The following is a 62,760-nucleotide window of genomic DNA, read 5'->3' as shown; positions in this document are numbered from 1 at the left end:
ACAAATGAAAAAATCCACACAAGCAGAATCAACATACCCACTCTTTCTGTGTTCATAATGACATTATAGCTAAATGGATGGCAGATTGCAATATATCTGTCATATGCCATGGCTGCTAAACTCCAAAACTCAGCAGGTCCACTTATGTACATACAACACATCTGCAGAAAACACCATGGCAGGGTCACTTCATGGCTGTCTGAGAACATCTGTGAGAGCAAAAGAGGATACAGTGATGTGCTGCAATTTATTTCATTCACACATAAGTTACTACAGCATATATACATTGGCTCATGCAGTCTTCTGTCCACATGTATAACCACAATAAGGACTGTGTTGGCCACACATATAGAGACATACCAGAACAATATTATGATAAAATATGGGTATTTAAAAGCTCCAACATTTCCATAAGCAGCCAGCACAAATGATACACCCTCACTTGAGTTTCCTATTTTCTGCATAATGTCACACAATGAACAAGACAAACTAATAATAATCAAACATCAGGAATCACAAAACAAAAAGCAAACAGGTTTATACTTTACAAAATTCAATTCCAGAGATTCTTCACATGCTAAGAATACATAACAATAAGTTCAGCTTCTTCTCCCAACTAAACAAGACAAACTCTTTTGCTAGTATTTATGGCTGCAGCACCGAGGAGGAGAATGAGGTGGGCGTGGCTAAACTTGAGGTCCAGAGTTAGAGACAATGGCATTCTTCCTCTTTGGAGGTTTTTGTTTGTTTTAACTACAATAAATTCCACAGGTTTTCAGAATTGTAGAGGATAATAACCTTTTTATTCTTCTCAAGGGAAATTCAAATGTTTCTTAAGTGGTCCAAAATTGGATTTGAATTTCCACATTCTCAACTTTTCATATAAAAAAAAAAATCAACTACACTTTCCAAGTCGAAACAACATTCTGATATCGTTCGTGTTGATCCTAGTGGTATGGATAATTCCTGCCATACAGCTTGATGTCATCCATGTAGAGGAGGTGGTTGACACTTGCTCCATTCCGTCATCGGTCTTGTTAATTATCTTGTATCATGTTGTTCTCCAGAGTGTAGAACATCCAGCTGCAAATTTGGTGAAACTATTACAAAATCGATCATCAACCTATGGCCTAATGTGTCCTGGTGCCATACTCATCTATGAATACCCTTATTTTTAAGCATTATGTTTGTTATAGACAAGCTGTAGTTTGCAAAGGAGTCCAAGAACAGAATACCCCTCTGGTTCAGATCAGCCAGACTTTTCTTCATAATCGTACCCCAAGAAGCTGTCACTAATTGTGCCCATTTCAGCAATGAACTCTCCCAGTAGGACAATTCATAGTTTCCATATGACACCAGAGCTTCAGAGAAACATTCACCAAGTGGCCAAAACAGTTCCCCTCTGCCCTCCGGTCATCCTTTGAACATCTTTGAGTTTAGTTTAGCCAAAATGCTGGACAATTCATGTCCTTCAGAGACACTAATTGGTATTTGTAAATGACCCCGGCAGACCTGACGACATTTTTCTGCTTTTCAGCATCTTTTATTTATACTCAGGGTTGCTGTTCATCCACACACAGCAGCAGCTTCCCTGCTTTTATTTCAATTTTACTTTCTTCCCTTTCATTATAAAAAGAATATCCAGAGAGAAGGAGACTATGGATTTGTGCCAATTGCTCTCCCCAGGTGGAGCCATTCTTTGCCCTAGTTAGGGAGGGCAAAGAAGCACAGAAATGTAAGTACACTTATTATTACACTGAACATTTCAGAACAATTCTCTATGCTGTTGCATGATGGGGCAGAAGGTTGAGGGTTGCCGATAACAGACTCAATAAACTGATCTGCAAGGCCAGTAATGTTGTTGAGTTGGAGCTGAACTCTCTAAAAGTCATGTTGGAGAGATGGATGTTGTCAAAGATAAGGACAATACTGGATAACAACTCCCACACACACCTTGACATGCTGGCCCAGTCAAAGCACATATACACACTACGATAGTCGCACACCCTTAATATCACATCCTTTTCAGAGAAAATTGCAAAGTCAATACAGTAAGAGTGTCATGGTCCGCGGCCTGGTGCCTGAGGAGCGGATGGGATGTCCACGCCTACGGGTGTGGCTGTTGTCTCCACACCTGCATCCCATTCCAGGCGATCATCAGGAGGACTATTTAACCCCGCACGGCCGGCTGCTCCACGCCAGTCCGTTAGTCACCATTCAGTGGTAACTTGGCCCTCACATGAAGGTGGATGTGGAATCTCAGGTTTCTTTTGAACTATGTTAATCCTTCTACCGTGTGCCCAGGTTATTGTTCGGCGTGTTTGAGCCTACACCTGCCCGTCCTCCTGCCCGCCTGGAGTTCAGATTAGCCACCGGTCATCATCTCCTCCGCCTTCCTGGAGCCCTCTCCCGCGGACCCTCACCCCTCCGGTTCCCACGGCCCAGCCCTGATTGTAAGATAAATAGCTTTACCCCGTTGTATGCTGTTATCTCCCTGCTCCCCAGAAATTCTCTTCCCTTCTCTTTTGCATCCTCCCACGGTCCCGATCACGGCGTTCCCGAGTTGTTATCTCTCGGTCCCTTGGTTCTAATATTAACACTGCATGTTTTCCTTTGATCATTCCGGGACTGCCCTTAGTTTGAGAAATAAAGTTATTCAGCGTGCATCCCAGCATATTGTGTTTGCTTCTGGGTCCAGCTTGCATGCTAAAACTATGCTTCTTGACAGTACGGACTGGCCAGGATGGACCCAGCAGATCCAATACGCTCCACTATTAACAAGCAGGGTGCTATACTTGGTCGGCATGATCAGCTGCTCCAGTCACTCCAGGACCAATACACACTCAGGAAGAACTGCGTGCCAAACAACCCGATCCTACGTACCGCGGCATATCTTCTCCGCTGCTGGAACCCTTCCACGGGGAGCTGGACCTGTGTGGGGGGTTCTTTTTCAATGCTCCCTATTTTTTAGCTGTGCGCGAATGCCTTCCCCACAGATGCTGCTAAGATTTCCCATTTTGTTGGGCTGCTGCGGGGACAGGCCTTACCATGGGCTGAGGCTTATTTAACTTCTCATCCAATTCATCTTTGCCATTACAATGACTTTCTGGAGGAGTTCAAGGCGACCTTCTCTCCTCCGATCTCTGAGGATGATGCGGCACAGAAATTATTGGCATTCCGTCAGGGGCGGGGCAGTGTAGCTGAGTATATAGTAGAGGTTCGGACCATGGCGGTTGCCGCGGCCCTCCGCAGGATTTTTTTATGCTTGCTGAACGATCAGATGAGAGACCAGCTTGCGTTCCACGAGGAAACAAAAACCTTTGAGGAGCTGGCATCCCTCGCCCGCAGGATTGATAGACGCCTGCGGGAGAGGGATGCCGAGCGGCGGCTCAAGCCATCGAGGCCCGTATTGCGGCCGGAGTTTCACGTTTCGTCGACTCAACCCGCGGCTGCAAGCACTCGTTCTCCATCGCCTCCCCTGCCAGAACCTATACAAATCGGTCGCTCCCGGCTCTCACCGGAAGAAAGGGAATGCCGTTTTCGGGCTGGGGACTGTTTATACTGTGGGAAGCCTGGTCACCGCATTGCTGCTTGCCCAGCCCACCCGTGCTGCCCACCCGTATCCCTGGTGAGTCAGGGGATACGGGTGGGCAGCACATTGAACACAACTAGACCCTGATTGTTACTGTCTGTTACCATAGTGACCAACAACAAGACTTTTACATGCTGCGTGCTGGTGGACTCCGTAGCTGAACAGAATCTAATGGATGAGAAACTGTCAGGAGAGTTAGAGTTATCACTTACACCGCTTGAACCACCCATCACGGCATCTACTTTGAATAATCAAGTGTTTGCTTTCATTACTCATCAAACCGTGCCAGTAAAGTGTCATGGTCCCCGTGTCTACCCAGCCGGCTCCACAAGGCCACATGTGTTTTTGTGTACATTCTCCTCTCTCCTCCCGACCAGGGCGGAGCTCACTGCAGGCTCCCACCCTTGGCACACACACACCTGCATCTCGTCAGGCTCTAATTATGGGTTGGACTCTTAAGACCGGGACGCAGACAGCCTCATCGCTGGATGATTGTGCTAGACACATCAGTGAACCTCAGCCTTGTATCTTTAAGCTCTGTGAACTAGCTGTGATCTCTTTTTTTTTTTTTTTTTTTTGCCTGTCCCGTTTGGCTCTTTTGCCATCAGAATTGTTGTCTAAAGGCAAAGAAAGATGCCCAACGGATTTACTTTACCAAATTGACCATCCCAGCCTTGCCGTAATGGTCCATTTGATTCACCTTTTACTGTTTATTTTATTTTCACTTACTGAATACGGGACAGACTTGACTGGGGGAAAGAAGGGGAGAAAGAAAGAGGGAAAGAGAAACAGCTGAGAAGAGGGACGGGGGAGAAGGGCAAAAAACAAAAACCAACAGAATGAGCAGGAAAAAAAGAGAAAAAAAAAATGCATATATCGATCACCTGGATCACCTGCTGAGAAAGAAAAAAGAAAACAAGCAGAAGAGAACAAGAGTAATAGAATAAACAACATCACAATGATATATGGGAATATGACAGTAAATACTAAATATTAAACATTATTGTGCAGCACATAAGATCAACAGAACACAGTGTGCTTTGAGGTAGGAGCCAAAAAGGGTGTAGTTTGTGGGTGTGATCACCCGTGTGTACACCTGTGAGCATGGACGCGCTTGTTTTTTTTTTTTTTTTTAAAAGGTTCCTTCATGTAATGATCTGCTAGAGGGTGTGGGGGGGCCACAGCCCCGTCCTCCAGGGCATGAAGCAAGTATGGAGGAGATCAAAACTCCAGACATCCAGAGGCCCCCAGAACACAAGAGACCAAGGAAGACCAACAGAGGGGCAGCCGCGCCACTGTCCCAGAAAGAGCTGAGGAGAGTCCCAGATGAGGGCTCACTCAGCAGCCGCGGAGCAGAAGCCAGGGGGAGTTGCAGTGACGCGCCCGTGAGCTCCGCTGGCAGCCAGCCGTGCCTGAGTGACCGAGCCCCAGGCCGAGAGGCCGGGGGCACCCCACCTCCGAAGTGGCCCGAGCGAGCCCCAGGCTCCAGGCCCCGATAAGCGGCCGCCAAGGAGTGAGCCGGTGTGTACCTGGACGCCCATCCCCGGACACAAAGAACCACCAACGCACTGATGTCTGAGGGAGTCCGCCACTGGCAGGGGAAGTGGTGGTAGGGGGAGATAGGCCTCCAAACCTTGGAGGGCCTAAGATGTCCCCAGAGAGGTGGTGCCTGACACCCAACCTGACATATAGACACAGAAATACAGGCACACACAGATACAAACATCCATTCCCACCCTCATGCTCTCATATGCACTTACTCCCAACTCAACCAACGTGGAGACAGACATAAAGAGACGCTGTACACACGATCACACTCCCCAAGCGTACTCTACAAACCGGGTCTAGGTACCCTTGCCCCTGGAGGGGGGAACTGCACCCAGACCCAGGTGGTGTTACCCTTTTCCCTGCGGTGGGGGGAGGCAGACCGCCCCGACTGCGCAGCAGCAGGGAGGCCCCACACTCCAGACCGCAGTCGGACGGCCAACTCCTCCTCCTAGCCCCCCCGCTCCAGCAGGTCGCAGAGAATGGGGGTGAGAGAAGACTCCAAACCTCCCTCCACCCGCTCATTGTAGTGTTGATGCATGTGTGTTCTAAGGTGCATTTAAAACCCAGGAGGGCATGGAGCTACCTGCCAGAGAGCAGCAGGTAAGCGCATGGTCCCTCCTGCTAGCCCTCAATGTCTACGTGTATTTAACCTTGAGAGGTGGGCATCGACGCCAGGGGTGAGGTGTGCACCCTGATGGTACTTTGGACTCCGTGTATCGTGCCCACCCCCAAGATCCTATATGTATGTGTAATGAGAGTGTGAGTAATGTGAATGTCTAAGTTGTGGGATAAAATTGAGGCAGAGGCAGCCAGAAGGGGACGGGGGGGGGTTCACACATCAGTGAACCTCAGCCTTGTATCTTTAAGCTCTGTGAACTAGCTGTGATCTCTGCGTAACCCCACTTTCTCCTGTGCACAGTTTCCACGGACCCCGTGATTTGAACATCCCAGCGCGTGCTCCCGACGCAGGGAAATCCAATTCTGCTGAGGAGACCTACCTTGGCACTTGTGCAGGTGAAACCAAAGGGAAGATATGTTTCACCATATTTTCTAGTCTTTGGCTTAGAATGAAGTTGGTTTGGAAACATATTCAGCTATGCTTCATCTCCTGCTTTGCGTTTCTGTGGCCGCCCCGTGCTAGCAGTGTCCAAGCGTTTTTTTTGTGTTTTTCCCCTCTTTCATACCGCGCCCCCCCCAGCAATGGGGCGGGCCACACACTTTGGAAAGATCTGCTCTAGAGTATCATGATTTACAGCAAGTGTTTAATAAAGACAAGGCTCGCTCACTGACCATACGATTGCGCCATTGACTTACTTCCGGGAGCCCCACTGCCCTCTAGTAGACTGTATAACCTGTCCCATCCCGAGAGAATCCATGGAGAACTACATCCAGGAATGGCTGGCAGCAGGAATAGTCAGACCGTCTTCCTCCCCATTGCTGCGGGCTTCTTCTGTGTGGGGGGAAAAAGGACGGGTCGCTGTGGCGTGTATCGATTATCGATATTTTATTTTAGTGTATTTGATTGTTTCTATTGTTCTTTAACATTGCTTTATTGCTGGCTGAATGTGTAAAGCGCTTTGGTCAACTATATTTATTTTAAATATACAATATACATTAAGTTGAAGAAGAAGAAGTTGGAGGGCAAAACAGTACAGGGTCCCTCTGCCCTCCGGCCATCCTTTGAATTTTTTTTTAGTTTAGTTTAGCCAAATTGCCAGACAATTCCTGTGCTTTCAGACGCACTAACTGTTGTTTAATTCGGTGTGAAATTCTATAGGATTTCATCAGAAAAGAAAATCCAGAGAGCAGGAGATTATTATGTTTGTGCCAATTGCCCTCCGCAGGTAGGTCCAATCACAGTAGGTCAACCTGCTCCGCGAAAGAGCTGTGTAGCTATGTTTAACTGACCCAGTGTAATGATTGATGTATATGTAGCCACCACCACAAATCAGAGTCAAGTAAATGCCTCAGTCATTAATAGTCAAATTCAGCAATAGTCAAATCAGATATAAAGGCTTTTTATTTACCATCTGGTAAGGGAGATTAAAATATTGTAATTCTGTTCTTTCTGATTTAACCTTTTCTCTCGTTACATTTCTGTCATTTAACATTTAAAGAACCATTTTATCCTTGTGCCTTACCTCTCCCTTCATAAAGTCCTCTCTGACTTCCTGACACCCAGACCCACACATGTACAGTCATCATCATTTATATCCACATACTATTGCTTACCCAAACGTGTCAAATATATATGACCTTTAACTGCCTTATTTAAATGATCTAGTCACCTTGATTATCACCTTTCACCTGTCTGATCATAATTAGTTATGATCACTTAAAGTTTTGCTGTAGCAGAGAAGCACGTAAAAACATACAACAACAATTCTAGGGACAGTGATGTTGTTCCCTGTCTGAGGGCAACACCCTGCAATAGATGATTAAGCTGCCATGAAGCTGAAGGTTTATTCAAACTGCATTTTTATTTTAAAACGATCATTGTCATCATACTCAAATATTTAATATTTTTTTCCCGAGCTATTACCATTAACCTTTCACTTAGAGCTCAGGAGACAAAGAAAATATGAGGTTCCAGAGTAGCTTTTGCAAAACAAATTAAAATAAATACATTTAAAAAAAATGGATTAATGGGCATTTTATAAACATAAATACATGACATGACATTTTCTTTATGTCTACAAAACAGAAGAAGATTGCTGACTTTTATTCTGCAACAGAGCACAGATGCTCTAAAGCACTCTCTTGCTGAACAAGATATTGATTTTCTCTTAAACAGAAGCATTGTACGTGATTGCCTTATCTTTGGCAAATTAAATCCATACATAAATGGGGTGAGCATTGGCTGGCAAATGAGGAGATATATAGATAAAATTATACGGACTTCATCTGGTATCTGAGCAGCTAAAAGGCTGAAATCAATAGAGTGAAAAATACACCCGACAAACAGGTTTGACACAGAGACGATCTGAGGGGTGCAAGTAGTCACGGCTTTCTGCTTGTTTTCTGTGGATGTTTTTCGACAAACTGCCAAAATCTTCATGTAAGAAACTGAAATGAGACTGAATGGTATGAAAATACTCAGTAACAGAAAGAATATGTCAGATAAAAAGCTGTGGACTAAAACTGAACATGAAAGTCGAATTATTAATTTGTGGTCACAATACACATTGTTTACAATATTTCCACAAAACATCAACCTGAAGATGAATGAAAATGAGAATATAAAACTAAGAAATGAATACATCCACACAACCAGAATTAACATAAACAATCTCTCTGTGTTCATAATAACATTATAGCGTAATGGATGACAGATTGAGATATATCTGTCATAGGCCATGGCTGCTAAACTGCAAAACTCAGCAGAAGCACTTGTGTACATACAACACATCTGGAGAAAACACCACGGCAAGGTCACTTCATGGCTGTCTGAAAACATCTGTGAGAGCAAAAGAGGATACATCGATGTGCTGCCATTTATTTCGTTCACACATAAATTGCTAAGCAGTATATACATTGGCTCATGCAGGCTTCTGTCCACATGTATGACCACAATAAGGACTGTGTTGGCCACACATATAGAGACATACCAGAACAATATTATACTAAAATACATGTATTTTAAAGCTCCAACATTTCCATAAGCAGCCAGCACAAATGATACAGTCTCACTTGAGTTTCCCATTTTCTGTGTAATTTGCACAGTGAACAAGTTTGATCAATAATAATGATATGAATGGTCCAATTTCCTTAGGGATTATGAAAGTATTTTGATTCTGATTCTTTTCGATATGAATAAGAGTACCCAATTCCGATGGTTTAGCAAAGTTTCTATTATTCTGTTCAAATCTGTTTTAGACATGCATGCTACCTCATTATGATATGTTCCTTCTCAACAGCTGTTATACCTGTTACACAATGTGCACATCAGTAAGCAAAGAACAAAGAGTAGTTTTATACTTTACAAGACCAAAGCTCAGAAATTAGCTCCTTTCATCCCAACTGAGTGAGACCAAAGAATCTGCTAACATTTATAGCTGCAGCACAGAGGAGGAGCGATAAAGTGGGAGTGTACTTGAGGGCCAATGACAATAATGGCAATGGAAAATGGCATTCTTCTTTAACAGATATATCTGACTTTTTTTTTAATCATGCATTCTAAACCAGGGTTGCAATGTTAGGAATGTTCCATGAATCCAGGAGATTCTTGAGGTACTGAATATGTAAGGAAGTCTTCAGATAACTACCAAGGTGACTTCAAGGCAGAGAGAAAAGCAACATTAGCAGATGAGAGAGAGAAAAAACAAAAGTACTGTAATCTGCATTTTTTGTGACTACATTACCCATGCCCTTTCAGTGACAGATTCATGGTTTTGTCAGTAGAAAGCTAAAATAAACTATTTGCATCTGTATGGTTATAAATCTACAAATTATAAATGGTCCTTGTTTAGATTTGACCCTGTTGTGTCCAAAAGAGTTGTGTGATGTGTGAATTCTGTGTTGTCCCACATTGTGAGTCCAGCCCTATAGTACCACATATCTGATGCAGTTAGCAACGGATTTTCAAGAAAGGGAACATATTATATCTTTATCACAAATGCCATCTTGATATGTTATTTCAGACTCGTGGTCTTCGACGCTCCTATCGCTCCTATCGAAAAGCAGAGCGTCTGTGGAAGTCCACCGGTCTGACTGTCCATCGTGAGCACTTTAAAGAACTACTTTACATATATAATGAATCAGTCAAAGAGGCCAGATCCTCTTACTTCAATAATCTTATAAACCGTCATAAAAATAATTCAAGAATTCTATTTGATACCATCAACAGTATTGTTTCTCCTCCAACCCAGCATGCTCTGTTGCTTTCTGATGAAGATTGTAATACTTTCCTTAATTACTTTGTAAATAAGGTGATGGACTTGAAATCTAAAATTTCCTCAAGTGCCTCCCCTTATGAAGATACCCCTTGCTGTCCTGGATCATTTACCTCCTTTTTTCCAATCACACTAAATGACTTAATTATAGTTTTAGGTAAAATGAAATCCTCGTCATGCTCTGTAGATATATTACCTCACTCTGTCCTGTCTGGGTCTATCACCAGCATTGGTCCCACATTACTATCCATCATCAACAGTTCACTGAGGCAAGGCTGTGTTCCATCTTATTTTAAACATGCTGAGGTAACTCCTCTGTTAAAAAAACAGAATCTTGATCCTAGCTCTGCTAGTAATTACCGACCTATTTCAAAATTGCCATTTGTCAGTAAATTACTTGAAAAAATTGTTGAAAATCAGTTCCGGTCTCTATTATGTAAATTACAGATTCTTGACCCTTTTCAGTCTGGCTTTCAAAAGCAGCACTCTACAGAGACCGCTCTCTTAAGAGTCTATAATGATCTATTAATGGCATCTGACGCAGGGAACTGTTCTGTGATCATTTTGCTTGATCTTAGTGCAGCCTTCGACACCATAGACCACAAAATCCTACTTAACAGGCTCAAGGTTTTGGCTGGTGTATCTGGCTCTGCCCTAGACTGGTTTTCTTCCTACTTATCAGACAGGACCTTCTCTGTTAGGACTGATAGGTTCTCCTCTAACACTGCTGCCCTGACCTGCGGGGTTCCACAGGGTTCAGTTTTGGGTCCATTATTATTTTCTTTTTATATGCTTCCTTTAGCTAGTATCATTCAATCTTTTAGCAACCTGTCTTATCATTTTTATGCTGATGACATTCAGCTGCATATGTCCTTTAAGCCTCATCAGCTGGATAGGCTGTCCACCTTAGTCCAGTGCTTAACCCAGGTTTCTGATTGGCTTTCAAGCAACTACCTTGTTCTAAATACTAACAAGACCGAGACCATGATCATAGCTCCTCCTGAGCTACATTCTAAAATCAGTCAGGTTCTTGCCTCTTTCTGTCCATCTGTCAAGTCAAATATTCGAAATCTTGGAGTAATATTTGACTCTTCTCTGGGCCTTGACTCTCATGTAAAATCTTTGTCTCGTTCCTGTTTCTATCATTTAAGAAACATATCTAAACTGCGACATATGGTTTCCTCAGCTGAACTGGAAAAACTCATTCATGCATTTGTGTCATCACGCTTAGATTACTGTAATTCCCTGTTTACTAGCTTGGATAAATCATCTCTCTCTCTCCTCCAGACAATACAAAACGCAGCAGCCAGATTACTAACTCGCTCTACCAAGCGTGTTCACATCACTCCCATCTTATATTCTTTACATTGGCTCCCAATAGAGTTTAGAATTCGCTTTAAAATTCTTGTTTTAACATACAGAGCACTAAATGGCCAGGCTCCAGATTACTTATCCAAGCTTCTTTTAAAATACACTGCTGCTCGTCATCTCCGCTAACAGACTCAGAGTCTCTTAGTTGTTCCCCGTACACGATTGAAGACAAAAGGGGACAGAGCCTTTCAGTCTGTTGCACCAAGGCTGTGGAACAGTTTACCACTACAATTATGTTTGCTTGACTCTGTGGATTCTTTTAAAAAACAGTTAAAAACTCTTCTGTTCAAACAAGCCTTTTGTTGATCTACATATTTTATATTTTTTTTACATTATTTACATTTGATCTTTTACATTGTATATAATGTCTATTGATTTTATTGTTTATTTTAATATTTTTTAATATTTGTGTACAGCGCTTTGTGATTGCCTGTCTGTGAAAAGCGCTTAATAAATAAAGTTTACTTACTTACTTACTTACTTAAATGTGAAACCAACAGCAGACTCTCTGTTTTTTCTGTTTAATCCTCATTTTATCACCGCCTTTATTCATCAAAGTGCTTTAAAGACAGAAACTGACCGGTATTGGTTTCAGACCTGGTCCCTATTGTTACGACTGTTCAAGCCGACCACTTAAAAAGTGGAGACATTACAAACTATTTGTACATTGTTTCGGTTGTGTCACTGTCTCCAGCCACAGTTTTTTACAATGTGACTGTAGCTGAGAAAGTACGGTAGCTGAGATGTGCTTGATTCTTTGTACACAGACAGATATCATATGAAAAAATGTTGCTGATGCACATGTGAGATAATGTTCAGCATTTAATAAATGAATTCATGAATAGATGACACATGCACATTTAGGCAGGTTATCCCCCCGATATCAAACGGAATCAACTTGTCACACCTTTCGTGTCCAAACAGAATGTGTGTATGTGTTCTGACTCTGCAGGAATTATATTAAATGAGAAAAGTTGAGAATAATTGCTTTACTTTTAGATAAAAATAAGAATAATTATGTGCATATTGTACTTTACATTGACACATAATAAAGTAGTGCTTAAGAATTCACCAGAATCCAAGAAATTAAGCATCTGTCTCTCATCACAATGCTCAAATCATAGCTAAAAATAAGACATGGCTTTACATAAATTTACATTTGATAATTTTACATCACATAACTCCATACTGAACTTTTAGAACTCTAATTATAATGAAATGGAAACATGAGACATTATGTGGCCATTAATCAAATCAATCATTCATCCATCGTTAAATGTTATCATACTAGTAACATGTATCATACTTTCCTTTTTTATCTGAATATCAGTGTCAGTCTTTTAATACTATTGGCTTTTTACACCGAATCTTTGATATGCTAGCCTACACAAAAATATCATTCGCCTTCGAATTTTAGTCAGGACCCAACCGTAACAAACTGGATTTAAAATAGGAGGGATGATGAGGAATTCAATGGCCATGAAGTTCTTTAAATGCTGTGGCAGAGATGCTGATCCATACCTCGAGAACATGAGATCAAAAAGCAAAGCAGTCGTGACATTCAGCAGACAAAATAAATGTGGCACACAAGTCTGTGTGAACTTTTTCCTACCTGCTCTAGATTTTAAAGCTACATTAACAAGCTGCACATATGAACATGCAATGCAGACAGCATGACAACAATAAAAGGTGATGAAAATCAGCCCGACAATGTCATTCACTTTTGTTGAACCACAAGCAAGTTTGACAATTGACCAGTTCTCACAGTAAAGCTTGTTTATGTTGGAGCCACATAATTTAAGTGTTGACGTTAAGCTTATGACGAGAGTCTCAAAGCAGAGAGGAACAAGCCAGGACAGAGTGACTAACACCACAGTCCTTCGTACAGACATTACAGAGTGATACTCCAGTGGTCTACATATTGCCAAATATCTGTCATAAGCCATTAGGACTAAAGTAGAGTAGTCAACCTTTGCATTTGAATATATAACAAACACTTGCAAAAGGCATCCAACATATGAGATTAGATGTGTGTCAGACAACAGATCAAAGGCAAATCTGGGAAAAAACCCAGCAGTCCCATAAAGTCCATTAATACACAAGGAACACAAAAATATATACATGGGTTCATGTAGGTTTTGATCTGATATTATAGTTAAAATAAGAGATATGTTTACCATCAAAATGAGAAAATAACACAGCAAAGTGAGAGAGAAAAGTGTGACTCTGTAGTTCACAGTTGCACTGAAACCAGTCAGAGAAAACACAACTATACTAGACGTATTCATTTTGCTATCTTGATATGTAAAAACATCATTAACTATAATATTGGCACCTTTACTGTAAGTGCACTTGCTTTAGAAAGCTACAAAATTTAAGGCAGGATGTTGGAGAAGACTCCTCCTTCTACATTGCTGCCGTGTGATTTGCTGACAGTTCAAATGTTTGAATTTAATATATTTTAGGAATTCTATATTTCTATATCTATCTTTTCTACCATGATGAAATAAAAAACAATCTCATCATGTTTTTAGTCCACAATATTTTTGCAGGGTCCAACTTAACGATTTTCTCTAAGAAAGAAAATGAACATTTATTGAGAAAAAAGTCTCTTTTAGAAATTTTTTTTGTGTCATTTTATTATTACTGTAACCTTATTGCACAAGGAAACCAAACAACAGTTTGATAAATTAGATACATTCATTTTTAAACAAAGTTGTCGCATTGTTGTTTGAAAAGTGTTCCTATGACAAATGATTAAGGACCAGTTGCAGTACTAGTCTAGAGTAACCCCCTCATTTCTTTAGATTTTGTTCAGAAAATTCTAACGAGCTCTGTTTTATGATCACATTTATTCTTCAACACAGTCTGAGCTAAGTATTTTTTAAAGTATTCAAAGTAGTAGCAGGAGTACTTCTCCAGGCTTCTTGATAGACATTCAAAGCTCTTCTTTGGATGTTAGCTGTCTTTTGTTCTGTTCTCTGTGAAGATGATCCCACAACACTTCAATAATTATTAGGCCCAGTCCATGACTGATTTCATTGTTTGTTTGTTTTTCTATCCATGTATGCTTTTACTACATTGACCGTGTATTTGGGATCAAAATCCTCTGATACTTTTCTAGATTCCTAATTCCAAGAGGGAATGGGCAAGAGCCCCATCACCACTGACTGAAATGCAGCCCCAGACTATAACAGAGCTTTCACCATGTTTTATAAATGGTTTGTTACGAGCCTAGCAGGGTCTCCTCCTGAAATTGACCTTATGGGTGTGTCCTGCTATATCTCCTGCCTTAGGTGTCACCTTTTTTGTACAGCTGACTCCCATCAGCAATTAAGAATACTTAAGGCCAGAAAAAGATGTGTTCTAGTGCCAGATAGCCTTATTGGTTTGTAGTGAGCTGTGTGTATGGTGATTGATTGCTCCCGCACTGTGGAGAGGAGCATGTGTTTTGTGATGAACCCTTTTTTACTTATTTTTCTGTTTGACATTTCGTGTTCAACGTTTACATGTGAACAGAGATATTTTTTCCAAACTGCATGTGTGGATGGGATTTAAAAAAAAAACAAAAAAGGAAAATCTCTGTTTTCAAAAATACCTGTGTACGTGTGGACGTAGCCCTTCTGACTGTTGTTTGCGATATGCATTAATTGGCAGTTCAGAGGACCTGGTTGTCTTGGAGTGACTGGGCAGGGCGAACCAGTGTGCCCCATCTGGAGACTTGATTATCCTTCTGAGGGACTTTAAGTTTTTAAAACTAGTTCTGCTCTGCTTTCTGTAGCAGCTCAAAAATTCCTCTCTTTCATTTATTCCCAGATAATGGAACTTTATGGCAAATTAAGTGTGCTTTTTTGAGGAAAAAATCTTTCCATGTTCCATTCATCCATCTATCTTCTTCTACTAAGAAGCGTCTAAGAAGCTGCTAAGCTAAGATCATGTGTGAATTCCAGATGCAGACAGACAAACTTGTGATGGGTAACCGACCAGATAAAGTAGTGGCAGACAAGCAGAGGAAGATGACTGTAGTGATAGATGTAGTTATGCCAAGTTATAGCAACATCAGGAAAAAGAGACATTTTTTATTTAAAAAAAAAAAAAAAAAAAAAATCTCTCTTGCCTTCTGAGGTACTCACTGAGCACACAGTCAGTTGTGGCCATCTTCCTGATGTACTTTGTCTCATCCTGGACTGTGGTTCTGACACTCACTAGTCCCTGGGCTGCTTCCTTCCACTTAGCATACAGTATCAGGGTGTTGGATTTGGGTTAACCCTTCATGCATGTTAAATAGCTTCCTTGTCTTGATGTCAGTAGCTTCTATCTCCTCTTTTGCCCATCTTATTATCCCAGCACTGTACCTGGTGTTGATACCCTTGATATTGTTCTTAACATTCAGCTGACTCTGCAGGACTTGCCTGACGCTCTGCAGGTTGCAGCTTTCCTAGCGGCCTCTTTGTGGTTACCATTTGCCTGTGGAATTCCCAGGTATTTGCAGCTGTCCTCAATGTCTGCAATGTTGCGTTCTGGTAGTGTTATCCCCTCAGTTCTGACTACCTTCCCTCTCTTTGTTGCCATCTGACTACACTTCTCCACTTCAAACAACATTCCATTGTCATTTCTTTAGATCCTTGTTGTATGAATCATTAAATCAATGTCTCATTCACTCCTGGCACACAGTTTGATGTTATCCATTTTGAGGGGGTAGCTGGCAATTGCTCCATTCTGTAGTCAGTATCCATAGCCAGTGTTGTCCATGATCTCACTGAGGAGGTTCAGGCCTATGCATTGCAGCAGTGGGGACAGGCCATCTCCTTGGTAGATCCCATACTTGATTGCGACTTGTGCAATTGGCTTGAAGTTGGCCTCCAGTGTTATTTGTCCCATCCCCATTAAGTTCCTGATGAAAACCCTTAGGGTCCTGTTGCTCTTGTATAGTTCTAGGCATTCCAGGATCCAGGTGTATGGCATTGACAATTAGGCCTTATTGTAATCAATCCAGACAGTGCACAGGGTCAGTCTGATCTTGCAGATCGCGTGACTGCTCTTTCTACCAGCAGCTGGTGTTTTGCTGCTCTGATATTCCTCCCTATTCCTTTCTGTGCTCCACTCATGTATTGTGAGCCATGTGCCTCTTCATCTTAGCCGCTATGACAGGAGCTTCCATATGGTACTGAGACAGGTTATTTGCCGGTATTTGGATGGGATTTCTCCCAGTCCTGATCAGGACTGTCTTCAGTTAGCCATGTTGGGTCTCGCTCGTCGATTAGTAGCTGGTTCATTTGTGCTGCCAAACACTTTATATATATATATATATATATATATATATATATATATATATATATATATATATATATATATATATAAAACAAAGCCAAAAACAACTATTCACAAGTTTTCTTCTGTTATAAAAAGAATAAGAGAGCACTGTATCTCCACTGTGGACATATGCCTGGTGTGTACTTGCAAACTCCAAAACACGTACAAACTCCAAAACACGTACAAACTCCAAAACACTTGCAAAATCCAAAACACTTGCAAACTCAAAAACACATGCAAATTCCAAAACACAACGGAAGTGCTCCAGGACGCTAGGGGCAGTGTTGAGCTCGATTTGCAAAATAAACGGCAAGTTTGTCTGTATGGGACGGTCTAGTCTCCGTAGCGCTTCCCAGGTTGCCTAGCAACCATGATACTAACCGCTGGAAACGTGTCATACAACTTGGTTTGACAGAAATGAGGGAGAACATATTTTGTTCATTTGTTTGTTTGTTTCTACAAGAGCTTTGTGTGATTTGATAAGTATCTGAGGCTGAGACCACAGGACAGTAAAACATGATTTTTGGGCTTCATTTCTGTACTGAACAGTTATTTCAAGATTAGTTAGTAAATAAGAATTAGCTGATGTTGTTCATGAGACTAAAGTCATATCACTTTGGTAATGTAAATATAATATGGCCAATATTATAGTTATTATATTAATCATTATTAGCTATTACAGCAGTGAACATGAACTCTGTGTCAAATACTGAGCTTCAGTACAGATTCAAGTTGCAGTTATTTATATGTCTTATCACCTTAAATCTTCACTCAAAGACAAGTATCTTTGACAGTGCATATATAGGTGTATCATATATAAGAGACAAATGTTGTTCGTTCAGTATGTTGGCATTACTAAATTTGGCTCATTGCTTACATATATTTATAAAAAGAAAATGTACAAGCTGTGATAACTGTTTCTGATAAAATGAAGAGTAGACTGATATATGAAATATTCCTTTATTGGGTGAGAAAATCAGACCATGTCATAAACTGCTTTAAGTCATACAGAATAGATATCAGAGCCTTAAACAGGCTGGCTTCTGCTAAATGGGTCAAACTGGGCAGAAAGTATACAAACACATAACATCCTTATAGAATATGATGTAACACTATAGATCAACTTACCTCAAAATATATAAAGCATATAAACAATTACAGCAATATGATGCAACAAACACAGCAGTACTACTAATCCAAAATACTCAAAGCTTCATAGAACTGGAACAAACATTTATTTTTAGGTCCATTCTGCTGCTGATACATACTTTAGGTTTCTGAATATTACACTTGTTGCTGCCTTTCATAGTGTGTAACTTGAAGGCCCTGAGTACTTTCTCCCACACTGAAAACACTGGAATGATCAAATTATTTGAACATTACCTAATAAGACTAATTCAGGACAGACAATTAGTTATTTTAAACTTTACTAGCAGTACTTCACAAACAGGGAACAGTCTGTCTATTCTCTCCATCTGTCAGCTGCTGCTGGCTCTTCCTCCTCCTCTTCCTCACACACTGTTGAGTTTGTCCTGGTGGATCATCAGGGGTGCAAAGCCTCACAGATGATGTGCAGCAGTGTGTCCCTCAGTCTGTCCTCACTCTGGACACTTGCAGTTGTCACACATGGAAATCAAATGTGTGATAAGCTGCAGGATTCAAACACAAGTGTGACTTATAAACACATGTTCATACTTTTATTACACAATCAGAGAGAAAGAAACAGAGAGCGAGTGCAGGACAGACAGACAGGTGAAAGTCTCAGGTGTATACACTGCTACAAAACAGCACAAAAGAAGGAGGATTTAGTGCTTGTGTTATTACGAAACAAGAAGAGTTCCCAGATGGTACAGTGAACACATGTGTGACTCCTGCGATTAAAGCATCTTTCTTTCAGCTTAACGAGTGAACCGTCAGCTCGTTCAAACACACGTTAAAGTCCGTTTGGCTCGACACCACCGAACAGAGGCAGCAATGTAACATAGCTAACATTAACAGTGCAGTGGATCCTGCTTGTGCCGTGATATTCAGGACTGCAAACCGAGCAGCATCACTGACTTTCAGCTTGTTGTGTTTGTGGATATATGACTGACTTTAATTATCCACAAAATCATCACAATCTCTGTAAGATTAAGGTCGACTATATATATATTTTTTAAAGTAAAGGCTTTAAAACCAAGTTAATTCTGAAAGTACAGACATCGCTAATGTCACATAATTTTCCCGACATGTGGCCAACAATAATGGTTTAATGTTCTTCATTAAAAAAAATATTTGCGCATAAATAAGTGACATAATATTCAGTACTTACTTCTGAAAGTTTACTGTTCCTCCGCTCCCACCGTTTTTTTTCGGCAAAATTACCCACACCACCACCGCGCTATGAAGTCTGGGATATGATGGGCCATGAAGGCTACACCGACCCATCCTTAAAATTCAGGGAAATTAAGGACGCATTTGAGGGCCGCATGTAGAGCAGCCTTTGAATTGGGACAGTCTTCTCTTGTCGCTGTGACGTAATCGGCCTTAAAATGCGGCCTTTAAGGCTGCAAACCCCAAATCCGTTCATTGGTACTTCCTGGCTTGTGTAGTTACTAGGTAACAAAAGCTCAACACTGCCCCTAGCGTCCTGGAGCACTTCCGTTGTGTTTTGGAGTTTGCAAGTGTTTTGTGTCTAGGGGCCACCGTAGAGTTAGACCAAAATGCAGGCACTCAGGCATGAGGTTTAAACACAAAAAAAACTCAGCTTTATTTTCTGGCAGGGGAAAGTCATAAAAAAGCAAACTAAATTAAACTAGAAACTCATAAACAAACCTCACAGTGAGACACAGGGAGATCCACACAGCATGAGGGACGACACGACACTGACTCAGAGAAACACAGGGTTTAAATACACTGGGAAGTAACGAGGGGAATGAGACACAGAAGGAGAGCACAGCTGGGGGAAATCACAACTGACGAGACAAGGAAGCGTAAACTGAACACACTGAGATAAGACAGAGACCTTCAAAGTAAAACAGGAAACACATAACACAGACTGAACAAAAGACACAGACTCACATGCAGGCACTACAACAGAGGGACCAGAGACGTGGGACCAGGGCAGACACACACACTGACTGGACACGGGGATATAGCGGACAGGGGAGACAGCAACTAAGGATTACACAGAGTCAAACCATAAGAAATAACTCTAACAAAGAAACCAAAGCATAGAAATGATAAATAATATATAAACTCAAAACCCTGGGTCAACGACCCAGGCATCCTAACACATGCTAACACAACGGCAGCATGATGTAAAAAAATGAATATATGCTGACCTCAGTCCAGCCTGAGCTTTATTTTCAGCAGGTAACAGAAATCAGTGATAAGGGGTCAGACTTGTAGTATTCATTTCAATCTGCACCTGTTTCATTTTCATTTTTCAGTGGAGTGCTTTTTGAACCAGTTTTCAGCTTTAAACCTATGTACTGGAAGTGATTGCTTACAGTCTGTACACACAGTGTACACAGCTTGAATGTGCGGGCATTTAACCCAAGTTTTATATTTTAACTGGTAATTATGAGATAATTTATTTAAGGTCAAATAATTTAACAAGTAATATTTTTATTCTGAAAGTAAGTCACCTGACCGCAAACTATTGTTCTTCTGTGAAATGAAAGTACATAGTAAATGTGTCAAAGATGTGTGTGCTTGTGTGTATGTGACATCTTTGTGAAATTAAAGTTTAGGAACTTACAGTCACAATGATGAAATACAAGTGCCATAATTACAAATTTCCAGCATGACCTCCATTGGGTCCCTTGCTGGAAAACAGTAGGCCTCAGGGAAAATGGTTAGAGCCAGCTAATTATGATCCAGTGGTCAAGGTCTGTTGGCCTCATGGGATAGCTGTCAAAACACAAACAGTAACTTTTTACCTGTTGAGACCAATGTTGGATAAGAGTTTAACTTTATTAATGAGCTCTTCAGAGGATTCTAGTGTTGCTCTTCCCAAGGAATAACAGCAATTATGTTATGAGAGGTCAACAGGTCATTAACTTCATTCCCCTTAGAGAGCAATTAAGAGAGCAACACCACTCTGGAGAGCCACACAAACAAGCCCTTTAGCCACTATACCACAGCATCAACTGAAACCTTAAACTTTTCAATAAGGTATTTTCTATTTCATGTCAGTGGCATATATGTTATCCACAGTTTTTGAAAAAAGTGACAACTATTGTATTTGAACCCTGACTTTCCCCAAACCAAACCAAATTGTTTTAAATAATTAATCATGTATTTTAAATGAAGAATTTAATAGCCCGTCAGTAGTGTTTAAATATAAGGTTTGACTGTGCTAGGGAAAATATATTATTTGAACTTGGTAGTAATTATTTGGTCATTTAAAATGAGCCTGTGTTACCATGGTGCAATGCACTCTCACATCAGTTTGTGAAGTAGTCATGGCCTTTTCATCTGTTGATTTGTCTTTTTGGATGTAAATTTAACGATTTCTTCATGCTCCTGAAAACAATTCTTAATCTGTCCAGTTATATAACTATGGATTCACGTCCACGTGCACATATCAGTATTTTCCTCCCCTCACCCCAACTGGTTGCAGTAGATGGTTGTCCCTCCCTGAGCCTGGTTCCTTCATGTTAAAGGGGAATTTTTCCTTTCCACTGTTGCCAAAGCGCTTGCTCATAGGGGGTCATATAATTGTTGGGGTTATCTCTATTGTATCATTGTAGGGTCTACCTTACAATATAAAGCACCTTGAGGTGACTGTTGTGATTTGACGCTGCATAAATAGAAGTGAATTGAATTTTAAAAAGCAAAACTTGTGGAAGTTGTTTCATGGAGTGAAATTGATATTTTACTGCTCACACCAGAGACCCAAGTTTGAGTCATATGTGTCACAGATTTTCACGCATAATTTGTCCGTCCATTCAGCTCTTTCTGCTTATCTAGCTCAGGGTCTGGGTGGGAGCAGTAGTCTTTTCTGTTCAAATACAGAAACCACAAAGACACATCCAAATTTGCACCTAGAACAAATTTAAAGTCACTAGTTAACCTAGAATGTACGTCTTACATCTGTGGAATACAGCTTGAGTTTATGCATTGTATGTCTGTGAAGGTTCTCAGTCATCCAGGTCATCGTAGTCTAAGGAGCTTGCAAAGAAAAGCGTCTGGACTTCTTTAACTTGCTAGATGACGTCTTACCTCTCATCTGAGAAGCTTCTTCAGTTCTAAGGTCAAATGGGGGAGAGTCCCAGATTTAAACCCAGTGGGAGTTTCCCCCCAAAGAGATATTCTATTCTATTCTATTCTATTCAAAAGGACCCCCATCCTCTAATCCAGGGGTAGGCAACTCCAGGCCTCAAGTGCCGGTGTCCTGCAGGTTTTAGATCGCACAATGGGTTAACACACCTGAATCAAATGATTAGTTCATTACCAGGCCTCTGGAGAACTTCAAGAAATGCTGAGGAGTCATTTAGCCCTTTAAATCAGCTGTGATGGATCATGGACACATCTAAAACCTCCAATCAGCCAGGGTTTTGGGTGAGCTCATTGTGAAACCTGACCCCACCTTATCATGCGATTTCCTGAGGTCAGATGGCCCAGGATGTGAGTGGGCGTTAAGGCGTCTGGGGAGGGAACTCAAAACTGGATTATAGATGGCAGACAGTTGGTGTCGTAAACCACCGCCTCTGTTCAAAGATGGTGGCTCACAGTGGACATAGATGGCTTCTTTCACTCCTCTTTCAAACCATCTGTCCTCTCTGTCCAAAATGTGAACATTGGCATCCTCGAAAGAGTGACCTTTATCCTTAAGATGCAGATGGACTGCTGAGTCTTGTCCTTTGGAGGTGGCTCTTCTATGTTGTGCCATGCGCTTGTGAAGTGGCTGTTTGGTCTCTCCAATGTAGAGGTCTGGGCATTCCTCGCTGCACTGTACAGCATACACCACATTGTTAAGACTGTGTTTTGGAGTTTTGTCTTTCGGGTGAACAAGTTTTTGTCTGAGTGTGTTGCTGTGTCTGAAATGTACTGGGATGTCGTGTTTGGAGAAAACTCTTCTGAGTTTCTCTGATACACCGGCTACATAGGGGATGACAATGTTGTTGCGTCTGTCTTTCTTATCCTCCCTCGCTGGTGTCTGATCTTCTTTTCTGTGCATCTTTGCTGACTTTGTGTTAGAAAATGTTAGTTTGCAGTACTGTGGTGAAAATCTCAGTATTGTACTATGCTGGGCTGCTACTATGTACTATGCAGTACATAGGTTTAGAAAATAATCACAATTTAGGTTAAAGTGCAACAGTTTTTTTTAAGTTCTGTTTTCTTGGTTGCCATGTTGATGTTTCCTCATTTTGTCTGGACAACATACATGTTTCAGGCACAAATATACTCCCTATTAAAATACATAACTTACAAATCTGCTGACTGTCATGAACAAGGTCACAATTTATGTGACAGTTTGTGAACAAAAACAGATTTTGTGACTTTTTCACATTTAGTTATGTGAGGGCCTAGACTTCACAGTAACACCTCTCTGGCTGTCAACAGAGATTTCAGGAAGCGACTTCAACACAATTGTGGAATCCAAGAAGATTCAAATTACACTTTCTCTACAGAAATGTATGCTAAATTTTAGCATACTCAAGAGAACAATGCCATATAACTATAATTGTTTTGTTTTTTAGCTCAGCACCATCAGCATTAACAGGGTTGCTATGTTTTTGTGTCAGAAATCTCCAGCTGATATTGATTTATGGAGTCAACGATGATGTATGGAGTCAACAACATTACAAAACTCCTCCCATTACCTAATGTTGTTGTGTGGTGTCTACAAATGTGACCAACAACCTATTTTATGAGCAAAACAAAGCTAAAAGTAGTGTAGTGACTGAAGTAGTGAATGAACCATAGTCTGGTAGGTATGGAGATACCAGTTATGATTAATGTATTGACCGTATTTTATAACACAGCTGTTTCCATGTTCCTTTTCCACAGATGCTGTCATTAAGACCATTGTTTCTCAGACCATACCAAACTAAGAAATGATTTCCGTGTCACTGACTATGAAGTGAAATGGAAAACAGCACTCTGTCATTTTACTTTCGCTTCACCATGTTTGCAAACATCGGACATTACCGCTTTATAGCCTTTATTTTTTGTCTTCTGCTCTTCATCTTTACCATCTTTACTAATCTTCTCATGATAGTGGTAATATCCCAACAAACGCCATTACATGAGCCCATGTATATTTTCATTGCATGTTTATCTGTTAATGCTTTGTATGGGTCTTCAGGTTTCTTCCCCAGATTTCTCATGGACCTTCTGTCTGACACTCATTTGATCTCACGTCCTGCTTGTTTCACTCAGATCTATGTAATTTACTCATATGCATCCTGTGAACTGACTGTTCTCAGTATTATGGCTTATGACAGATACATAGCTGTTTGCCTTCCTTTACACTATCACACAAAGATGACTCTTGAAACTGTTGTGAAGTTGACAGCACTGACTTGGATTTTTCCTGCATTTTCTCTTGCAGCATGTCTTTGTTTGTCTGCCACACTTCCTTTATGTGGTAATGAGATCCACAAAGTGTTCTGTGCTAACTGGAATGTAGTCAAATTGTCTTGTGTTAACACTGCTGTCAACAATGTTGTAGGTATGCTTCTGACTGTAGCCACAATTTTCCTTCCCCTCTTTTATATCCTCTACACCTATTTACGAATTGTGTCTATTTGCTGGAAAAGCTCAGCAGAATTTAAGAGTAAGGTATTAGAGAGCTGTCTGCCACACACAATTTCATTTGTGATTTATTCTATTGCTGGATTTTGTGATGTTGCCTTGAGCCGGAATAATCTTGAAGTGACTAATCCATTTATAGCTGTCATTTTATCACTGGTGTTTGTTGTGATTCCTCCAGCTTTAAATCCTCTTGTGTATGGCCTTAAATTACCAGAAATTAGAAAACATATTTTAAGGTTGTTCTAGTATGAATGATGAACTATGATTCTACATACATAAATGATTTATGACCCCATTATATTTTGAAACAGAAAGACTTTTTTTTTGTGGCAAATCTTGTGTTTATGATGCCTACACTGTTTTCTTTATATATATGAAACAACCTGAAATATGATCAGTCTGTCTCTGTTAGTGGGCTGCTTACCACAGGTTAGCAGTAGTTAAACTTGACCCACCTGTCTTAGCTAATTATAGGTAATAGCTAATTTTAACCTTCAACCTTTCTTTTAGCGGAAAAATTCTTGAAATAGTAGTTTAGTAGTAGTAAATGATGATGAAAGCTAACTGATCATCTGCAGAGTAATGGTTTGTGAAGAGATTCAATCAAGCTTCAGAACATCACAGTACAAAAAACAGCATTAGTAAAGATTGAAAATTATGTTCTTATGGCCTCGGACAGGGGAATCATCTCTGTGCTCATTCTTCTAGATGTCAGTGCAGTGTTTGATAATGTTGACCATAATATTTTATCACAGCAATTTGAGAGTACCATAGGTATTACAAGTACTAGGCTGCAGTGCCTTAAATCATATCTATCTACCAGACTGGAATTTGTTCATGAAAATGTGGAGTCCTATTCACACTCTAAGGGTAATGATAGAGTTCCACATGGTTCTGTGGTAGGACGAATTCTTTTTATATTCCACGTTTCTCTTAGGCATATCATACATTATCAGTGCTATGAAGATTATAACTAGCTCTATCTATCAATGAATGCCACATACCATATTTTAGTGATTCTAAATTGATATGAAACTGAGCTTATTATACTTGGCCATAAAATGTTAAAAATTGGGTATCCAACTAGATACTCATTCTATATAAACATGCAACAATAAAACCAGAGGTTAAGTAAGTAACTATTAATAATAGTGAATTTACTTATACAGCAATTTTTCAAAACAGAATTACAAAGTGCTTCACATTTTGAATAAAAGCCACAGATACATGTGTTAGGGTCCCTGGGTCGTTGACCCAGTGTTTTGTGCTTTTGGTTCTTTGATTTTGTTATTTCATTATATTCTAGCTTTGTTTTACGGGTTTTAGGATTATTCTTAGTTAAGGTTCTCTGGGTGGGGTTTGGTTAGAGTTTTAGTGTTCTGGTTTTCTGTCTGTGTTCCATAGTTGCTGTCTCCCCTGTCTGCTGTATCCCCACGTCCAGTCAGTGTCTGTGTCTGCCCTGGTCCCACGTCTCTGTTCCCTTTGTTATAGTGCCTGCCTGTGAGTCTGTGTTATGTTTCCTGTTTTACTTTGAAAGTCCATGTCTGATGTTAATGTGTCTGGTTTTGCTTCCCCTTGTCTCGTTAGGCCTGATTTGCCCCAGCTGTGTTTCCCTCCTGTTACCCATTCCCTGATTGCTCCCTCTATGTATTTAAGCCCTGTGTTTCTTTGTGTCTGTGTTGTGATCTACTCTTATTTATGCTGTGTGTTCTGTCTGCCTGGTCATGTAAGTTTATTTGGATTTTTTGTTACGTTTTGCCACTTTTTGCCATCCAGCAATAAAAAGCTGAGTTTGAGTTACTTTCTGCCTCCGAGTGTCTGCACTTTGGGTCCTTCTACTTCCACTCCTACCTGCACACTAGTGATGGGCAGATGAAGCCCCATGAAGCACTGAAGCTTTTCATCCAATTGGTTCACCCCAACGCGAAGCTTCATGAAGCTTCATTTGCTCTAGCAGGACACCTACTGGACGTAAAAATAATAGCTGGCATGAATTTGAAGAGTGTGGCATTTTGCACACAGCCTGTAAATGTCAACAACAAAAGGAGTGTGTAAAACATGTATATTGTAGTGATGGCAGTATACTGTGTATATTTATAGTGGCAGTATGGGAAATGATTATTTGGAAATGCTTGAAATGGAAATGATCATTTACTGTGAGGTGAGGTGTGGTTGGGGTGTGGACAGTAGTTGTGCTTTTGTAACGTTGAGGTATGGACAGCTACACACTGAGGCTTTGAGTCTCAGTCCTGCCTGTTCACATTTTATTCTGTAAAAACTAAATTTTCACTGCTTTTATGACCTTTTTAGTGGGGAGAACATAGCTAGGATTTAATGATTTAACAAATCTTTTGAATCCTTTGTCCTCCACAATGCTAAATGGCTGGGAGTCCTCAATCACCATGCTGACCAGGTCTTCATCTATTTGAGATTGTTCTCCTGAGGAAAGACAATAAAGACAAAGCACAAATATAAATATCACACACGTAACTTATTACAGTTGTATAATATTGTTATATCATTTAGTAATATTACTGCATCCTATATTATCATTGCATTTGATGGCTCACCTGGTCTTGCTCCACAATCGGTGTCCCCCTTATTCTCATGCAAAGCTCTGTAGTGCCTAAGCATGGATGAGGTGTTGTTGTTGTTGTTATATCCCAGCTCCCTGGCACATAGCAAACACTTCACCTTGTACAAAAGTCAAGACAGCTCAACATAAATTGTATTGCACCATCAGTATCATGAAAATACATCTTCTGTAGAAATTTACATACCTTGTTGGGAGGAATCAGATCAAAATGTTCCCACACAGGGGAGGACATCCTCCTCTTCTTAGCTGGCTCCATTCTCTCCTGACTTTCCTCACTCTCATAAACCTCCAAACGGTCTCCAAACTCTCACTAACTGCAACTCTCCATCAAACACCCACATTTTTGAATGAAGTCTGAGGGGTTTATATTGCTGTCATATCTCGCGGCAAAGTTCGAACCACTTCATGAACCAGTCACGTGGTACAGCCGGGCAGCGAGGCTTCGGACGTCATCATTTTCAGCTCCTCCCATAAATGAAGCAAGCCTCGATACGCGCTTCGCGGAAACGCCCCCTCCATTACTCGACACACGCTCCGAAGCCTCGATACAGAACGTCCCATCACTACTGCACACAGCCTTAATCTGACAGAAGATCACGACCAGAACATGGACCCCGCAGACTCTTCAGCTTTTGAATTCAACGCTGAGATGGAGTGGATGATTAAGCTCCTTGACTGCATTGCTCAGGCCAACGATTTGAGGACCATGGCAGTTGGGCTAAGCGCTGTAGATTTTATTAATTCTTTATTTATCCAGGCAAAAAATCTCATGAGACCTGGCATCATAGCAACAAAAGTCACATACCACATAGGTATATAACATTTAAAACAAATACAATATCCCATACAAACATGCGTAAAATATACAATAACAGATCAAATTAAGAGTACATTAAAAACAATCACACTGAGTAAAAGAGCTGTTCTCTCGTTCCTTTGAGACAGACTTAAACTCTCCCAAGGTAACCAATTCTGATAATTTCAGTTCCTTCTGCAGATTATTCCAGGAAGCAGGGGCAGCGTATTTAAAAGCCCTTTTCCCCAATTCTGTTCTGATTTTTGGGACAATCAATTGTATGATTTTGTTCGAACGAAGGTTGTATTGGTTGTGGTTTTTACACATATAAACACATAAATAAGATGGAACCAGCCCAAGGAGAGATTTATAGATAAAGATCAACCAATGGGAGAGTCTGCGAATATGCAAAGATGGACATTTAGCAGCAGCACACAAAGAACAATGATGTACATGATTTTCATAGCCAGTAATAAAACGTAAAGCACAATGGTACACAGCATCCAACCTCTTTAGGTAGTGGGCAGGTGCATTCATAAAAAGCAGGTCACCATAATCCAATAAAGGTAAAAAGGTTGCACGAATCAAATGTTTTCTCACTTGGAGGGAGAAACAGGATTGGTTTCTAAAAAAGTAATCTAGTTTTAGTTTTAACTTCGACACAAGCCTTTGAATGTGAGTCTTAAATGACAAATTCTGATCTATAATGATCCCTAGATACTTGTAAGATGTGACCATTTCAATTTCAGATACTTGAATTGTTTTAATCTTAGGAGATGTAGCTAACAACTCTTTGCCATTTGAGAATAACATGAACTTGGATTTCTCTGGATTTAACACCAACTTAAGTTGAGTTAAATGGGACTGAATGACATCAAAGGCAGACTGCAGAAATTGCAGGGTTTGTGCTACTGAAGGGGATGAACAATAAATAATTGTATCATCTGCATAAAGATGAAATGCTGCATTTGACAAATTATCACAAAGGTTGTTTATGTAAAGAGAAAATAGCAATGGTCCTAATATGGAACCCTGCGGAACTCCTTTGGATACTGGGAGAAAAGAGGAAGAAGACCCAGCAGCACGGACACACTGTTTTCTTGCTGACAAGTAATTTGAAAACCAACTTACAGCATTTACAGATAGACCAATATTGTTTAGTCTATTTAATAAAATAGCATGGTCAACTGTATCAAAAGCCTTTGACAAGTCAAGAAAAAGAGCAGCACAGTATTTTTTGCAGTCCATTGAATCAACAATGTCATTAACCACTTTAATAGCAGCAGTTATTGTGCTGTGTTGTTTTCTGAATCCTGACTGATGTTGGGAAAGAACTGAATTTTTGTCCAAAAAGTCTTTCAGTTGTTCACTAATGAACTTTTCTAGAACTTTTGCTAGAACACACAATTTAGATATGGGCCTGTAATTATTAACATCTGAAGGATCACCTCCTTTCAGCAAAGGGAGAACATAGGCAGATTTCCATATTACAGGGATCTCACTGTTCGAGAGGCTAAGATTAAAAATGTAAGTTATTGGTTCTGCTATAAAATCTGCAGCCAACTTAAGAAAATAGGGATCAAGTTGATCTGGTCCCGCAGATTTATTTAGATCCAACAGATTTAAAGCCCTGTGGACCTCAAAAACATTTAGCGGAGAAAAACTGAAGGGTTGGACCACAGATTCAGTTTGAGCGGTTGCAGAGAGAGCCTTTTGTTGATTAAGCTGTTTTAAATCTGGATATAAAGATTCAAATAGAGATCCTGAAGAAACAAAATGCTCATTAAAGCAGTTTAGAATGTCGCATTTCTCTGTTAAAGTGCAGGAGTCTTTTACAACAAAAGTTGGCATCTCATTTGTAGTTATGTCACCATATGAAGATTTTATTATTTTCCAGAATTTTTTAGGATCGTTCAAATGTTTAGTAGTATTTGAAAGATAGAATTCTGATTTGGCCTTTTTAATTAAGGAAGTTGAACGGTTTCTGAGCTGTCTAAAAATCAGCCAATCCGCTTCGGATTTAGTTTTTCTGGCCTTAGCCCAGGCAGCATCCCTTTTTTTGAGTAGACTAGAGAGCTGAAGAGAAAACCAAGGGTTGTTTCTGCATTTTACTCTAAATTTGCGGATAGGGGCATGTTTATTTATAATTTTGATAAAAGTATCATAAAAATAATTCCATGCCAGCTCAAGATCAGTTATCAGGTAGATTCTACTCCAGTTATAGTCCCATAAATCATGAAAGAAAGCTTGCTCACAGAAATGCTTAAAATCTCGTTTAAAAGCTATCTGTGGCCTTGATTTTGGGAGCTTCGATTGCCTGACTACAGCTACCACACAGTGGTCACTGATATCATTTGCGAAAACCCCCGTGTGAGAATATTTATACGGCATATTAGTTAAAAATAAATCAATAAGTGATGACTTTTCTGGGCATTTAAGATTTGGACAAGTTGTGCTGTAAATTAGTTGTGTGAGATTATATGAATCACACATGGATTTAAAACTGTCTGAGGCAGAGGACAACCAGTCCCAGTTGAAATCTCCGGCCAGAACAATTTCATTAAAATCTAAAGTAGATAGTTTTTCACTAAGTGAAACTAAAGCCTCACTACTAGCTGAGGGGGGTCTATAACAGCCCACGATGGTAATAAAATAGCCCTTGAAAAGTTGGAGCTTGAGGGCAAGAAGTTCAAACTGTTTACAAACCGATACCGATGAATCGACAGTAACATGGAATTTGCTTTTTACATAAATTGCAACACCGCCACCCTTTCTGGGGCCCGTTATTGCAATGTCTTTGTCAGTAATTGATTTAGTAAGCCAGGTTTCTGATAATATAAGAATATCAGTATCTAACTCTTTCATCCAAATTTTCACAAAATCAAGTTTGGGAAGAAGACTTCTGACATTTAAATGAGTGATACCAAGACCTGTTCGAGTTTTGAAATCACAAGGAGTACTTAAGCATTTGCAGTCTGGACTGGGATTAGGTTGCACATTTCCAGATAAAAGAAGCAGAAGAACAATAAAACATTTTCTTTTCACAGATTTTTTTTGTAGGATTACAGACTGATTTCTCTTAGTGCCCGATCTCTTTGGGGGGTGAGAAGATTGGAAAATAAACCAGTAATATGGAATGAATAAATCAGTTAAATCAGTTGAAATGAGATCTCTGCTGATGATCACGTTTGAGAAACTTCTAAAAGATGTAAAATCCCACCTTGTTCCCTTTGAGAGGAGTAAGAAGTATGGTGTCTCTTGCTCCACAGACTGTTCCTGCACCTCATGTAGACAAAAAGCGGTCTTCATTACAGGGTGGTTCTGGGAATGTACCAGGGCCAGGTGGCGAAACAGACCATCGTCCGCCGACGGGCTGTAGTGACCTTCTTGCTTGTGGGAGGCTGAGTCATCAAAAGGGTAACTGGTGACCACAGTGCCACCATGCAGGCCCCCTGACAGCACAAATCCCCTCTCCTGGATCCATCTCATCACCTCCATCACCTCGGGGATATCAGCTGGATCCACGGTGGCCAGATTATAGCCAAGGGCTAATTTCCAGCTGTTGTCCGGAGACTGTAGTTTGGGTACAGCAGGTGGAGGCGCGTTGGTGGCCAAGGCCGCCGAGGTGGAGGTCCAAGCAGCCGAGGTGGAGGCCCAAGCAGCTGAGGTGGAGGCCCAGGCAGCCAAGATTGAAACCCAGGCAGCCGAGGTGGAGACCCAGGCAGCCGAGGTGGAGGACTGAGCAGTTGAGATGGAAGCCCAGCTAGCTGAAATGAAGGCCCAGGCAGCCGAGGTGGAGGACTGAGCAGTTGAGATGGAAGCCCAGCTAGCTGAAATGAAGGCCCAGGCAGCCGAGGTGGAGGCCCAGGCAGCTGAGGCAGAGGCCCAGGCAGCTGAAATGGAGGCCCAGGCAGCTGAGGTGGTAACCCAAACAGCAGAAGTGGAGGCCCGGACAACAGATGCCATCATTCGGAGCAACCCTCGGCTTACTCAGCTTTCTACGGACATTGTACTGGGCAGCTCCATAGCTGCCTGGAGGGAGCAAGTCAGGGCTGGCGAGCTTGCTCTCTCTACCTCCACCTCCACTTCTTTTCCGCCGCCCCAGGACAACACACACTCACCACCAGCCTCAACGCTACCACAGACTTCCTCTCCTTCCACACGCCAGCCGGGACCTCTTTCACCTGCCTTTTTCCTGGCAGCTATGTGGTCGGACGATGAAGAGGTCTCCGTTTCTCCGCCAGTTTCAGTTCCCTCATTCAGAAGGAAACGACGCCACCGTCGCTCCTCTCCTCAATCTTCTGTTCTGCCACCTGTTGTTCCCGCTGGGGGTTCTGGAGAACCGCTCCAGCCATCTTCCGTCTCCGCTGAAGGGTCCGAGGAACCACTTCAGCCGTCTCTTCCCGCTGGAGGGTCCGAGGAGCCCGTCCAGCCTCCTGCCTCGTCGGCTAGGGGGCCCGAGGAGCCCGTCCAGCCTCCACCTGCGGCTCCCACGCCGTCGCCTGCAGCGCCACCACCTTCGCCTGGTCCAGCCTCCGAGCCTTCACCCTCGCCTGGTCTAGCCTCCGAGCCTTCAGCTCCGCCTGGTCCAGCCTCTGAGCCTTCAGCTCCGCCTGGTCCAGCCTCCGAGTCTTCACCCTCGCCTGGTCCAGCCTCGGAGCCTTCCGCTCCGCCTGGTCCAGCCTCGGAGCCTTCCGCTCCGCCTGGTCCAGCCTCGGCCTCTGCGTTTCCTGGTCCAGCCTCGCTCCGTCTAGCTTCGTCTGCGCCTGAGGTCCCCATGCTGTCTGGTCCTGCACGTCCCGTCCGGGCTGCACGTCCTGCACGTCCCGTCCGGGCTGCACGTCCTGCACGCCCTGCACGTCCTGTCCGGCCTGCTCGTCCTGCATGTCCTGTTCGGCCGATGACTGGACGTCGTTGCCATCATGGCCGGCTCCCTGAACTACGGCGCCGTCATGGACAGCCCCCTGAACTACGTCGCCGCCGGTGCCTCCCGCCCGGCCGGCCTCCTGAACTGTTTTCTGGGTTCTTGGGCCGTCAGCCTCCGGGCCGCCCCCCTGAACTGCCCGGGTTTGGACTGTTGTGCCGTCAGCCTCCGGGCCGGCCCCCTGAACTTTTCGAGACTGTTGCCTGGGTCTCTGCGCCTTTCATGGGCTCTTTTGTTTGTTTGCTTTTGGACTGTTCCTGGGCCTCAGTGCTGTTGTTTTGGACTTTGTTCCCTGTGTTTTGGTTTCTGGCTCGTTGTGTTTCATTTGTTTCCAATATCAAGTAAATACAGGGAGGGCATTGGCAATACCAATAGAGATACCAATACTTTTAACCTATAAATCAGCTTATATAGTGAAAAAGAGTGTTTCATGATTTATGAGAATTATCATCAACATGCAAGTTCTGAACAAATTTCAATGATGACTAAATCTCTGTGATCACTAAATCACAAAACACACCTTTCAGCTTTTCGTGTATTTTGAAACTGTATGTTATGGAGAGCTGGCATCTAAATGTGCCTGTCTCGATAGCACTTTGGGGCAATTTCTGTTGTTCAGATGTGCTCTAAGCTATAAATAAAGCAGACGTGACAACAGTGACTTGATGTTACTGATGAGGGGGCTGATGTACCGGCTGACTTCCTTTTAGAAATTGTGAGAGCCAAACATAAGAACCTTAAAGATAACTTGTTACTGTTTAGGCTACATTTGTTTTCTGTAAAGAAATGTAACCACAGTACATACTAACGGGGTTTGGCGGCGTAACCCAACGCTGAACGCTAGTCATTGCACGTGCAAATCCGCAAAAGATGCAAAAACGCCCCCTCAAAAAAATTTCTCATCCATCCATTCATATTATAAAATGAAACATATATGGCAAAACAATTTCTGTTGTATGTGTGAAAAAAGTGCAGAAATTGTATTTTCAAAAGTAAATAAATAAAAAAAAAAAAAACAAGAAATGAAAGCATCCCTAACTTGATGCACCACTTCAAGCTAACTACGTAATGCCGTTAACCCAAAGCGTATATAAACCTCTGGTGACATACTCTTTGAGGGAGACAGTCGACAGACAGTCTTTTTTACTGTGACACTAATTTCTACAAATGTAATGTTCTCTTGTTGCAAGTGTGAAATGACACCTTAAAAAGGTAAACTACAATTTTATTATGGATAATGTGTCAGTGGTTACTGTTTTTACTCTCTCAGGTTTAAGTGGTATAGCAAACTACAAGATCACTATCTTTATTTTTACTTTACTGTGTTACTGTGTGATTTGGCTGGTAAATTTGACGATAATTGTGACAGTCATTGTGGATAAAAGCCTTCATGAACCCATGTACATCTTCCTCTGCAATCTGTGCTTCAATGGACTCTATGGGACAGCTGCATTTTATCCCAAGTTTCTCTACGATCTTCTGTCCACCAGTCATGTCATCTCTTATGCAGGATGCCTTTTACAGGGTTTAATGGTGCACTCTTCAATTTGTACGGACTTCTCTCTTCTAGCTCTCATGGCATATGACAGATACGTGGCTATATGTCGACCTCTTGTGTACCACTCTCTGATGACTACACAAAGAGTTTGTATCTTTGTATTTTTTGCTTGGATTACTCCCTTTTACCTGATATTAATGAGTACAATAACAACAGCAACATCGAGGTTATGTGGCTCACACATACCAAGAATTTACTGTATAAACTGGTTAATTTCTAATCTAGCTTGCTCTGCCTCTGTAGCTACAATTATTATTCCTGCTTTTAATTACACCTTTTATTTTGGTCATGCCGTTTTTGTTTTCTGGTCTTATGTACATCTGATCAAAACGTGTCAGTCATCCAAAGAAAACTGGAACAAATTCATGCAGACATGTGTACCACATTTATTCTCTTTAGCAGTCGTTGTTCTGTCTTTTCTTTTTGATATGTTATACATGCGATTTGGCTCAAAGGAAATACCACAAAGTTTTGAGAATTTCATGGCAATGGAGATTCTCTTCATTCCACCAATTATTAATCCCCTCATGTATGGATTCAAACTGACACAAATTAGAAACAGAGTTTTGAATTTTATATGTGGTAAAAGTTCAGCTTTTATATTAAAGTCATGAGTGTGTCTGTTTATATTTGTACATATTTAATTCAAGAGAAATGTGAACTACATTGTTAATTAATAGACACTGTGACATATACATATTATTTCTAGGTTGTCTTCATTAATTGAAATATAAGCATCAGACCTCCCTTTGAGTTTGAACATATAAACTAAACACATTTCCTGTACATTCATTTATTTACACTTTTTTCTTTTCTAATAAAATAATGAGTTTTATTTAGTTACATCTTACTTTGAAGTCCAGCTTCTTTTTCTGGTTGACTGAGATGTTTTCTTTCACCTATGTTAGTTATACATACCTATACCTACCTTTGGTCCAGAATTGCATTGTCGGGTAATTACTGAAAATCTCAGCCACTAATTTATTTACTAAAATAATAGTGTTGTTTTTTTCTTACACAGTCTCTTTTTGAGCTTGATGGTTCACTTCACACCTGGGGTTCACTGTTCAGGGTTGCCACCACAACAGGCCCTTACAACTGTACAGGCCACAGATCAGTACATGTTCCTTACCTCAGCAACAGAGGTGAGAAACACAATCCATTCAGGCTTAATGACCCCAGCCACACTTGTGATGCTGCTGAAGCTCTGTCAAGTTAAAAAAACTTCCTGAACTAGGCCTCTCCATACCTTAAGTCTGAAAATAGTCTTTTTCTTTACATATAAAATTAAGTAATAATTGGATTTATATAGCGCTTTCAAGGCACCCAAAGCGCTTTACAATTCCACTATTCATTCACTCTCACATTCACACACTGGTGGAGGCAAGCTACAGCCACAGCTGCCCTGGGGCAGACTGACAGAAGTGAGGCTGCCATATCGCGCCATCGGCCCCTCTGGCCATCACCAGTAGTTAGTTGATCAATCATTTGTATGAATTGTGAAATGGATTAATGAACTGGCACCAACAGTTGAAAGCAACTAACTGGAACCGAGTGTTATTGATTTTTAACCCAGTGAGTTGTCTTTATTAAAACAGAATGACACACTTTATTCGAGGAGTGTACAGACTTGCTTTAGCTTTTGAATTAAAATAAAAAGGCTAAATAGTATTAAACACCGAGATAAAAATCAATATAAAGCAGCTAAGCATACATTGTGGGGGTATTAAAACTAGAGATGGACCGATCCGATATTACGTATCAGTATCGGTCAGATACTGACATAAATGACTGGATCGGATATTGGAGGGAAATAAAAAATATAATCCGATCCATTAAATATCAAAAAAGCACCTCACAAAACTTGCGACACACCGTAACTCGGCTCATAACCGTAGCACGTTGGAGCAGTGTGCTCACCTGATAGAGCAGCTGTGTGTATTTGTAGCTGCCCTACCAAACCAGCATTTCATCTCCGAGGAAGTTATCCCAGAGAGAAGTAAAGCAAGTGTGTAAGTTCGTCTCTGAATGTTTGTAAAGCATTCCCACGTTAAGCTTAACAACCGATATATGGAGCGACTGCCTCTTCTCTCTCCCTCCCTCTCCTGCTGCTACTTCAATCACGAAACTGATTAATGATCAGCTGATCGGCTTTTCTGTCGCGAGTCCGTCTCTCGTCTTTGTTTTTGGCCCACTTTGCACCAGAAAGAGGAAACCAGCGGCTGAATAACAGCAGCACGTTTAACCTTGATAAGCTGTTGTTAGAATTTATTTAATATTACTTTCTATACCAAGATCCTTTTCTACATAGCTGACGGCTGGTAACTGCGCAGGGGCGGATCTAGCAAAGTTTAGCCAGGGGGGCCAATACGGCATGAACAGGGAAAAGGGGGGCACAAAGACATATTTTTCTTTCTTATTCTCATTTAAAATGTCTAGCTTTTAATAAATAATTATCTGAATCTTAAACCAAAGTTTTAATCTGATGTAAAATGTATAGAAGTCCATTACTGTATATAGTAACTGTTAAGTCTAATATACCCTAGTGAGCTAGTACTTTTTCCTTTGGGAAGACACCATCTGTGCCGTCTGCAAAGATGTTGAATCTATTTAATTATTCTTGAAAAGTAATTTAATTGTGTGCATTTTTTTTCACACTGCATCAAATTAAAGTTGATTACGTCGATTAAGCATCATGAGGGTGGGGGGTGGTTCCCTTTTTTTTTTTTTGCTGGGAGTTTGCAACCCTATTAGTTAGGTTGCTTAATATTTCTGCTAAGTACTCTGTAAAATACCAGAATAGGAAGGATGGAGTAGGTTTAAGTTTATTAGATTGATCAGTATTGCTGAACTATGAAATATTTTGGGTGCAGTGTATTTTTTACATACAGGTATAACAGAATAGATTTAGTGTTGTTGTTTATTTAAACTTGAGTATGAACTCATACATAATGCAGCAAGATATTAATAAACAGTTTTATTGATTAAAAAACACACTATATCGGATTCATATCGGTATCGGCAGATATCCAAATTTATGATATCGGTATCGGTATCGGACATAAAAAAGTGGTATCGTGCCATCTCTAATTAAAACCAAACATTATACTATTTATAGTATCAACTGAACCTTATCCTTGCAAACTACAAATATTGCTCACAAAGATTTAGACAGATTTGTGAACAATATTTGAGAGTAATTGGTCTTTTGTGTATGTAGAAAATGTTTCAGATCTTTGAGTTCAGCTCATGAGAAATGGGAGCAAAAACAAAAGTGTTGCATTTATATTTTTATTGAGTGTATAATGAATCTTGTCTTCTATTTACATTTCCCTTAAGACACCCAAAACACACTTCTGAAAACATTTTATTACAAATGATGGTACTGATTGTACCAGTCTTTACTTTCAGCTGGATAAGCTGTGTTTGGAACAGAAATAATAACATATGGTATTTGTAACATAAAGTGTTTTCCACCTTTCTGTATTTGTTTCTTTTTTGCATTTATTTATGTGTATTTATTTATATGTTTCAGATTTTTTATATTAGATAAAGAAAACCTGAGTAAATATAAAATGCAGTTCTTTTTCTAACTTCGCTCGGTGTTTCACTATGGGAATCGCCTCGGCGTGACCAACTACGGAAGCTCTAATGACACCACGTCTGTCTATGACAGACCTGTCGAGCCGTGCTCAGGGCTCCGCCCCCTCATACTAACACGGCCGACCAGCTCCTCCTAACTCATTCTCGCTTTCTTCCCGTGAGAAACTACTTTGAGCTCCCTCAGCGAATCCAGGCTAACTTGATTAGCTGCTTAACAGTTCTCAGGTGTCCCGTGTAGGAGTACGTCGCCGAACGCAGTTTTTCCGGTTCCAGTTTGGATCGTGCTGAGTAAGTCCTTCGAAAGAAGTGTACTTAGAGTTGCACTGTGGAACAGCAACCGTGTCAGGCGAGCTGTCCCAGCGGTTCCTGGTTTTAGTTAGCGAGGTAGCCGACGTTGTGTGACTCGGGCTAACGTGTTACGGCGAGCTGTTCGTTCAGTGTCCGGCTAGCATTAACTTGTTAGCAGGCCACGAACCACATTAGCGTCTCACTAGCATTAGCTTGTTGGTCGATCTAGGGTTCGGTTAGCATTAAGTTGCTAACGATATTGGCTAGCGGAGAGCAGCTAACGGGTCACGACGAGCTGACTCCCGCCGCGACTAGATCGGATTTAACACCCGCTGCTAGTCCTAGCTACTTACGGGCTAACGTGTCGAGACGAGCCTGGTGTAGCCGAGTCTCACCCCTTTCCGCTAACCATGTCTACGGCTCCTACTCCCGCCAAAAGGTCAGAGCCGAAGGCTAAAGAGGCTGCATGCCGCCCGTGCCCCGCATCATGCGGTGCCACCATCTCGGGCAGGGACCCTCATCCAATGTGCATCGTCTGTATGGGTGCCAAGCATGCTCAGGCTTCACTGGCGGACCCTCAGGGATGCCCACACTGTGCTTTGATGCCAGAGAAAGTCCTGGAAAGGAGGCTGAGAGTAGCAGTGACGAACAGTCAGGACCCCTGCATGTCGGCTGCTACTGCTACGAGCAATATCCGTCATCCGCGAGCCTCCACAAGCTGGGCGGACATGATGGAAGAAGAGTCCCCGCTCATGCCCCCATCATTCGAGGACCTCCTCGATCAAAACGTGGGTGAGCCGGGTGGCGAGGACGCGGAGGGCGATGCCGACTCCGACCTCCTCGACCTGGAGGACATGGATGAGGAACAGGAGGATGACTCTACCTTTCCTCCCCAGCAGTCCAGGCCACCGAGTGGGGCTGAAGTTGCACCCCTGGCGGACAGCAATTTGTACGAGGTCTGCAAACGGGCTGCTGCCAAACTAGGCATTCCATGGCCAGCCGCCCAGGATTCCGAAGGGGCAGAACGCGACCTGTATGACGGCAAGAGGCTCCCACCAGCCTTGCCGCCATCGAAGCAGCTTCTGCCAGCAGTCCCGGCCTGCATGAAAGAAATGAGTCGCTATTGGTCAAGCCCTTTTAAAAGCAAGCTTTCGACCAAGGGCTGCTCTAAGCTTGAGATCCAGGGGATGGGTGAACTGGGGCTGACCAAACCCCCAGCAGTGGAGCCTTCAGTGGCGTATCACCTTCACCCTAACCGCAGGGCAATCTCAGCTTCTTCTAGCATTTCTTTGCCCAACAAGATAGATCGCCTCACGGCATCTATTTATCAAAGGACGTACAAATATGCTGCACAGTCAGTATGCTCGCTTAATGCAGTCACACTGCTATCAGCATATCAGGCAGAAATTCTGGAAGACATGGGCCGTCAGCTTGACTCGGGTTCCCCGAACCCAGCCCTCTGGCATGAAATCTGCATGGTTAATGATCTCATTCTTCGCTCCTCCAGGGGAGCAGTCCAAGGGTGTGGCCGCGTTATGGGCCTTGCAGTCTCGGGTGAGAGAGCCTTGTGGCTAAACCTGTCAGGCCTAGGTGATGCTCAGAAGGCTGAGGTCATGGATGCAGCCTATGACCCAACCAAGGGTCTCTTTGGCCCAGCCCTGGAGAGAATGAGAGAAACAAGCACCTGCAGAAAGCAGGAGGGAGAAGTATTCAACCTCTGCTTACCCAGGAAACCTAACTCTCAGCCCCAGCAGGTGCCAAGAGCTGGCTTTGCAGCAACAGCAGCAGCTGTGAGAGGGAGACAGAGTGGGGTCAGAATGCAGAGAGGAGCAGGAGGCCAGCAGGGTGCCCACCAGGCCAAGGCAGAGAACCTTGGGGCAAGCATTCCTTTGCAGCAGTTGCTGCAAAGAACAAGCCGTCACACCCCGGAGAGGGGAAAAAGAAGCGGTCAGCCTAGCACACCTGCAGCATTCTGTGTCACCCCTCTTTTCTTCCCCAAAGAGAAGGAAGGTTTTAGAAGGAGTAACCAAATCACTCCAAAGTTCAGGGTCTCCGGAAGTTTCCAGTTCACCAGGAGCACCCTCTCAGTCTCCTCCTCCAGTTCAGGGAGGACAGACTTATGGACAAATGGCACAGTGTCACCAAACACTTCTAAGCACTCTGTCTGTGTCACCAAGCACTGCCCAGAGTCATCAGACACTTCACTGTGGTTTGGGGGTAACAAAAGAAATAAAACGTGCATTTCTGCAGCCAGGCAGTTTGCCAAGGGCAGAATGTCCCCCCAGTTTCAAAATAAAAACAAAAGGAGGTGGGGTGCCCCCGGCCTCTCGGCCTGGGGCTCGGTCACTCAGGCACAGTTGGCTGCCGGCGGAGCTCACGGGTGCGTCACTGCAACTCCCCCTGGCTTCTGCTCCGCGGCTGCTGAGTGAGCCCTCATCTGGGACTCTCCTCAGCTCTTACTGGGACAGTGGCGCGGCTGCCCCTCTGTTGGTCTTCCTTGGTCTCTTGTGTTCTGGGGGCCTCTGGATGTCTGGAGTTTGATCTCTTCCATACCTGCTTCATGCCCTGGAGGACAGGGCTGTGGCTCCCCACACTCCCTAGCAGATCGTTACATGGAGAAACCTTTGGAATGCAAGCATGCTGATCCACACAGGTATGCACACAGGTGTACACACGGGTATTCACAGACGCGGACTACAGCTTTCTTGGCTGCTGCCTCAAAGCACATTGTGCGCTGTCTATCTTGCGTGCTGCACAATATCGTTTATTATTTAGTATCTACTGATATCTACTGCTAGCTAGTTTATTGTGATGGTGCCGTTTTTTTATTTATTATGTTGCTCTTTGTTGTTTGCTTTCTCTTCTGTTTTTTTTCTCCATACAGGTGACCCAGGAGTTTTGTTCTTTTTTTTTTTTTTTTTTCTTTCTTCCCCCCTTCTCACCGTCTCTTCTCCCCTTTGGTTTTCTTTCTCTCCCTCTCTTTCTTTCATTCTTTCTCCCTGTCCTATCCTCTAGTCATGTCTGTCCCGTTTGTAGCAACTGAAAATAAAATAAATTCATAATTATAATAAAGGTCAATCAAATGGACCAATATGGCAAGGCCATGACGATCCACTTGGTAAAATAAATCCGCTTGGCATCTTTCTTGGCCTTAAGACAACAATTCTGATGGCTATAGATCCAAACGGGACACAAAAAAAAAATAATAATAATAATAATAATAATAATAATAAAAACAAAAGAAAATCACTGCAATTTGTCTTTGTTCCCAGCGGGGGGAGTTCACGCTCTTCCCGAGGGGGAGAGCCCCAACTCCTTCCGGGAGACAGGGGTGACGTCACGCTACCGCTTCTTCAGAGGCCCGCTCGCAGCGCGGCTGGAGCGGTGGCGCGCATGCGCAGTTCATCCCTAGGTCTTGTCAACCATTTCCCATGGTTACAGACTACAGTTTGCGGCAAAACCACCGAGTTTCAGCGGAGTGTTGGCTTCTGTGGCCAGTCGTGATTCAGCCAATGTGCTGGAGGAGGAAATATCCTCCCTGTTACACAAACAGGCGATCGGAGCGGTTCTGAGCGAAGAAGCTCAGCAGGGCTTTTACTCCCGCTATTTCCTCATCCCGAAAAAGGACGGAACGTCGCTCCGTCCTATTCTGGATCTGCGTGTGTTAAACAAGCACTTGAGAAAGTACACGTTCAGAATGCTCACACACAAGACACTTTGCTGCTCAATTCACACAGGCGATTGGTTTGTTACAATCGACCTATCAGACGCATATTTTCACATCGCCATTTATCCTCCACACAGGAAATATCTCAGGTTCGCTTATCAGAGCGTAGCGTACGAGTTTCAAACTATCCCATTCGGGCTATCCTTAGCTCCAAGGGTGTTCAGCAAATGTGTGGAGGCAGCGCTGTCTCCGTTAAGGAACAGCGGCATCAGAATATTCTCTTACATAGACGATTATCTAATATGCTCACGATCGCGCGAGTAGGCGATCAAAGACTCCGAGGTGGTAGTGAATCACCACACGGAGCTTGGGTTCACAATCAACCACTTGGAAAAAGAGCCACTTGGAACCTGCACAGTTTACAGAGTATCTGGGGCTCAGAATAGACTCCATCTCTTATCGTATCGCACTTTCAGAGCGGAGGATCGCATCCTTCACTCACTGTCTTTCCCGTTTTCAGCTGGGGAAAGTCGTGCAGTTCCGACTCTGTCTCCGCCTCCTCGGCCTCATGGCCTCGGTGATACATTTGGGGCTGCTTATGATGAGAGATTTTCAGCGGTGGGTCGCTTCTCTGCAGCTGTGCCCTCGCCGACATCTCAGTTGTGGTGTAAAAATAACGCAGCCGTGTATCGCGGCTCTCCGGCCTTGGAGGAGCCTGACAGCTCTCGCGGCGGGGGTACCGCTCGGGGCAGTATCATCCAGGGTGACGCTGACCACAGATGCATTCCTGTCAGGTTGGGGTGCAATTATGTTGGGCAGAGCAGTGAATGGCGTTTGGTCACAGAGACTCTCTCTGAATCACATAAATGTGCTGGAGCTCCGCGCGGTGCTCCTAGCCTTACGGCATTTTCTGCTGTATCTCCGGGGTCAACATGTTTTAGTGAAAACAGAGAACTCCACTGTAGTTGCTTATATCAACCGCCAGGGCGGCACCCGTTCCCGGCAGCTACACAGGTTAGCCAGGGAAATAATTATGTGGAGCAGCACTCGGCTCCTCTCCCTTCGGGCAACTCACGTGCCAGGAATTCTGAACAGGGGGGCGTACCTCCTGTCCAGAGGAAATCCACTGTTCGGAGAATGGAGGCTTCACCCAAAGGGGGTGGAGCAGATTTGGCAGAGATACGGCCGGGCTGCCGTAGATCTCTTCGCCTCGCGAGAAAACACACAGTGCCCTCTGTTTTTCTCCCTGTCAGACGCACACGCGCCACTGGGCGTGGATGCGCTGGCCCATCCATGGCCGAAAACTCTGCTGTATGCTTTCCCTCCCCTCAGCCTGATCTCCCCAACACTGATCAGAGTGAGGGATCTGGGGCTGTCTCTGATTTTAATAGCTCCACGGTGGCCATCCAAACACTGGATAGCAGAAATCATCCAGCTTCTGGTGGACGAGCCATGGCCACTCCCCATCCGCAGGGACCTTCTGTCTCAGGCGCGGGGGGAGATATACCATCCCCATCCAGACCAGGTTGCTCTGGGCCTGGCCCGTGAAAGGTGGAATTTGAAGGCAGCAGGCATGCCTCCGAAGGTTATTGAAACCATTCAGAATGCCAGAGCCTCCTCCACTCGTTCCATTTACAGCAGTAAATGGCGTGTTTTTGAGGAGTGGTGCCATGAAAAGCAGATTATCCCTTTTCAGTGTTCAGTGGTGGAGCTGTTGTGTTTTCTTCAAGACTTGCTGGACAAAAGGAAAGCTTTTTCCACTATAAAGGTCTATTTAGCAGCTATTTCAGCCTGCCACGTGGGGTTTGGTGATAAACCTGCCAGGCAGCACCCCCTTGTATGTCGCTTCATGAGAGGGGTGCGTCGAACGCTCCCAGTTTCTAGACTACTGGTCACTTTATGGGATCTGTCAGTCGTTTTAGACGCCCTCTCCCACCACCCCTTTGAGCCTATTGGGGCAGTATGGTTGAAGTTTCTCTCTCTTAAAACCACTCTGCTGTTGGCTCTAACCACAGCCAAGCGAGTTAGTGAATTACAGGCTCTGTCTATTAACCCCTCTTGTCTACAGCTGGCCCCGGGACTCACTAAAGCACTCCTGAGGCCTAACCCAGCCTTTGTCCCTAAAGTGTTGGAAACGTCGTACAGGTGCTCTACAGTAGAGCTCCTAGCTTTTCACCCCCCTCCATTCTCTTCAGAGAGGGAGCAGAGGCTGAACACTTTGTGCCCTGTCCGGGCCTTGGGGACTTATGTAGACAGAACAGCTGGATTCAGGAAGTCGGATCAGCTGTTTGTTTCCTGGGCCTCCCCTCACAAGGGCAGACCCGTATCATGCCAGAGGCTAGCTCATTGGATTGTAGAGGCCTTAGCTCTGGCTTATAGCTGTAAGGGCTTGCAGGCCCCCCCGGGACTCCGAGCACACTCCACTAGGGGTGTGGCCACATCCTGGGCGTTGTTCAGAGGAGTATCAGTCCAGGATATTTGTGCGGCAGCAAGCTGGGCTACGCCGCACACGTTTGTCCGGTTTTATCGGCTGGATGTTGCACAGTCATGTGCACAGTCATGGCTCAGACGGTGCTGGATTCGGGTGCCTCAGGTTCGACCTGAGATCCTGGAGTAGCACTGGAAAGTAGCTTCGGGAGCTGGCGCAAATCCGGGAGTGGGCCATATCTCCCATAGTGAAACACAGAGCGAAGTTAGAAAAAGAATGTTGGGTTACTTAACGTAATCCCTGGTTCTTTGATAACAGAGTGAGGTGTTTCACCAACACGTCCCTCATTAGACATGGAAAGAAATCTGCTTGGAATGAGTTAGGAGGAGCTGGTCGGCCGTGTTAGTATGAGGGGGCGGAGCCCTGAGCACGGCTCGACAGGTCTGTCATGGACAGACGTGGTGTCATTGGAGCTTCCGTAGTTGGTCACGCCGAGGCGATTCCAATAGTGAAACACCTCACTCTGTTATCAAAGAACCAGGGATTACGTTAAGTAACCCAACGTTTTGAAATGACAATTTTTTCCTTAATTTAATATGGATAATAAAGCTTTCAAAACCTTCCTGGCCCTACGTGGAAAAAGTAATTTCCCCATATCTCCAAAAGTTGATTCTGTTCATCTGGACGTAGCGTTTTGTGGGAGAAACGTTTCGTCACTCATCCAAGTGACTTCTTCAGTTTCAGCTGACTGCAGGTTTCCCCAAATCTTATAAACAGTAAATTTGCATAATGACCAGTGTTGGGACTAACGCATTATTAAGTAACGCATTACAGTAACTACGTTATTATTGTGGTAACGAGCACGGTAACTAGTTATTATGCCAAAATCAGGAACGCGTTAGTCGTTACTGGGATTTAGATAGGGTCGTTACTCGTTACTTCGTGTGGTGGCTATCGCGGAGCTTCCACAGATTCAGTAACATTACAAAGTGGTGGAGGCCAGCAGGTGGATGAAGGAAAAGGGACGCAGAAGGAAAAGAGACCCGAGGCGGCCGCCGGTCCAAGTGTGAACTGAACTTCAGGTAAGAAGTTATGACCTGCAGTATATCTGGGTCAGATATAAACCAAGTTTAGGTGGAGTTTATTTTCGTTATTCTGACTTTTTCCGTACTGTGTACTAGCTAGCATGACGGAGTTTCTATACAGCTGGGTGGGTGTTATGAAGTTAATGATGTTGAACTTTATTTTGTTCATAAGTTATTAGAGTTGCCAACCGTCCCGTCTGGTATTCAGAGAAAATATTACGTGTTTCTTATTGAGGTGAAAAGGAACAGTTTGTCCCGTAATTCAGCTACAATGAAAAAGGCACAAAGCTGGAGTTATTCTGTGTCTTTGCTGCACAGCTGCCTCTTCTTCTTTCATTCTTCCCCCTCCCTCTCCCGTTTCTACTTCAATCATGAAAACTGATCAATGATCAGCTGATCGGCTCTCTTGTTTGTTTATCGCCCACTTTGCGCCGAAAGAGGAAACCAGCAGATGTCGCGCTAAACAACAGCAGCACGTTTAAGTTTGATCAGCTGTTGTTAGAATTTATTTAATATTAATTTCTAGTATCAGCTGATGTTTGCTGGAGCCACAGCTGCAAAAAAGCTGCTGGTCATTATATCGCCAGCCATGTATGCAGCTCATCTGCAGTCTGGTGTTACCTACATCTTCCTATTCAGAAGGCAGAATTTCCGAGTTCTGAGTACAATCGAAAGCACCACGACTGCAGTTTTTGTGTTGATGTAAAAGGCGCACATGACGCTGTGACGTAGGCTAGAATCATGGCAGCAGTCAATGACGGTCCAGGCGTGGGATTTCTCTCGTGGAAATATGCACATTATCTTTTCCTTTCTATTGGTAGGTGGCACAGTGCACTTGTGACAAGTAAGCAAGCTAGAAGACTGGCAAAGTTATGGAAGCAACACATTAACAAGAGAATTCTGAGTAAAACCAAAGTTACTTTCCCTGGTAACTAGTTACTTTGAAAGTAACGAGTAACTTGAAGTAACTGAGTTACTTTTGAGAGAAGTGACTAGTAATGTAACTAAGTTACTATTTTAAAGTAACTTACCCAACACTGATAATGACTGAAACCAGCCCACTGAAGGAACAATGGGCTGGGAGGTCAGTTCCTTAATCATAATTATTCAAATTCTCATGACCATTGATCAACAACCACTGACCAAAACCCACTGATCAATGGCCATGAGTACCATTCACAGAGAGTTGGGCACTGGCTGCAATCACAGCATTGTAAGATGGCGAAAGAGGTACTGCCAAATCAAAAGAACAGTTCCCTCAAGGTGCTTTATTGTAAGGTAAAAACCCTACACTAAACTCAAACATTCAGATAACCCCCTATGAGCAAGCAGTTGGCGACAGTTGGAAGGAGAAACTTTTAACAGGAAGAAATGCCAAGAAAAGGCTCAGGGAGGGGTAGCCAACTGTTGTGACCGATTGGGGGTGATGGGAGTAAGACAAGTCAAAGACAAATAATAACGTTAATAATAACTAATGCATAACTGATTAATAAAGATAGGCTGATCATATTTAAGATTGAAGCATTAATAATTGGTAGGACTTCGTAGAGTAGTCTTGTAGGAAGACAAGTTGGTGGTTTGGAGGAAGTAATCACTGACATTAACTCAGAAAAATCAATTGGCGAGAAAGACTCTAAATAACTATCAATAGCATTGAAATAATAATTATATAATATGATTATATCATGAAATATAGACTTTCAGTAATTTTATTCTCTAAAGGTAAAGATTTGTGAAGAAATCCATGAAGTCATTGCTAATTAATATTATGCTATGACTTTTTTGTCATCCTGGCTACAGTGCTGACAAGAAACCCAAGGTTGTTTTCTATTTTTCTTAACTTCACTGGAAATATCTGCCGTAGTCCTTGGTTCAAGAGATCTTCAATTCCCACCTCTGTCAGAGCTTCAATAGCATTCAGCAGGAGGGCTGTGACACTGAGTCTGAGGAACTTAGACCCTAGGGTCCCCTAGGCTCATTAATTATTTCACTCAAGGAGTTAAAACAGCACTTACATCATGTTAACTATGCAACTGTTCCTGCCACAAACACTATATCAACCCTGGGTCCAAACCCTGCAAGGTATGTGCAAGACAGTCTTCTTTTCCCGTCTAACATTAATTTGTAAAAATTTAATTTACTTATGCAGGTCTGAAATGACACCTAGTAAGGTCAACTAATATTTTACTATGGATAATGTTTCAATAATTACTGTTTTTACTCTCTCAGGTTTAAGTGATATTGCAAACTACAGGGTCATTTTCTTTGTTCTCACTTTACTGTGTTACTGTGTGATTTGGCTGGTAAATGTGACGATAATTGTCACAGTCATTGTGGATAAAAAACTTCATGAACCCATGTACATCTTCCTCTGCAGTCTGTGTTTCAATGGACTCTATGGGACAGCTGCATTTTATCCCAAGTTTCTCTACGATATTCTGTCCACCACTCATGTTATTTCTTATGCAGGATGCTTTTTGCAGGGTTTTGTATTGCACTCTTCAGTTGCTGCTGACTTCTCTCTCCTAGCTCTCATGGCCTATGATAGATACGTGGCTATATGCCGACCTCTTGTGTACCACTCTATAATGACTAAACAAAGAGTTTGTATCTTGATATTTTTTGCTTGGATTATTGCCTTTTATTTTCTGCTTATGAGCACAATAACAACAGCAATATTGAGGTTATGTGGCTCACACATACCAAAGATCTACTGTATAAACTGGTTAATTGCTAATCTAGCTTGCTCTGCCTCTGTAGCTAAAATTGTTATTCCTGCTTTTAGTTACACCTTTTGCTTTGGCAATGTCTGTTTTGTTTTCTGGTCTTATGTACATCTGGCCAAAACATGTCAGTCATCCAAAGAAAACATGGGCAAATTCATGCAGACATGTGTACCACATTTATTCTCTTTAACAGTTGTTGTTGTGTCGTTGCTTTTTGATTTGTTATACATGCGATTTGGCTCAAAAGAAATAGCACAAAGTGTTCAGAATTTTATGGCAATGGAGTTTCTCCTCATCCCACCAATCATGAATCCCCTCATGTATGGATTTAAATTAACAAAAATAAGAAAAAGAGTTTTGAATTTTATATGTGGTAAAAGTTCAGCTTTTAGATTTAAGTCATGAATCGTTTCTGCACAGAGGGGAAAAAACTGTTTATAATGTACATATGTAATTCAAGAGAAATGTGAACTGTATTGTTAATCAATAGACAGTGTAACATGTACATAATCTTTCTAGTCTCGAGATATAGGATGCATTATTTAACTTGGAACACAAATAAAGGCAATTTAAAATAATATTTCGTGTTTTTCTTAGTTTGCATTTTAACGCTAATTTTATCTAAGTTTCTTAGTTAAAATCAGACTTCAAGTATTGTCACAACTGTGGCCTTCCACACATGAGTACCATACATTACATTTAGTGTCTTCAAATGTATCTAAAACTATATTCATAAACGGTTTCTTTCTTGTTATGCTTTTATCTTAAAAGATCTGAATCTCTGTGAGGAGATTCAGGAAACCATGAGCATACAAGACCAGATGTCCACCATCTATTACAGCAGTGTCAAAACTAGTTAACCAGTGGATTTATATGTTTATACATTTCTTATTAGTTTGCAAATGTTGCAAAAAAAATTTAAAAATATATAAATTTGTTACATATATTGACTACAAGCACTTTTATCATATAGACAACACTTTCTCAATAAGCATATGCATCAGAGTGTTCATCTGGTTTTTCCACATTTAATAAAAAAAAGTGAACATTTTTTAAATTTATTTATTTTTGTTTTGCAAATACAAAAACAATTTTCAATTTTATTTAAAACATTTAAATTTAATTTCTACTTTTGATTAACAGCAATATTTTGTTGCAACTAGTTTACCTGTATTTACCTATAATACCCTTAATCCAAAGTTGGGTTATTCAAATGTACGGTGAGGTTATTGTTGAAATTTTCAGGCACTGAGTCAGTTTTTACTGCTTCTTTTCAGGGTTATATATATATATATATTTATAACCACAATGCATAAAAACAGGCGCTTGTCCGTCTGTAGTGTGGTTATATTAAATATAAGAAAAAGAGAGAACTTTAAGAAATGAATATAGCCACTACAGTGACCATCAAAACCATGAAAAAATATTGCCGTAAACAGTTTATTTTGCGATAGCGTAAAAATTAAATGATAGACATTTTTATATCGTCATCCGATATATATCGTTATATCGAACAGCCCTACCTACAACATCATCTTGCAGCAGATGGAGTCACTGTGCATCGTTCAACCATTCGGCGCATTTATGTATGCGAGAGTGATGCAGAGGAAGCCTTTTCTCCGCCCACAGCACAAATAGAGCCGCTTAAGGTTTGCTAAAGCACATTTGGCCAAGCCAGCTTCATTCTGGAATAAGGTGCTGTGGACTGATGAAACTAAAATTGAGTTATTTGGGCATAACAAGGGGCGTTATGCATGGAGGAAAAAGAACACAGCATTCCAAGAAAAACATATGCTGCCTACAGTAAAATATGGTGGTGGTTCCATCATGCTGTGGGGCTGTGTGGCCAGTGCAGGGACTGGGAATCTTGTCAAAGTTGAGGGACATCGTCTTATCAATCGTTAGCTTACTATGCAAACATGACAAGTGAAATCTCCCGCAGCAAGCTTAAACATGTGAGAGGTTGATCGCGCAGAGAATCGCTGAGCTTATGTGAGTGAGTGTATAAAAGCATTTCAGTTCTGCTGAGCCAAATAAGACAGGTCAGGGTGAAGAAGTGACAGCCAAAGAAAAGCTTACCACAAAACGGAGAAGTTATGACAAATCAGACTATAAGGCAAAAAGAAAGTGCAGCTTTATGGTTTCATGGACAAAATAATTTCTGTGGCTGCAATATGATGAGCTAAATAACCAGGGCTGCACATAAGTGGTCCGCAGGTGCGCATTCGCTGTCAAAATAAAAAACACGCACAAGGGTTAGGGTTAAATTTAAAAACTGTACTTTTGAGTTAAAATATATATTTATAATTTTAATAAATGACAAATTAAAAATGCATGAACATTTTTTTGTATCGAAAAAATATCGAACCGTGACACCAAAGTATCGAACCGAACCGAACCGTGAATTTTGTGTATCGTTGCACCCCTAATATATACATACACATATATATATATATAGCGCACTGCACATTCACCCAATGTACATACTATATGTATATATATATATATATATATATATATATATATATATATATATATATATATGTGTATATATATATGTATATATACACATATATATACACACACATATATATATATATATATATATATATATATATATATATATATATATATATATATATATATATACATATATATATATATATATATATATATTAGTATGTACATTGGGTGAATGTGCAGTAGTAGCAGCAACCAGGTGAATTCTGTACATTAATATGAATAGACATCTGACTATTTTACAGGATAGACAATATAAACATATTTAAAATTAAAGGAATTTGGAATGTACATTGTGCCTGGGTTTAGAGTGTCTGGAAGAGTCCTGTCTCAGTCAGTTATAGATGATGTGAGAGGGCGGGTGTGTGTGTTTAGGGCCCGGATGGCTTGGGGATAGAAGCTCCTCTTGAGTCTCTCTGTCCTTGCCCGGATGATGCGAAACCTTCTACCAGATTGCAGGAGTTGGAACAGTTTGTTGCCAGGATGGGACGGGTCCTTCAGTATCTGTGCTGCTCTAGTCCGGCATCTCCTGGTGTAGGTGTCCTGAAGCGGGGGGAGAGCAATCCTGCAGCAGCGTTCTGCTGTACGGATCACTCTCTGGCAGTGTTGGGAAGGTTACTTTTAAAATGTATTCCATTACAGAATACAGAATACATGCCCCAAAATGTATTCTGTAACGTATTCTGTTACGTTACTCAATGACAGTAACATATTCTGAATACTTTGGATTACTTAATATATTATCATGCTTTTTACAACAACGTGAATGTACTATTGCTGTGTGATTTATTACTATTACTGAAGGTCCGCGACTCCGAACTGTAGTAAAGGGACCTCTGACTAATACGGCGGGGTCCCTGTCGGCTCGTAGCCGAAAAATAGCTTTACTTTGTTGTGTGGGTCAACTTTTCTTGCGAGAGACAGAGAGAGGCGTTGAAAGACTGCTCCAACGGAACTTATTGTTTTCGGAGGAAAACACGAACACGGTGTACAGTCGAGTCTTAATAGCTTACTTACAACTGGGCTCCTCAGGCACTCTTCTTGGCTGAAGTGGTTATTATTATATTTACATGCTTCCAGCTCCCGTTTTTCCTCGATGACAACTCGTACTTTTCCACTCCCCTTTATCTCCCTCCTCGCGCTCACAGACCCATAACGTGTATGGCAGTCCATTCTCCCACGGACTACACTGCCCATGATGCTACATTCTTTAGAGCTATGCTTGTAGCATTCTGCCTGTTAGCTTAGCACAACAACAACAACAATGAAAAGGCGCTCTCTCACCCAGGAAACACACAGTCGCAGAGAGAGAGAGAGAGAGAGAGAGCGTCGCCCTGTAACCATGGCAACCCTTAACGCTGCCGCCTGGAACAACAGAACGTAGCTGTCAAACAAAACCCAAACAGTCCTGACCCGCGACAAAATGAAACAGGAAAGTACCGCAGTGTAATCCATTTATTTCAACAATGTAACTGTATTCTGAATACCACCTTTTTAAACGGTAACTGTAACGGAATACAGTTACTCATATTTTGTATTTTAAATACGTAACGAGGAGATGTGGACACCAAGATACTTGAAGGACTGCACCCTCTCCACTGGAGCTCCATTGATGATAATGGGCTTGTAGTCTCTGTGCTGACCCCTTTTGAAGTCCACCACCAGCTCCTTGGTCTTGCTGACGTTCAGCTGGAGGTGGTTGTCCTGGCACCATGATGCCAGATTCTTCACTTCATCCATGTAGGCCGCCTCATCGTTGTTGGAGATGGCACCCAACACCACTGTGTCGTCAGCAAAATTCACAATGTTGTTGGAGCCATGGGTGGCCACACAGTCTGAAGTGTAGAGGGAGTAGAGCAGTGGCGAGAGTAGTGTTGATGGTGATGCTGTTAGAGACGCATCTACCCACCCTCACCACTTGAGTTCTGCCAGTGAGGAAGTCCAACACCCATGCACACAGACGGCTGTTGAGTCCCAGATCCGTCAGCTTTGTGTACAGTCTGCAGGGCACTATTGTGTTAAATGCTGAACTGTAATCAACAAACAGCATTCGCACAAAGTTACCCTGTTTCTTGTCGACGTGGCTGAGGGTGGTGTGCAGGACGTGGGCGATGGCATCCTCTGTGGATCTGTTGGATCGGTAGGCGAACTGCAGCGGATCTGTGGTGTCTGGAATGGAGGAGATGATGTTCTTCAGCAGCCTCTCAAACACCTTCATTACTACCGAGGTCAGTGCAACTGGCCGGTAATCGTTCAGGGATGAGGGTTTGCTGTTCTTGGGCACAGGGATGATGGTGGATCTTTTGAAGCATGTGGGGACCACAGACTTTGCCAGGGACTCGTTGAAGATGTAAGTGAACACACCTGCTAGCTGGTCAGCACAGCAGTGCAGCAGACGGCCGGTGATGCCGTCTGGCCCCGCCGCTTTCCTTGTGTTCACTCTCCTCAATGCCGCTCGGACGTCATGCTCCGCGATGCTGGTCACCGGTCTCTCGCTGATGACGTCACTGTCCTCGGTAGTCAGGCAGTAGATAGCATTAGCCGCCTGGCTAACCTCGAAACGGGCGTAGAACTGATTCAGCTCGTTGGTGAATGCAGAGTCGGCGTTGATCGGCGCAGTGTCCCTGGCTTTGTAGTCCGTAATGGTGCGTAGTCCGTGCCACATACTCCGTGTGCCCTGGTGGAAGCGGGACTCCACACGTTCCCGGTACCAGCGTTTGGCATCTCTCACCGCGCGCTGCACGCCGTATGAGGCCGCTTTGTAGGCGCTCATATCGCCAGTGGCGAGACCCGCGTTGTAGGAGGCGGTCCTGGCGTTTACTGCAGTGCGGATCGATCTGTCCACCCACCGTTTCTGGTTTGGGAATGTGGTGACTCTCGCAGTGGGGATAATCTCCTCGGCTAGCATATTGACGAAGCATACTGCTACTTCCGTAAACTCGTTGATGTCGACTGCGCATGCTCTGAACATGTCCCAGTCCACGTCGTTGAGTGCGTCCTGTAGCGTAGCTTCTGATTGGGCAGTCCACCGTTTTACCTCCCTCGTGGTCACGTCTTCCCTCCGCATGTTTTGGTTATACTGGGGAATGAGGAGAATGGCGTTGTGGTCAGACTTCCCAAAAGCCGGGTGTGAGACAGCTTTGTAGCCCTGCTTGTATGGCGTGTAGCAGTGATCCAAAATACGATCCCCTCTCGTTGGACACGAGACATGCTGGTAGAAGTTTGGCATGACTTGTCTGAGGTCCGCTTTATTAAAGTCTCCTGCTACGATGAGGGCTGCGCCCGGGTCCTTGTTTTGAAGCGAGCTCAGCACATCATGTAATTCGGACAAAGCCATACCTGTGTCCGCTTGGGGTGGGATGTAGACCACCGTGGCGATGACTGAGGTGAACTCACGGGGCAGATAGAAAGGGCGGCACTTAATGCTCAGGAACTCCAGATGTGGCGAGCAGCCACTGGAAAGAGTAGAAATGCTCCTGGCATCACACCACTTTCTGTTTACCATGAAACACACTCCTCCACCTTTGGTTTTGTTTGACTCTGCCGTTCTGTCCGCGCGGAGCACAAAGAATGAATCCGACGGAGTTACGGCCTGGTCCGGCACGGTGGGGGTCAGCCATGTCTCCGTGAAGCACAGAATGTGCATTCCAACTTTAATCACTGCTTTACACAACTGAACATAGAAAGCGCCAAAACCTTCATCCCCTCACTTCCCCTAACCCTGGGTGTGGGTGGAGCCACCTGGTGGTCCGCCACAGTGCGTCCTGAGATTTGATTTTCACCCAGGTGTCATCCACATATCTGAACCAGTGACTTGGTGGTGTTCCAGGCTAGGATAACAAAGCCGTCTTTTCCACTTCTTCCATCTAATTGGCCAGTATGGGAGAAACTGGGGAACCCATGGCACACCCATCGTTCTGCCTGTAGTACTGACCCTTGTATGTGAAATAGGTGGAATTAAGACACAGTTACAAAAGCAAACACACTTGGTCGGTGCTGAGACTGGTCCTGTTGCTGAGATTGGGGTCATCCTTTAATCTCTTACAAACTACCACCACTCCAACTGAAGAGCTCTCAAACTAAACATGAGAATCCCTAAACTGGGGAAACCAAGCAAATAAAAACAAAATCTGGAACACTTGAAAAACCTTGGAATTTTAGGAAAAACATGGAGAAAACGCAGATAAATGACAACAGGTAAAGGAAGACAAAGGACTAAATACACAAAGGATAACAAGGGGATGAGAACCAGGAGGGAAGCAAAGCTGGGGCTAATTACACAAACACACACATGAAACTGTGAGGAAGCAAAACTGAACGCAAGACAGGGAACTATCAAATTAAAACAGGAAACATGAGACAAAGACAGAAACGTGGACTAGACGCTGAAACTGGGGAAAAGCAGACATGAAAACTTAACTAGACATGATACATGGAACACAGGAGGAGGCACAGGAATAAAACCTGGGAACAAGAAATCACTAAATACAAAAGAACTTAAAGAAAAACACTCAATCAAAGAATATACAAAACCCAGAAATACAAAAACACTGGGTCCCAGACCCCATACCATGACAAACCAGCTTTTAGATTAAAGTCATGAATTTCTCTGCACACAAAAAAATGTTTTTGTGTATGTGCATATCTCATTGTTGTTGATAAACAAACACTGTGACCTATATGTTATATGGCTAGATGCACTTCATTAGTTTGCAGATATTGCACTGATTGAAATACAAGTATCAGAGCTTCTTTTTGGTTTTTACATTTGTGAATAAAAAAGACTAATTTACTTGATTTTGTTTTGTACGTGAAAAAAAGGTTTCAGTTAGTTTTTTTTCTGAAGTTTACCTTCATATGTTTAAGTACAATGTTTACTTATACTTAACTGTAACAACCTTAGTCACTGTGTTGCTGTTTTGCACCGGAAATGAAGGTCTTAATGCATGTGTAGAGAGTTTGAATAGACTGTACCAACAAACTCAATACCCCATGAATCACCCCCCAAAATTTCTCGGGATGCTGCTGAAGCTCTTCTTGCAAGCCCTTCTCCTTAAACTAAATTTATTAATTTATCTTACTCCTCATCATTTCCTCACACCTGTTTGTATTTTATGCAACTGCTGAGATCTGGGAAATGACTACAAAGAGCTTGTATTTTTAAAAGTAAAACTAAGTTATTCGACTCAACGAGTGAAAGCACCTATTACATCATGCTAACCACGTCATTGTTGCTGACAAGAAGAGTATATAAACCTCTGGTGACATACTTTGTCAGGGAGACAGTACACAGACAGACTTCATTTCACCCTGACTTTAACTTGTTTAAATGTCATTTGCTCTCAGTCTGGAATTTTATTATGGATAATGTTTCAGTAATTGCTGTTTTTACTCTCTCAGGTTTACGTGATATTGCAAACTACAGGGTCATTCTCTTTGTTCTCACTTTACTGTGTTACTGTGTGATTTGGCTGGTAAATGTGACGATAATTGTGACAGTCATTGTGGATAAAAGCCTTCATGAACCCATGTACATCTTCCTCTGCAATCTGTGTGTCAATGGACTCCAGAGGTGTGGACTCGAGTCACATGACTTGGACTCGAGTCAGACTCGAGTCATTAATTTTATGACTTTAGACTTGACTTGAAAAAATGTTCTAATACTTGTGACTTGACTTGGACTTTTACAGCAATGACTTGGGACTTGAATTGGACTTGAACTGGTTTACTTGAAAAGACTTGATATTTTACCCCAAATATAAAATTTAACATGCATATTATATAGAGATTGAAAATCTGACGTCATTCACGGGTAGAACCGCAAAGGATTCTGGGAACTCGTGGCAAGCGGTACTAGCGCACGCAGGCTTTCAATTGAAATCAGTTATACAGCGATAAAAAGAAACACAAAAATGTCAAGAAGCTGTTGTATTATTAACTGCAATAGCCGGTCGCATGACAGCCACGGGAAGCCGACGGGTAAAGAGATCGGTTGTTATCGGATTACGTCGTTGAAGAGAAATTGTTCGAGCCATGTTTCCGAAGTAACAAAGAGGCGACGGGTGGCCTGGATTGCAGCCATTCAAAGATCAAATATAACGTCCCAGAACACTCCAGCTCACAGGTTAGTCTGCTCCAAGCATTTCCACACAGGTCAGTCTGCTGTTGTAGTTAATGCGTCATTTTCATAACATAATTGGTGATATAGGTTACAAGCAAGTCTGGCGCTGAACAGAAATTGTCGCGCTATGCTCCTTTGTTTATTGTGCATAAATAGTGAATTGTCCTGACACAATATTGTGTTTCGCTTCTGTTATTATGGTACACTGACAAAAACATATACTTTTATTCACAGGGTAAAACAGTTGTTTTGTATCACCAATCGCCCAGTACGATTACAGCATACAATATTATTGTCACTGCTACATTTCTGTGATGCTACCAGAAATTATTTCCACTGCTAATTAATTATCGTTGAGCTCAAAGGTCCTAAACGGTTAACGAATGTGTATTTATGACGACGATTTGTGAGACTGGTAAACTTATGATACGTACGATGGTCTTTACTTTCTACACGGTGCATTTCAAGGTCCTGCACCCATCCGTCGGTAAACTGTACCTGGGCTTGTTGCAGTGACCGGAAGTTACTAAACTTCACGAGTGTATGCACTCACTCCAAGAAGCGTATAATTATAAATATGCATATAAATATGCTACGATGAGATAGCTGACTTCATCTAACTAGCAAATGTTTTCCAGGCTACGTTGGTGATGCAGTTTTTTTTAAATATGTATGATATTTTTGTCATGCGATTTTAAAGCCGGTCCTACAAGCGCATCCAAGAATAACATGCAGCTTATCTCAGAACTGTCGGTGAAAATTATTCTTGGAGCTAGGTTTAATTGAGCTGCATTTTAAAGAGGTGCAATTTCACAATTTGTGTATATTTTCCAAGTTCACTATTTTGTCATGTGTTGAGAAAAACACAGATTTAAAAATTACATGGTCTAATATTTACATTTAGCATATAACTGCAACATGCTTTTTTTTTCGTTTTTTTTTAAAGACTCGAAAGGACTTGAAATTCAAAATTTCAGACTTGTGACTTTACTTGGACTTTTACACCAGTGACTTGAGACTCGACTCTGACTTGCCTGACATTACTTGAGACTTGAGGATAAAGACTTGAGACTTACTTGAGACTTGCAAAACAATGACTTGGTCCCACCTCTGATGGACTCTATGGGACAGCTGCATTTTATCCCAAGTTTCTCTACGATCTTCTGTCCACCACTCATGTCATCTCTTATGCAGGATGCCTTTTGCAGGGTTTTGTATTGCACTCTGCAGTTGCTGCTGACTTCTCTCTCCTAGCTCTCATGGCATATGACAGATACGTGGCTATATGTCGACCTCTTGTGTACCACTCTCTGATGACTACACAAAAAATTTCTATTTTTGTATTTTTTGCTTGGCTTATTCCCTTTTACCTTCTCTTAATGAGCACGATAACAACAGCAACATCGAGGTTATGTGGCTCACACATACCAAGAATCTACTGTGTAAACTGGTTAATTGCTAATCTAGCTTGCTCTGCCTCTGTAGCTAGAATTGTTATTCCTGCTTTTAATTACACCTTTTATGTTGGTCATGTTGTTTTTGTTTTCTGGTCTTATGTACATCTGATCAAAACATGTCAGTCATCCAAAGAAAACTGGAACAAATTCATGCAGACATGTGTACCACATTTATTCTCTTTAACAGTTGTTGTTGTGTCTTTGCTTTTTGATATGTTATACATGCGATTTGGCTCAAAAGAAATAGCACAAAATGTTGAGAATTTCATGGCAATGGAGTTTCTCCTTATCCCACCAATCATGAATCCCCTCATGTATGGACTGAAACTAACAAAAATAAGAAAAAGAGTTTTGAATTTTATATGTGGTAAAAGTTCAGCTTTTAGATTAAAGTCATAGGTGTGTCTGCACAGAGGGGGAAAAAGTGTTCATATATGTACATATTTAATTTAAGAGAAATTTGAATTACATTGTTAATCAATAGACAGTGTAACATGTACATGACCTCTATAGCATAGGTGTCAAACTCTGGCCCGCGGGCCAAATTTGGCCCACAGCCTAATTACATTTGGCCCGCGAAGCCATACCAAATTATTATCAGAGCTGGCCTACTGGTATTATACAGCTAATATATATATTGTTTAGTATTAAGCTTTGTTTGTTCCATATTCAGTTTTTCAGCAAAACGTGTTTGAGTCCATAAGAAAAGATTCATTCTTATATCTGGAGGAAGATTTTTTTTCCAATGAATATAAATGTTAGCCCACGACTTTGTTCCAGTTTTGAATTTTGGCCCACTTTGTATTTGAGTTTGACACCCCTGCTCTATAGTTTCTAGATAGAAGATGCATTATGTAACTTGGAACACAAATAAAGACAATTTACAATAATATTTTGTGTTTTTCGTAGTTAAAATTTCTAAATCTGATTTTAAGTAAGTTATTTAGTTAAAATCGGACTTCTAGTATTTTCATAGTTGTGGCCTTTCAGACACATTATACTTGGTTTCTCAAAACATATTTATCAAGTTTATTTCTATATTTTTATCTTAAAAAATCTGAATCTCTGTGAGGAAATTCAGGAGAACATGAGCATACAAGACCAGATGCCCACAATCTATCATAGCACAGTCAAAACTAGTTTATAGTGGATTAATAGTTTTATATAATTTTCATTAGGTAACACTCTGGAGGCTCGGGAGAACCACCACAATCACTACTACACCCAATACTTCAGTCATTAGCTCAGTTCGTAGCTCAAGCATCTGTTCAGTTACCAGTTCAGTCTTCAACTCAGCCATCTGTTTGGTCAACAGTTCAGCTATCTGTTTTGTCTCCTGTTCAGTCTCTAGCTCTGTCTCTAGTTCAGTTACCAGCTCTTCCTGCAGCTCAGCCGTTAGCTTTGTCATCTGCTCCACCACCTGCTCAGCTACCTACCGAAGCTGGTAACCCCTGCTTTGTCTCAGCCAGGGGTCTTCGCACCTTCTGGCCTGCATCTGCTCCTGCTGGTGGCTCGGGTGAGCAATTCCAGCACTCTGCGGCTCCCATACCACGGAGTGTCTCATCAACTGGGGGTTCTGGAGAACTGCTCCAGCCATTTTTCTTCTGTGCTGGGAGTTCAGGAGAACCGCTCCAGCCATTCCTCATCTCCGCTGGTGGTTCAGGAGAACCATTCCAGCCACCTGCTTCATCTCTGCCAGAGGACTCCGTGTCCGCTGGTTCTGTTTTGTCTCTGCCAGAGTACTCTGCGCCTGCTGGTTCTACTTCGTGTGTGCCAGAGGACTCTGTGGCTGCTGGTTCTGCTTCTGTTCCCACTGGGGGTTCTGGAGAACTGCGCCAGCCATTGTCCGTCTTCACTGGAGGGTTGAACGGCTCGTTCCAGCCATCCTCTGCCTTTGGCTGGAGGGTCCGAGGGGCCCGTTTAGCCATCCGTTCCTGTTGGAGGCTCCACGGAGTCCATCCAGCCTGCAGCGCCACCACCTGCTCCATTGCCAGTGGCTTCCACACCGTCGCCTCCAGCACCAACACCTACGGTTTCCACACTGTCACCTGCAGCGCCACCACCTGCTCCATTGCTTGCGGCTGCCAAGTCACTGTCTGGGCCAGTTCTGTCGCCTGTGGTTGCCCCGTCTGGTCCTGCCTCGTCTGGTCCTGCAGCTGCCTCGCTGCCATCCAGGCACGTCCTGTTCGGAGAGCATGTCCACATCTAGCACGGCTGGCTTGTCCACGTCTAGCACGGCCAGCTTGTCCACGTTTGCCACCTCAACATCGCCGGCCACTTTCCAGGCCGCTGGCTGGACATCATCGCTGTCATGTGCGGCCTCCTGAACTGTGTCACCGCCACTGCCTTCCGCATGGTCGTCCTCCAGATTTGCTTCGCCTGTGTCGCTACCGCTGTCTTCCACGCGGCCGGCCTCCGGACTGGCTCAGTAATGGACTGTTGTGTTGTCGACCTCGGGGTTGTCCCCCTGAACTTTTCTGCCATGGGTTCCTGTGATGTCGACCTCCGTGTTGGCCTCCTAAATTGTTTATGAGCCCCGGCATCATTGGTGAGCATTTGGATTTGGACTTGATCTGACTTGATCGGATTTGAGCTCCAGCGTCTCTTGTGGACTTTCTGTTTAAAGTGCACTATTTGCTTTTGAAGGTCCTGCATATTGGATCCTTCTACTGCCTGCCTGCACACAGCCATGACAGTAACTCTCAGTGATGCTGCAGTGTTGGTTTGACTTTGGGACCCGAAGCGGAGTGTGGACCTGGATTATCCGGGGTGGCTGTAGCTCAGGTGGCAGAGCAGGTCAGCCACTAATCAGAAGGTCGGTGGTTCGATCCCAGGCTGCCTCCTGGCTGCATACCAAATATCCTTGGGCAAGATACTAACCCTACGTTTGCCTACTGGTGGTGGTCAGAGGGCCCGGTGGCGCCAGTGTCTGGCAGCCTCGCCTCTGTCAGTGCGCCCCAGGGCACCTGTGGCTACAATGTAGCTTGCCATCGCCAGTGTGTGAATGTGTGTGTGAATGTGTGTGTATGGGTGAATGACTGAATGTAGTGTGAAGCGCTTTGGGGTCCTTAGGGACTAGAAAAGCGCTATACAAATGCAGGCCATTTACCATTTACCATTACTCAGTGAGGCTCCTGACTATGGCAGCAGTAATGCTCTGACAATCCATCAAGTGCTGCAGCTTTGTAGCTTACCAAAGTTGTACAAAAAACATTTTTTATAGATTTTTGAGCACTGTGTACCACATAAAATCGGTTTGAGGTCAGTAAGCACCCCCAGATACAAACCATAAAGTGCACTGGATTATAAGGCGCACTGTCAATTTTTGAGAAAATTAAAGGATTTTAAGTGCGCCTTATAGTGCAGAAAATGCAAGGCGGGGCTCCGGTAACCCTATTCCGGGCAGGGTGAACTGTTCCCTTGGTCTTGTACTTATAGGGCTCTTCTAAATTGCTCTTTGTCTGGTCCCTCACCCAGGACCAGTATGCCATGGGAGAGCCTACCAGGGGGCAAAAGCCCCTGGACAACATAGCCCCTGTGATTCTTGGGACACACAAACCCCTCCACCACGATAAGGTTGTTGGGTCTGCGCTTTGCAGGCCCAGCTGGTTTAGAGACTCTGTCTTGCTTTCCCGTGAACAAAGCAAGACAGAGCTCGATCCATTTTAACTTGCAAGGGGAGCTTATCGGACCAGGGTCTTGGAGCTGCAAGCTCCTCACCTGATCCCAGACAGCTCCAAAAACCTCGGCCCCCTCTCGCAGCTCTTTTATTAACTCAGTGGTCACACATAACCCACTGTAAAACCCCCCTATGGTGCATCATAAAACAAAGGCATTCAGTGTGTGTGTGTGTGTGTGTGTGTGTGTGTGTGTGTGCTGTGTGTGTGTGTGTGTGTGTGAACGTGAGTGAGTGAGTGAGTGAGTGTGTGTGAATGTGGGTGTTTCTGTTGGACTTCCTGCTCACAAAAGGGTCATCTCCCCTTACGATGTATATGGCTCAATTCCTGTAACGGTCTACCATACAGAAACGCAGGTGAGGGGATAAAGAGTAAGAACTAAAACATCCCCACTAAATAACAAAGCAGAACACACATAGGATGTTCCTACAGTTACACTATAGCCCCCCCTCACCATTCAACAGGCTGGGGAGGGGAACAGAAACAGAACAATGTCTTTGATCCTAAAGCTTGAACTAAGACTTACAAATTTAAGTAAAGCAATGACAACATTTAACTATTTCAACCAAACAAGGTAACATTTCGCGGAGGGAGCATAGCCAAGTGACAGAGCCTTACACTTGGGTGGTCTCAGAATCTCATCTCTGCTTTTTCAGATGATGTGGTTTTGTTGGCTTCATCAGGTTATGGGCTCCAGCTCACAATGGAATGGTTGACAGCTGAGTGTGAAGCGGTAGGAATGAGAATCAGCACCTCCAAATCGGAGGCAATGGTCCTTAGCCAGAAAACGGTGGAGTGCCCACTCTGGGTCAGGGATAAGTTCCTGCCCCAAGTGGAGGAGTTTAAGTATCT

General features: G+C 42.6%; 4 protein-coding genes and 1 pseudogene across 4 annotated transcripts; 4 read left to right on the top strand and 1 right to left on the bottom strand.

Annotated features, from left to right (window-relative positions):
* Nucleotides 1-12,720: 12,720 nt before the first annotated feature.
* On the bottom strand, nucleotides 12,721-13,691 carry LOC120731390 (olfactory receptor 6N1-like). The gene has a single exon (XM_040028401.1). It carries the CDS (start codon nucleotides 13,689-13,691, stop codon nucleotides 12,750-12,752), a length of 942 nt encoding a protein of 313 aa, XP_039884335.1. The 3' UTR covers nucleotides 12,721-12,749.
* A 10,102-nt stretch (nucleotides 13,692-23,793) lies between these two features.
* Nucleotides 23,794-25,219, top strand: LOC120731314 (olfactory receptor 6N2-like). The gene has a single exon (XM_040028292.1). It carries the CDS (start codon nucleotides 23,794-23,796, stop codon nucleotides 24,706-24,708), a length of 915 nt encoding a protein of 304 aa, XP_039884226.1. The 3' UTR covers nucleotides 24,709-25,219.
* Nucleotides 25,220-34,008: 8,789 nt separating this feature from the next.
* Nucleotides 34,009-35,063, top strand: LOC120731303 (olfactory receptor 6C4-like). The gene has a single exon (XM_040028280.1). It carries the CDS (start codon nucleotides 34,009-34,011, stop codon nucleotides 34,948-34,950), a length of 942 nt encoding a protein of 313 aa, XP_039884214.1. The 3' UTR covers nucleotides 34,951-35,063.
* Nucleotides 35,064-38,637: 3,574 nt separating this feature from the next.
* LOC120731389 lies at nucleotides 38,638-43,456 on the top strand (annotated as a pseudogene).
* Nucleotides 43,457-47,596: 4,140 nt separating this feature from the next.
* On the top strand, nucleotides 47,597-48,983 carry LOC120731299 (olfactory receptor 11A1-like). Its single transcript, XM_040028277.1, has one exon. The coding sequence runs from the start codon at nucleotides 47,597-47,599 to the stop codon at nucleotides 48,536-48,538; it is 942 nt and encodes a 313-aa protein (XP_039884211.1). The 3' UTR covers nucleotides 48,539-48,983.
* The last annotated feature ends 13,777 nt before the right edge of the window (nucleotides 48,984-62,760 follow it).

This window comes from Simochromis diagramma, unplaced genomic scaffold (genome assembly GCF_900408965.1).
Source record: "Simochromis diagramma unplaced genomic scaffold, fSimDia1.1 OVJJ01000343.1, whole genome shotgun sequence".
Lineage (NCBI taxonomy): Eukaryota > Metazoa > Chordata > Actinopteri > Cichliformes > Cichlidae > Simochromis > Simochromis diagramma.
This window is presented reverse-complemented; position numbering and strand designations above follow the sequence as displayed.

Bases quoted from the DNA above. Each gene is read 5' to 3' on its own strand.
- LOC120731390 (XM_040028401.1), bottom strand. From the start codon at position 13,691: ATGAATACGTCTAGTATAGTTGTGTTTTCTCTGACTGGTTTCAGTGCA.
- LOC120731314 (XM_040028292.1), top strand. From the start codon at position 23,794: ATGGAAAACAGCACTCTGTCATTTTACTTTCGCTTCACCATGTTTGCA.
- LOC120731303 (XM_040028280.1), top strand. From the start codon at position 34,009: ATGGATAATGTGTCAGTGGTTACTGTTTTTACTCTCTCAGGTTTAAGT.
- LOC120731299 (XM_040028277.1), top strand. From the start codon at position 47,597: ATGGATAATGTTTCAATAATTACTGTTTTTACTCTCTCAGGTTTAAGT.